General features: G+C 37.3%; 1 protein-coding gene and 1 pseudogene across 1 annotated transcript; both read right to left on the bottom strand.

Annotated features, from left to right (window-relative positions):
- Positions 1 to 21,618: 21,618 nt before the first annotated feature.
- On the bottom strand, positions 21,619 to 23,418 carry LOC132346119 (tigger transposable element-derived protein 1-like; annotated as a pseudogene).
- A 7,195-nt stretch (positions 23,419 to 30,613) lies between these two features.
- Positions 30,614 to 55,905, bottom strand: PLSCR5 (phospholipid scramblase family member 5). Its single transcript, NM_001192535.2, has 7 exons — positions 55,893 to 55,905; positions 50,209 to 50,372; positions 45,150 to 45,192; positions 42,934 to 43,154; positions 40,570 to 40,731; positions 35,066 to 35,227; positions 30,614 to 30,652 (listed from the first exon to the last, which is right to left on the bottom strand). Exons 1-7 carry the CDS (start codon positions 55,903 to 55,905, stop codon positions 30,614 to 30,616), a joined length of 804 nt encoding a protein of 267 aa, NP_001179464.2.
- Between the last annotated feature and the right edge of the window lie 16,184 nt (positions 55,906 to 72,089).

The following is a 72,089-nucleotide window of genomic DNA, read 5'->3' as shown; positions in this document are numbered from 1 at the left end:
GACTGAACAACAATGGTAACCAAAAACTGGTACTGGCACAGTAAACAGACACACAGATCATTGGAACAGAATAAAGAGCCCAGAAATAAACCCATATTTATATTTTCAATTAATTTATGACAAAGTACTGAAGAGTATAAGGAGGGGAGAAGACAATTTCTTTAATAAACAATGTTGGGAAACTGGCTAGTCCATGCAAAAGAATGATAATGGACTACTTTTGTGTACCATATACAAAAAATAAATTCAAAATGTATGAGAGTCAACTGTAAGCCCAGAAATCATAAAAGTCCTAGAAGAAAATATAGGCGGTATGCTCTTTGACATCAGTCTTAGCAGTATTTTTTGATGTCTCCTTGGACTAGGGAAAATAAAGGAAAAATAAGTGGGACTTCATCAAACTAGAAAGTCTTTGCCAGAGGAGGAAACCTTCAATAAAATGAAAGTCAACTTAATAAAATGGAGAATATATTTACAAATGATATATCTGATCGGGGTTAATATCCAAAATATATAAAGAATTCATACATTTTAATATAAAAAAAAACCAATCTGATTTAAAACATGAGCAGAGGACTTGAATAGCCTTTTTTTCTGAGGAAGACATACACATGACCAACAGACACATGAAAAGATGTTCAGCATCGCTAATCATCAAGGAAATGTCCATTTAAACAGCAATGAGATGCCGGGAGCCACCACAGGAGATCCCACCCATGACAAAGGTCATGCGGAAGAGACCTGACAAGCAAAAGCGGATCAGGCCTCGAGGGGACCCCCTGAATCTGCTCAAGCATCTACCCCAAAACCAAAATCTGTCTACTGTTTATTATATTATGCCTTTCACCAACTCTTCTGTCATTAACAGGGTCTATCCCCGACCACCTTTCTCTCTCCTAGGCACCCCTCTGATGGCTTTCTAGCTTGCCTGACAGGCTTATCTAGACTCTTGCAGTTATGCATGTGACTGTTCACAGCCTTCCAACCGTGAGAGACACGGGAAGCCTAAAACATTCTAGAACTATAGAAGCCTTTCAAAGAGTTAAAAAATATTAGAGTAGTGCTGGTGTAGGATTTCATTGCTAAGCCAATGCTTGCTGCCAAGTGCCCATATCCCTTATCCATTGTGCACCTGGGAGTGCATTGGTTAACATAGTTGGAATGTAAGAAAAACAAGTAGTAGCCTTGGAATTAACCACATCAGACCTTTTGAGCTAATTGGTTCTTTGTTGTAACTTACTGCACCTTTGCTCTGTGAGAATGTAACTCTGTTTAGCACTTTCTGAGGCTGACATAGATTAGAAATATAAAGAAAAAACACTTTAAGGGAAAATAAGTTTTCTGGGTGAGCAGCCTTTATCAAAAGAGGGTCATAAAATGTCCACAGGCCTCCACAGAAGATATTGTACACAACATTGTTTATGGGAAAGGTATGCAGAAAAAATCCTGGTTTTGATAGAGACAAAACAGATGTAATGTTTGGGCTGACTCTGTATGACTTTGCATCTTTCATTTCCCTCTATGTACAAGTCAAGATATAAAAGTTCCTTTTGAAAATAAAGTTATGGGCCTCACTCACCAAAGCTTGGTCTCCCTGTGTCATTCTTTTTTTCCTTTTCCCTCCTTTTCTCTCTCTGTTCTTCTTTCAGGATGACTCCTTGGAACACAGGGGCTTTATTGGCTTTCTGTGTTAATCAAGGAAGATCAAGCCTCTGATCTCTCCTCTTTGCCATCCTTATTGCCTAGGCCATCATCCTGAGGGTACCCCTGGCTCCTGCTGGGGCTGGACCCCGGCTATGAGATATCACCTCACACATGTTAGAATGGTTATTTTCAAAAATATAAGACAAAACTTATTGGTGAGGAGGTGGAGAAAAGAAGTCCCTTGCCGGGAGCCAGCATGGGAGTTCCCACCCATGACAAGGTCATGCGGAGAGCCCTGACAGGCAAGGCGAGTCAGGGCTCAAGGGCCCCCTTGGATCTGCCCGAGCGTCTACCCTAAAACCAGAATCTGTCTGTTTCACTATTTCATGACTTTCACCAACTCCTCTGACATTAATGGGTGGCTATCCCCGACCACCTTTCTCTGAAGAAAATTAACTTAGAGCTCTAGTTAATAAGTCTCCTGGGCAAAATAGGAATGTTTCAATTCAAACCCCTCTGATGACTTTCTAGCTTGCCTGACAGGTTTGTTCAGATTCCTGCAGCTACGCATGTGATTGTTCACAGCCTCCCAACCATGAGAGGCACAGGAAGCTTAAGATATTCTAACAATGCAGAGCTTCTCAGAGAGTTAAAATTGTTAGAATAGAACTAGTAGAGGATTTCTTTGTTGAGCTAATGCTTGCTGCCAAGTTTCCATATCACTTACCTACTGTGTCCCTGGGAGTGTATTGATTAATATAATTGGTATATAGAAATGTAAGTACTGGCTTTAATGTTTGTAACCTTGGACCCTTGAGTTAATTCTTTTCCTGTTATAACCCACCACACTTTTGCCCTATAGGAATGCAACTTTATCTAATGCTTTCAGAGGGTGGCGCCTGACTTTAGAATAATCACCTTCAGAGAAAATAAGTTTTCTGATTGACTAACCATTATTCAGAAGAAAGGGTCATAAAATGTTAACAGGCCTCCCGGCCAGAAGATGATATAAATCACCTAAAGGCTTTGCATATGATAAGTTTGCAGAAATAAAGCCTGGCTTCAATAAGAGTCAAGGACTGCTGACCTTGCATGACTCTACACCCCCTATTATCCTCTATGCACAACTTAAGGTATAAAAGCTACTTTGGAAAATAAAGTTGCGGGCCATGCTCATCAGGCTTGGTCTCCCCGTGTCGTTCTTGCTTCCTTTTCTCTCCTTTTCTTCTCTGTTCTTCCTTCAGGATGAATGATTGGAGCATGGGGGCTTTCTGAGACCACTTACTTGCCTGGGCTTCTAAGACCCACTCTAGAAGGTGCCCAGGGTGGGGCACCTTCAGCGATTCGAGAGAGCACCTGCGGCCTCCGTGGTCAGAGCTAGTTCGGTGTCATGAACTTAATTAGTTTCCCACGTAAACCAGTCAGATCAAGCCTCTGATCTCTCTGCTGTGCTATCCTTTTCACCAACGCTGTCCTCCCAAGGGAATCCCTGGATCCAACCGGGGCTGGACCCCGGTAGTCCCTCATGCTCTATTGGTGGAATTGTAAAATGCTATAGCTGCTATGGAAAGCATATAGAGATTCTTCAGAAAATGAAAGATAGAACTTTGTTCAATCTAGCAATTCCACTTCTGGATATTTGAATAAAATGAAACACTAAATCAAAAAACGTGCACTCTATGATCATTGCAAGATTATTTATAGTAGACAAGACATGGAATCAACTTAAATGTCCATTGATGGATGAATTAAGCATATTTATATGATGAAATATTAACCATAACAACAGAAATCTTGTCATTTGTGACAACACTGATGGACCTAGAAATTATTATACTAAGTGAAATAAGTAAGACTAGAAATATAAATACCATGTGATATCACTTATATGTAGAATCTAAAAACAAAAACAGAAATAAGCCAGAAAGAAAAACACCAATACAGTATACTAACACATATATATGGAATTTAGAAAGATGGTAACAATAACCCTGTGTACGAGACAGCAAAAGAGACACTGATGTATAGATCAGTCTTATGGACTCTGTGGGAGAGGGAGAGGGTGGGGAGATTTGGGAGAATGGCATTGAAACATATATAATACCTTGTATGAAACGAGTCGCCAGTCCAGGTTCGATGCACGATACTGGATGCTTGGGGCTGGTGCACTGGGACGACCCAGAGGGAGGGTATGGGGAGTGAGAAAGGAGGAGGGTTCAGGATGGGGAACACAGGTATACCTGTGGCGGATTCATTTCGATATTTGGCAAAACTAATACAATATTGTAAAGTTTAAAAATAAAATAAAATTAAAAAAAAAAAAACAGAAATGAACAGATAGATATAGAAAACAAACTGGTAGCTGTAAGAAGGGAGGGCCTTAGAGGGTGAGAAAAATAGGTTAAGGAGATAAATAGGTATAGATTTCCAGTTATAAATAGGTCATAGGGATAGAATGTAAAGCATAGGGAATATAGTCAATAATATTGCAGTGACTTTGTAAGGTGAGTGATGGTTACTAGATTATCATGGTGATAAACTGGTAATGTATATCAGTATCAAATTAATATATAACACACCTGAAACTAATACAATCTTCTATGTCAACTATACATCCAATAAAGAGAAGCTTAAAAATGAAAAATTTAAAAATAAAAATGTGACTCATAATAAATGGCTGTAATGTCCAATAGAACATGCTGACTTCCATGGTTGTTGTTCAGTCACTCAGTCGTGTCCAACTCTTTGTGACCCCATGGATGGCAGCATGCCAGGCTTCCCTGTTCTTCACCATCTCCCAGAGCATGCTCAAACTCATGTCCATTGAGTTGGTGATGCATTCAACCATCTTATCCTCTGACATCCCCTTCTTCTCCTGCCTTTAATCTTTCCCAGCATGAAGGTCTTTTCCAACGATGAGCTCTATGCATCAGGTGGCCAAAGTATTGGAGCTTCAGCATTAGTTCTTCCAATGAATATCAGGATTGATTTCCTTTAAGATTGACTAGTTTGATCTCTTTGAAGTCCAAGGGACTCTCAAAAGTCTTCAACACCACAGTTCAAAAGCATCAGTTCTTCAGGGTTCAGCCTTCTTTATGGTCCAACTCTCAAATCTATACACGACTACTGGAAAAACAAGAGCTTTGACTATGGACCTTTGTTGGCAAAGTAATGTCTCAGCTTTTTAATATGAAGTCTAGGTTTGTCACAGCTTTTCTTCCAAGCAGCAAATGTCTTTTAATTTTATGGCTGAAGTCACCATCTACAGTGATTTTGGAGCCCCGCAAAATAAAGTCTGTCACTGTTTCCATTGTTTCCCCATCTATTTGCTGTGAAGTAAGGGGACTGGATGCCATGATCTTCATTTTTTGAATGTTGTGGTTTAAGCCGACTTTTTCATTCTCCTATTTCACTTTCATCAAGAGGCTCTTTAGTTCCTCTTTACTTCCTGCCATAAGGGCGGTGTCATCTGCATATCTGAAGTTGTTGATATTTCTCCTGGCAGTCTTGATTCCAGCTTGTGCTTCAACCAGCATGGCGTTTCACGTTTACTCTGCATAGAAGTTAAATAAGCATGGTGGCAATATACAGCATTGACATACTCATTTCCCAATTTGGAACCTGTCCATTATTCCATGTCTGGTTCTAACAGTTGCTTCTTGGCCTGCATACAGGTTTTGCAGGAGGCAGGTAAAGTGGTCTGGTAGTCCCATCTCTTGAAGAATTTTCCACAGTTTCTTGTGATCCACACAGTTAAAAGCTTGTTGTAGTCAATGAAACAGAAATAGATGTGGTTTTTTTGCTTTTTCTCTTGCTCTTTCTATGATCCAATAGGTCAAAGGCACTGACTACTTCCTGAGAGCTGTGGCTTGCTGGCTTAAGTCCTTTTGAAGGAGGGTGCCACTATGGCCATTAACCCTACCATAGCTTGGCCTCAGGCCAAACTATAAGAAGGGAACACAGCCCCACCCATCAGCAGAAAATTGGATTAAAGATTTACTGAGCATGGCCTTGCCAACCAGAGCAGTACTCAGTAGTTCACACAGCTAGTCCCTTCCATCAGAAATCTTCCACAAACCTCTTATCCTTATCCATCAAAGGGCAGACAGAATGAAAACAACAATCCAGAAAACTAAACTGATCACATGGACCACAGCCTTGCCTAACTCAGTGAAACTGTGAGCCATGCCATGTAGGACCACCCAAAATGGACAGGTCATGGTGGGAAGTTCTGACAAAATGTGGTTCACTGGAGAAGGGAAAGGCAGACCACTTTAGCATTCTTGCCTTGAGAATCCCATGAATAGTATGAAAAGGCTAACTTCTCTAATAATGTTTTATTTTGACACTGAGAAAATGGAGAAAATAACATAAACTGAATAAAAAATTGGAAAAGAATTTTGAGGCAAATGCAGTTTTGGCATTAAAAGATGACAAAAGAAAAATATGAAAATGTGCTAGAGTGGGGACAAATACATAAATAAATATAGGAAAATAGAAGTGCTTAGATCATAGCTGAATTTGAATAAAGGGTGTTGCTTAAGATTATGCAAAGTCTAAATATTTTTAGTTTTTTGCTTCAACATTCAGCTTGAAAAGTTTTATTATGATTTTTTAACTTAACAGTGAGATTTCACTGTTTCCTGCCCTCTAAGGCTAATAGCTATGCAGGTCTGTTTTTTTTTTTTTTTGTATATATATTTTTTTAATTTCCCACAAATTTATGAATGGCAGGAACTTAAATCTGCCATTAATATAATGATACTTGTTGCCTCCACAGCCCTCACCCACTGTCCCATTTGCTGTTCACTACATTGGAAGATTGCATCCTGCAAAATAATTTACATTTTATTCATTCTCTGGAAGCTACAACTGGCAAAAGGCATTGTGATAAAACCATGTAAATTTTTTAACATTCATAAATGTACATTGCTGTTGTTCATTCGCTAAGTTGTGTCCAACTCTTTGTGACTCCATGAACTGCAGAATACCAGGCTCCCCTGTCCTTCACTATCTCCCAGAGTTTGCTCAAACTTAAGTCCATTCAGTCAGTGATGCCATCCAACCACCTCATCCGCTGTCAGCCCCTTCTCATCCTGCCATCAGTCTTTCCCAGCATCAAGGTCTTTTCCAATTAGTTGGCTCTTCTCACCAGGTAGTCAAAGTATTGGAGCTTTAGCATCAGTTATTCCAATGAATATTCAGGGTTGATTTCCTTTGGGATTGATTGGTTTGATCTCCTTGCTGTCCAGGGACTTTCAAGAGTCTTCTGCAAAACAATTTAAAAGCATCAATTCTTTGGTGCTCAGCCTTATTTCTGGTACAACTCTCACATCCATCCATGACTACTGGAAAAAACCATAGCCTTGACATACTTTGTTGACAAAGTACTGTCTCTGCTTTTTTAATATGCAGTCTAGGTTGGTCATAACTTTCCTTTCAAGGAGTTCAGTTCAGTTCAGTTCAGTTCAGTCACTCAGTCGTGTCTGACTTTTTTGATGCCATAAATCGCAGCACACCAGGCCTCCCTGTCCATCACCAACTCCCGGAGTTCACTCAGACTCATGTCCATCGAGTCACTGATGCCATCCAGCCATCTCATCCTCTGTCGTCCCCTTCTCCTCCTGCCCCCAATCCCTCCCAGCATCAGAGTCTTTTCCAATGAGTCAACTCTTCGCATGAGGTGGCCAAAGTACTGGAGTTTCAGCTTTAGCATCATTCCTTCCAAAGAAATCCCAGGGCGGATCTTCTTCAGAATGGACTGGTTGGATCTCCTTGCAGTCCAAGGGACTCTTAAGAGTCTTCTCCAACACCACAGTTCAAAAGCATCAATTCTTCAGCGCTCAGCCTTCTTCACAGTCCAACTCTCACATCCATACATGACCACTGGAAAAACCATAGCCTTGACTAGATGGACCTTTGTTGGCAAAGTAATGTCTCTGCTTTTGAATATGCTATCTAGGTTGGCCATAACTTTCCTTCCAAGGAGTAAGTGTCCTTTAATTTCATGGCTGCAGTCACCATCTGCAGTGATTTTGGAGCCCCCAAAAATAAAGTCTGTCACCGTTTCCACTGTTTCCCCATCTATTTCCCATGAAGTGATGGGACCAGATGCCATGATCTTCGTTTTCTGAATGTTGAGCTTTAAGCCAACTTTTTCACTCTCCTCTTTCACCTTCATCGAGAGGCTTTTTAGTTCCTCTTCACTTTCTGCCATAAGGGTGGTGTCATCTGCATATCTGAGGTTATTGATATTTCTCCCGGCAATCTTGATTCCAGCTTGTGTTTCTTCCAGTCCAGCGTTTCTCATGATGCACTCTGCATATAAGTTAAAAAAGCAGAGTGACAATATACAGCCTTGACATACTCCTTTTCCTATTTGGAACAAGTCTGTTGTTCCATGTCCAGTTCAAACTGTTGCTTCCTGACCTGCATACAGATTTCTCAAGAGGCAGATCAGGTGGTCTGGTATTCCCATCTCTTTCAGAATTTTCCAGTTTCTTGTGATCCACATAGTCAAAGGCTTTGGCATAGTCAATAAAGCAGAAATAGATGTTTTCCTGGAACTCTCTCGCTTTTTCCATGATCCAGCAGATGTTGACAATCTGATCTCTGGTTCCTCTGCCTTTTCTAAAACCAGCTTGAACATCAGGAAGTTCACGGTTCACATATTGCTAAAGCCTGGCTTGGAGAATTTTGAGCATTACTCTACTAGCATGTGAGATGAGTGCAATTCTGCAGGAGTTTGAGCATTCTTTGGCATTGCCTTTCTTTTGGATTGGAATGAAAACTGACCTTTTCCAGTCCTGTGGGCACTGCTGAGTTTTTCAAATTTGCTGGCATATTGAGTGCAGCACTTTCACAGCATCACCTTTCAGGATTTGAAAGAGCTCAACTGGAATTCCATCACCTCCACTAGCTTTGTTCATAGTGATGCTTTCTAAGGCCCACTTGACTTCACATTCCAGGATATCTTGCTCTAAGTGAGTGATCATACCATCATGATTATCTGGGTCATGATCTTTTTTGTACAGTTCTTCTGTGTATTCTTGCCATCTCTTCTTAATATCTTCTGCTTCTGTTAGGTCCATACCATTTCTGTCCTTTATCAAGCCCATATTTGCATGAAGGAGTAAACGTCTTTTAATTTCATGGCTGCAATCACCATCTGCAGTGGTTTTGGAGCCCAAGGAAATAAAGTCTATCCCTGTCTCCACTTTTTCCCATCTATTTGCCATGGAGTATTTGGACCAGATGACATCATTTCTGTTATTTGAACACTGAGTTTTAAGCCAGCTTTTTCACTCTCCTCTTTCACCCTCATCAAGAGGCTGTTTAGTTCCTCTTCACTTTCTTCCATTAGAGTGTATCATCTGCATATCTGAGGTTGTTGATATTTCCTCCAGCAATTTTGATTCCAGTTGTGAGTCATCAACCCAGCATCTTGTGTGATGTAGTCTGCATATAAGTTAAACAGGCAGGTTGACAATATCTAGCCTTTAAGTACTCCTTTCCCGATTTGGAGCCAGTCTGTTTTTCCATGTCTGGTTCTAGCTGTTGCTTCCTGTCCTGCATGCAGATTTCTCAGGAGGCAGGTAAGGTGGTCTCGTATTCCCATCTCATTAATAATTTTCCACATTTTTTTTTGTGATCCATATAGTCAAAAGCTTTAGAGTAGTCAATGAAGCAAATGTTTTTTTTTTTTTTTTAATTCCATTGCTTTTTCTATGATTCAACAGATGTTGGGAATTTAATCTTTGGTTCCTCTGCCTTTTCTGAATCCAGCTGTACATCTGGAATTTCTCAGTTTACGTACTGTTGAAGCCTAGCCTAAAGGATTTTGAGCATGACCTTGCTAGCATGTGAAATGAGTACAGTTGTACAGTAGTTTGATCATTCTTTGTCATTACCTTTCTTTGGGATTGGAATGAATACTGAGCTTTTCCAGTACTATGGCCATTGCTGAATTTTCCACATTTGCTGACGTATTGAGTGCAGCACTTTAAGAGCATCATCTTTTAGGATTTGAAATAGCTCAGCTGGAACTCCATCACCTCCACTAGCTTTGTTTGTAGTACCTAGTGAATGTACAAGTAAGCCCTATTTTATTGGAAAAAATGATTCTCTAACCCATTTATAATGGGAACAGCAATGTACATATAAAGAATAAAATTGTTTTACTTCCCACAGTAGTCATAAGACATTGTAATATTGTATTTATTTGAGAATCAATCACCATATGTCTTCTTTTTCCCTTCAGTTTTTTTCTTTTCTTTTATATCTTTTTTTTCCCTGCCATTATAAATACATTACAGGTACAATGTCTCATTATGTCATCCCAGTCTAACTTGATAGATCCAAGAGATATTTCGGATTATAAAATAACAGTGTTTAAGTAGTATTCTAGGTGACTCTGTACTTTGACAACTCCCAAGTTTTTTTTTTTTTTTTTTCTTTTTTGAGTATAGTTGCTTTACATTGTTGTATTAGTTTCTGCTGTACAACAGCATAAGTCAGCAATATGTATACACATATCACATCCCTTTTTATAATTAATGCATGATTTTTCATATGTTATATTTTACCCTAGTATTCATTTTTTTAAATGTATATTATCCATAATATAAAGAAGTGTAATAATTCTTTTATACATTTGATTCATGTAATAGATGCATAGTTCATTAACAATGGTTATTAAAATGACTGTAGGGTAAGAAGAGAATATACTCATTTCCTGTAGGCTGAAACATTTTTATACTTATTTGTTGGATTTAACATTTGTTTCAGAAATAATAACATTAAAATCTAAGAGAAGAACTAGCAGTTTGTCAGTTGCTTGATGGATTATTTACATGGATTATGCATTTATAATTTATTCTTTTATGATCTATGAAATAGCACAGAACAAAATTGAACCTTTTTTTTTTTTTTGCAAATATGTCTCATAATGTTTTCCAAACTGTGTCAGACAAGAATGTATCTGATTCTTTGTGACCCCAAGGACTGTAGTCCACCAGGCTCCTCTGTCCATAGAATTTTCCAGGCAAGAATACTGGAGTGGCTTGCTATCTCCAACTCCAGTCGATCTTCCTGACTCAGGGAGCAAACCTGTCTCTTCTATCTCCTGCATTGGCAGGCAGTTTCTTTAAAACTGTGCCACCTGGAAAGCTCCTCACATTCATTAAGGACATGTAAACAAAATTTTCAGAATTGATGGTACATTTTGATTATGTATAACCTGTATGTCTTTGCATGTTTTTTGTTTTTTCCTTTTTTGGTTAACGGCATCTTTATTGCTGTTATTTTCCTTCATCTGAGATGGAAAAGATTTGCTAAAGTTTGTTAATTATGCTCCTTAGTAGTAATTCCAATAGACATTTGCTGGGATGGGAGCTCAAACTCTTATATGGAAAATTCATATTTTTTTTCAGATTATGATACCAAATCACAAGGGTCCCAGGAATGTAGTAATATGTTATTTTCCAAGAGTTCTTTCATTTGTAATAGTCTGTTCTTCTTCAATGGATATATTAATTTTTCAAATTCCTCAATATATACTGGAGTTTTGTTTTTAAGAGTTCTCTGTTCTTTACTTCCATTTGTTTCTGTTTTGTCTGTAATTTATTTATTGATTTTCTGTTTCCCATATATTTGGTGGCCCTTAGTTCATTCATATTCAAGAATAGAAGACTGGTGACTGTTACCATTTCCCTCTGCTCTTTTATGCTTGTTTCTCTGCTAGCTTTCTCCCAGCAATAGAACTTGGTATGAGCTCAGGTATGAAGAATGCTTGTTATCTTTAGGGTGAGTAGATGAGGAAACCACTCTTTGGATGCTAAAAAGGGGAAATCTTTACTCTGTAGCAGTGGAGACAATTCCAGCATCATTAGAAACCTTATGCTCATACTGTTAATTAAATTCTTTAAGAGCTATTTTTGATGCCTGGGAGTATAATGTTGGGTTTCTGTGCTCAGTGTGTGGGGAGAAAAGGAAGAGGTTAGGGTGAGTCAGTGTGGAGTCTCAGACCACTTTAGTATTTCAGTAGATAGACTTTCAATTAACTCTCTTTTTAAACATTCTTCCTACTCCCACCTTGCATGACACTGCTGTTTGTGATCCAGGTGCCTCCCTTTTCGCCATTATAAACCATTCATATATACTGGGCTGCCTTTTGCTGGATCTATTTTTTTCATTAATATCTTCACTTACTATAATTTTCTTAGAGATTTAGGAGTAAGGAGAGAGAAGTTTTTACTTTTAGTTGTTTTTAACTGAAAGAGACAATTTGAGACACTTGCTTTAAGAAGTCAGTCTCTTTTGCTGTCTCATACACAGGGTTATTGTTACCATCTTTCTAAATTCCATATATATGCGTTAGTATACTGTATTGGTGTTTTTCTTTCTGGCTTACTTCACTCTGTATAATAGGCTCCAGTTTCATCCACCTCATTAGAACTGATTCAAATGCATTCTTTTTAATGGCTGAGTAATACTCCATTGTGTATATGTACCACTGCTTTCTTATCCATTCATCTGCTGATGGGCATCTAGGTTGCTTCCATGTCCTGGCTATTATAAACAGTGCTGCGATGAACATTGGGGTACACGTGTCTCTTTCCCTTCTGGTTTCCTTGGTGTGTATGCCCAGCAGTGGGATTGCTGGATCATAAGGCAGTTCTATTTCCAGTTTTTTAAGGAATCTCCACACTGTTCTCCATAGTGGCTGTACTAGTTTGCATATTTCAATATTTGGCAAAACTAATACAATATTGTAAAGTTTAAAAATAAAATAAAATTTTAAAAAAAATTTTTTAATTAAAAAAAAAAAAAAGAAGTCATTCTCAGTTATATAGAGAAAAGATTGTAGGGAGCAGAGCTTTGTGCCAGGAATATAAGTGAGCAGGTTCAGAAATAAGATAGTGCCAGTAGAAAGGAGATGGAGAGAAGTAAGAGGTAAAAAGAAGACAAAATTCATAACATTTGATGACTAGTTCATCATTGGTAGTTGTGAATACACAGGAAGAAATAATTTCTTCATTTTTCATGACCAATAAGCATAATTTTAATATAAAAGCAATATGTAGAACTCCAGGCCACATGTCTTATAAGAATAATAGATTTATTCACCTGTTTTTGGTGTATTATTTTTGATGTATTATTCTCTGGGCCTTGCTTATATAATTTTTCATAATACTTCTGCAGCATAATAAAATACTTCCTGCCCACTTAAGGCCTGACATTGCCATCTTCTTCCAGATCCTTGTGATTGCTATTATTTGCTCTATTAATTCCAAGTCATTTTTATTACATTGAATTTTTAAAAATTTTAATTTCACTTTCTCTATATCTTTTTTTCATCATGCTCAAATGCACTAAATTAGGACCCTTAATGAAATTCACATAATACTATTTCTCTAAGGCCTAATAATATTTGAAAGCCTAAATCCAAAGAAAATAACTAAATTCACTGTGGCATTTTAACTCACTGTAGCATTGAGAATGGTTAAATACTACACACCTCATAGAAATGTCTTCTCTCTTAATTTCTTTATCATAGCATCTGAAGGCTTCCTTCCATTTTTGATACTTTTTCTCTTTTCACACAGTATATTTTTAGTGGGTTAAATCATTCACTCATGGCTTCAATTCCTAAATTAAAACTTTTAAGCTAAAGCTCTCTCCTGATAGTACCTACCAAATGTCTTCACTTTGATGTATCATTAGCACCTCAAAACCAGTCCAGTAAGAGATGAACTTCCTTTCCCAGTTTATCTTCTGACTACATTTTTGTATGGGTAAAAAATAAGCTGGTATTAAAAAGACTATAGTGTGTATTAATGATAAATTAGATACCAACTGATTTCAGAGTGTAAATTTTGTCCTATTAAGTATTTTAACAGAAGGGTATTTATTCTTTCCCATGTTGAGTACTCATGTCCATTGATGCTATGTCAAATCTGATTGCTACTGAATTATGTAAAGGGAAATATTAACAGGGTGGAATTTTAAAATATTGGGTAGTATCATAAAGCCCAAAAATCTGGTACATGTGTATAAGCTGGACATTATGACAAAAAAAAAAATCAGTGGAATAAATAGGAATGCATAAAAGATGGACTCCTTTGGAACACAGTTGAAAAGATTGGAAGTAGTCATAAAAAAAAAAGTCATTACTTTTCTTAATTTTATTAAAAATAAAAATGTCACATATGTTACCTCATGCGCAAATCTGGATAATTGTTTTTCAAGGTAGTTTCATTTTAACCATATGAGGGTGCTGCGTGTGTAGATATGGAAGATGTTTATTGTCCAAGCATTTCAGAAATTTATAAAATAATAATTTATTCCATTTTTATGCCTAGCCCAGCTCTAAACTAATCACTATTAAAATTTTGGAATATATTCTAGACTTTTAAATTTAAGAATATCCTGTATAGTTTATATGCAATTTTTTTTTTTGCAATTTTTTTTTTTACCAAAAGATGAATCATAGTTCTGCATACTTTTGCAAAATAACTTTTCCTCTTTCTATATTAAAGATATTTTCCATCCTCCCTCCATATCTCCTGCTTCAGTCTCCTGTCTCCTATGTAAATGGCTATCAATCTTTGTAATTTGGGGAAAACTCTATTTTATTTGTGAACAAATATTTATTAGCCAATATATGATTGGTGAATGGTTAGAATGTCTCCATTTATTTTATTGTGAATATTAAGACAGTTTTGCAACTAACACCATGGTACATACATCTTTGAAATCTTTTGCAGTTATTTAGCTTATCTATAGAATAAATTCCAAGAAAACAAAGCTGCTTGCTTAACTAATATCTACGTTAAAATTTTTTTTCACTTGGTACCAGATTTTTCTCCTGATTAATATTAATTTACTGTTTCACTGAGAGTGTATAAAAAGTGCTACTTTCTGGAGCATTTGATAACAATGGATAATTTAAACTTCTGAATCTTATATAATCTGATTCCATTCTTTAATAGACTGAATATTAAATGATTGCTTTTACTCCCCACTAATATTTTCTTTTAAATGAATTGTATGTTCATTGTTTTGCCTTTGTTTTTTTTTTTTTTAATTGGCATATATTGGTAGAAGATCTTTCCTCATTGTAAATAAGTACTATCTGTGTCTTCTTTTATGTTGCAACTTTTTTTCCCCTTTGTCTTAATTTGTGTTCTATTTGTGTTTTGTAAAACATAAAATTTTAATCTTCCAAAATTTCATGGTTTTATTTTGTGTCTAAAGGTCTGTTTGTGAGTAACTTCAAATCATATTTTAATTTTTCTAAATGGATATATCATATAGCAATATTTTTAACTTCCTGTTATAGTCTACCTAAATACTTGTGCCTTAAGCTATAAATGATCTTATAAGCACAATAATAATCTCACTGAAGAATTTTAGAGATAGATAGTATGAGTTACATCATATCATTAAAGACCTATTTTTTTTTCTATTATCTGAGTTGCCATCCTTAGACTATTGACTTGCTGACTCATTAAGATTGCTGCAATATTTCTAGGCATCATATCTTGTTCCAAAAAGGAAGAAGTGGGCCAAAAAATAGTCAGTCACATTTGCCCTTGTTAATAGAACAGCAGATAATTTACCAGAAGCCCTAAAAAACTTCTAGTTATGCTTCACTGACAAGATCTGATTTACAGGGGGACTCCTAGATACAAAGAAGTCGAGAGAACAATTTGTTTTAGAATTGACATAGGTCTATAATATGGAGTGATATTCTGCTTGTTGTGCTTTTAAAGATATATCCAAAAACATTTTATATTACTTTTATAATTGCATGCTCCTGCTTCTGCTAGAGCAAATAGAAAATTTAACATCTTGTATTTTTCTCTCTTCTCTTTTTATCCACAGTCTACATGTAATTATTTTCAATTTTACAAAAAGTGGTCATAATTCTGCATACTGCTGCCAAGTAATTTGATTTCCCTTTACCTACTACAATATGCTTATTTTCTTTCTTGTGTGTACATTTGTTGTTGTTGTTCAATTGCTCACTCATATCTGACTCTTTGTGACCCCATGGACTCTGCAGCACACCAAGATTCCCTGTCCTTCACCATCTCCCAGAGTTTGCTCAAACTCATGTCCATAGAGTCGGTGATGCCATCCAGCCATCTCATCTTCTGTCATCCCCTTCTCCTGCCTTCAGTGTTCCCAGCATCAGGGTCTTTTCCAATGAGTCAGCTCTTTGCTGAATATTCTAGTGAATATTCAGGATTGATCTCCCTTAAGATTGACTGGTTTGATCTCCTTGTAGTCCAAGGGATTCTCTATAGTCTTCTCCAACACCACATTTCAAAAGCATCACTTCTTTAGCACTCAACCTTCTATATGTTCCAACTCTCACATCCATACATGACTACTGTTAAAACCATAGCTTTGACTATATGGACCTTTGTTGGCAAAGTAATGTATGCTTTTTAATACCCTGTCTAGGTTGGTCATAGCTTTTCTTCCAGGGAGCAAGTGTCTTTTAATTTTGTGGCTGCAGTTGCTGTCTGCAGTGATTTGGGAGTCCAGGAAAATAAAATCTGTCACTGTTTTCTTTGTTTCCTCGTCTATTTGCCATGAACTGATGGGACCGGATGCCATGCTCTTAGTTTTTTTCATGTTGAGTTTTAAACCAGATTTTTCACTCTCCTCTTTCACTTTCATCAAGAGGCTCTTTAGTTCCCCTTTGCTTTCTGCCATCAGGGTGATGTCATCTGCATATCTGAGGTTGTTGATACTTCTCCTGGCAATCTTGATTCCAACTGTGCTTCCTCCAGACCAGTGTTTCTCATGATGTACTCTACATATAAGCTAAATAAGCAGGGTGGCAATATACAGCCTTGACATACTAATTTCCCAACTTGGAACTTGTCCATTGTTCCATATCTGGTTCTGTTGCTCCTTGATCTGCATAAAGGTATCTCAGGAGCCAGGTCAGGTGGTCTGGTATTCTCATCTCTTTAAGAATTTTCCACAGTTTGTTGTGATCCACACAGTCAAAGGCTTTAGTGTAGTCAGTGAGCCAGAAGTAGATATTTTTCTGGAATTCTCTTGCTTTTCTATGATCCAACGGATATTGGCAATTTGATCTCTGGTTCCTCTGCCTTTTCTAAATCCAGCTTACACATATGGAAGTTCTCGGTTTACATACTGTTGAAGCCCTTCTTAGAGGATTTTGAGCATTACCTTGCTAGCATGTGAAATGAGTACAATTGTGTGGTCATTTCAACATTCTTTGGCATTGCCTTACTTTGGGACTGGAATAAAAACTGACATTTTCCAGTCCTGTGTCTAACCATATATCTATGTATTCTCTCTATTTTTATCTAAATTACAATATAATTTTAAGAAAAGAGAATACTATGTGATATATGAAACATAATTTATTAGTTTACTCATCATCATTGAGTATTTCACATATTTATTAATAGTCTTTTGTGTCAACTATGATGAAAAGACTTGTAGACATGAAGTAGAAAAAAAGTCATTTTTCTATTCACTTTCTATAACTTCAGCGTATGGAGGTTGTACCTGGTCATATACAAATTACACAGCTGAAACTCTTGGTTTTCTATTGAGGCTCTCTGTGGAAGTTCTTTAAAATGCTCTTAAGAATTCTACAACTGTATAGGTGTTATTGATGTTTAGTCACTAAGCTGTGTCTGACTCTGTGACCCCATGGACTGTAGCCCGCCAGGCTCCTCTGTCCATGGGATTTCCCAGGCAAGAATACTGGAATGGGTTGCCATTTACTCCAAGTTTCTTCCCAACCCGTGGATCAAATCTGCATCTGCTGCATTGGTAGGGTCAGTCTTTACCACTGAGCCAACAAGGATAGATAATACCACTATTGTCATTATGATTTTGCAGTCAGTCGGTACTTTGGAAACATGGGTTAAAGATAGTAGGCTGAGGGTCTGCATAAGGATCCCCAAGGGACATGAATGGGCTTGTGATATAAAGGGCTTAGACTGCCAGGAAGTTTATAAAGAAAATCAGAGCCAAATTACTGAAATTTTGAATGCTAAATTTGGGATCTGGACTTAAAAATAAATCTTATATTACTTTGTCAGCACTGAATATGAAATTGTTTACAGTAATAGGTGAGCATTTATATTACTGGAAATATTGGTAACAAAGAATACAGTGGCCCAGGGACACTTCTAGGAATTTTGACTTCATTGATCATAAATGAGGCCTCTGCATTGGTACTTTAAAACATCTGTCCACACTGAACATTCAGCCTGAATTGAAGATGACCGATACAGGATACAGTTGATTCTCTATATTTTACATTTTATTTCCTTTACTTTTGTTCCTCTTTCTGTCACCATTCTTTATAAAATATTAATTACAGTTTTTGAATTCCTGTCATTTTATCATCTTAAACCCTATTTTAAATGGTGGGATGTTCTCCATGATCAGAACTACTCATCCTTGCTTGATGACCTGGAATCAGCAATTCTGGAAGTGTTTGACTCCATGTATGTGCCATGGCTTTGCCTATATATTATCTGTGAAGATGATCAAGGTGCAACATACGAATGACCACAGGGAAGAGATTTCTTGAATGATTCTGAATAATTTTAGTTCTTTTAAGTGAGAAATAGCAAATCAGATTTGAGGATCTATTTTTAATTATATGCTTAATCTTTAGGGATGCCTATAATTAATTATTTGATAACACACTGTTACTCAATTTTCTTGGAAAAATAGAATTATGTACATTCACTGAATTGGTCGAAATTGTGAAATTGTATTTGGTCTGGTGATCAAAAATAGTAATTACTGAACATTTATGTTGTGTATACTGCAACCCCCCCAACATACAAAAGCAGCATATTTCTTTTCCAGATTACAGGATGAACAGAGTGAATATTCAGTAGACGTTTGTGCTTCTATAAATCTGGTGTAGCTTAGCAGAGCTGATAATGTGAAGTGTTACTGCCACCTGCAGCTTGAAAGACATTAAAAGTGTGTATTACCTTTATGTATATAAGTGGATTTTGAAGAACTTGCTTACTTAAGTAAGAATTGCTTAATTTCTCCATTAGTCTTTCTATGTATTTTCAACTGCTAGCTTTCAACGTTACTTAAAATTGTAGTATATTTTACATTACAAACTACTTGTGAATACAGTATAGGTGCCAGAACGATTCCTGAGATTTATTTATTGATTATTTGATTATGCTAAAATTAATTTTTAAAAAAGAATTAAATGGCAGACTAAAATGGCCTTTATGATGCATTGGGGCTTCATAATGCAAGAGATCTGGGTTTGATTTCTGGGTCAGGAAGATTCCCTGGAGAAGGAAATGGCAACCCACTCCAGTATTCTTGCCTGGAGAATTCCATAGAAGGGGAGCCTGGCAGACTCCAGTCCATGGGGTCACAAAGAATCGGACTCAAGTGAGCAACTTTCACTTCACCTCATTGTGATGTATTGACACTAGGAAATATTTTCTGACTCTTATGTTTGAAAAAGTTTGTTTTGAAAATTCCTCCATAGAATTTAAACTTTTTTTCAAGAAATTTTTTTTTCAGGTTTACCCGTTACCCCCTTAATCTGTTACTTAGAATAGTCACCAGAGGCATGCACAAAAATGACGTCAGAGATATGTTGTCAATGGATAAAAGATTTTAAGTTGTTGTTTATATGTTGTTTTCCAAATAGAGATAGTGCATGGTGTTGATGAGAATATTATTTATTCAGGTCCTAATAGGATGAGAATACTTCTGTCCTAGGTTTCTGAATCCTCATCCTGTGTATTTTAAAACCTCTCCTCTTGTCATTTCTTGTCCATTCATATTCTCATTATAGAAGGTAGAGAGATGGCTAACAAATCTGTAAAATTTGGCAAGTTACTTAAATTTCCTGAGCATTGTTCTCTTCCTCTGTGCTTTTGAGTTTATAATAATCACTTTTCTGCGTTGCATTGAAATTAGATGAGAATCATATGTGACAAATCTAGCACAATGTGTGAAACATGCCTATTAATATTAGCTTTTATATATTCATAAGACAAATTGTTTCATCATGTTTTGTTTTAGGCAAAATGCCATACTTTCATATTTGAAATCTCCTATTTCTATTGTAACTGAACTAAAACCAAATATTTATAATTAAATGGAAAATGAATTTTCAATTATTTTGATAATAATATATATTAGCAGATGGTCATAAAATAGTGGCTCAGTCAGCAAGACATAATCTGATTTTGTTCCTTTTCTTAATGAGATTTTAATTATTTTTTTTCTCAAAAAGAAATCATGGATTCCTTAAGCTATTTAAATCTGTGACATCTAAATTTAACACCTGGTAGCTGGACGAACTATCATACATATCACCATGGACAATGTTCCCTTGTTTTCATGGCAAAAGCATAAGAAATAGGCAAAATCCATTTGCATTTAGAGAATTTTTATTTAGAAAAAAAAGCCCTTTTCTTTTTAAGTTAATCTGCAGATTCCAAAGCAAAATCTTAGGATAAAGGACAGGATCATCATTTATATAAAGAAAAAATTGCTGAACTTGAGAACTCAAATTATTATAAATAATAATTTCTTCCCTCTAATTTTAATAATTCAAAATCATGACAGAACTGAAGAATATAAGAGTAAATTATGAAGTATTAAAATTTTATGTAAACTTGAAGACTCAAATTATTATAACCAAGAATTTCTTTCCATTAATTTTAACAATTAAAGATTACAACAGAACTGAAAAATACCAGAGTAAATTGTGAAGTATTAAAATATTATGTTGTTTCCTAGGTTATTCTTATTCTGATTAAAAAAAATACACCAAATCTAAAATAAATATATATAAACCTCTAATTAAGGTTCCAGTGAATCAGAATTTCAGTGAACTACTGCATTGTCCAGGCTACACTCTGATTCTTCGGATTATCTATCAAAACCTTGTAGGGAAATAGAGATGATTTGTCTGATGAGTTTTACCTTCTTTCCTGCAGGATATTATGAATAGGGAAGAATATTCAAGGTTTTTATTTGTTTTGTTTTTCCCCATATCTGTTGATTCACTCAGACTCAGTTTTTGAGTTCAATCTAGCATCTAGATAATTCTTCACAGTCCTTAGATGATGCTTTAGTCAAGAATAGACATAGAACATACATCTGCTGCTGCTGCTGCTAAGTCACTTCAGTCGTGTCCGACTCTGTGTGACCCCATAGATGGCATCCCACCAGGCTCCCCCATCCCTGGGATTCTCCAGGCAAGAACACTGGAGTGGGTTGCCATTTCCTTCTCCAATGCATGAAAGTGAGAAGTGAAAGTGAAGTCGCTCAGTCGTGTCCCACTCTGAGCGACCCCACGGACTGCAGCCTACCAGGCTCCTCCGTCATAGGATTTTCCAGGCAAGAGTACTGGAGTGGGGTGCCATTGCCTTCTCTGGGCCACTTTTCCTACTGCAGCTCAAATTCACCTGCCCCCTCTTTACTTTACTATACTTCAGCTGCTCTGACTTCTGCGTTTCTCAAACTTGTCCAGCCTCTTGACTCAGAGCCCCTGCACTTGCTTTTCCATCTACCTGGAACTATTTCCCCAAATATTCATATGAATTTCTGCCTTATTTCCTTTCACTATTCAAATATAACAGCAGTTTCATTTCTATTTTTTTATCTTGAATTATTTTCATGGTTTTGGAAATATAAAGTTTTCACCCTCTTAAGAAATAACTGATTGTTCTTTATAGCAAAAGATGATAATCAGAACTAGCACAGGAATACCTCAAAGATATTTTGGATTCAGTCACAACCACTGCAATAAAGCAGTTAAGTGTGTCACACAAATTGTTTGGTTTCCCAGTGCATATAAAATATATGTTTATACCATATTTCAGTCTAATAAATAAGCAACAGCATTATGTCTAATACAACAATGTATATACCTTGATATAAAAATGCATTATTGCTTAATAAAAAAGGCTAACCATCATGTGAGCCTTCAGTGAGCTGTAATCTTTTGCTGGTGGAGGGTCTTGCCTCAATGTCAAATGTCATGGCGGTGGTTGCTGAAGGCTGGGGTGGCTGTGACAATTTCTTAAAATTAGGCAACAATGAAGTTTGCCACATCAATTGGCTTTTCCTTTTACAAACAATTTCTCTGTAGCACACCATGCCATCTGATAACATTTTACCCAGAGTAGAACTGCTTTCAAAATTGGAGTCAGTCTTCTCAAACTCTACTGCTGCTGCTCCTTTACTGACTAAGTTGGTGTAATATTCTAAACATCTTGTTGTCATTTCAACAGTCTTCACAGCATCTTCACCAAGAGTAGATTCCATTTCAAGAAACCATTTTCTTTGCTCATCCATGAGAAGCATCATTATGCTCCTCATCTCTTAAAGTCTGATTATGAGATTGGATCAGTGCAATCATGTCTCAAGCTCTACCTACTTCTATTTCTGGTTCTCTTGCTATTTCCACTACATGTGTAGTTAATCATTCCACTGAAATCTTGAACCTCTCCAAGTCATCCATGAGGGTGGGAATCAACTTCATCTAAATTCCTATTAATGTTGATACTTTGACCACTTCTCATGAATCATAAATGTTCTTAATGACTTCTAGAATGGTGAATGCTTTGCAGAAGATTTTCAATTTACTTTGCCCAGATCCTTACACTATCTGTGGCAACTGTAGCCTTCTAAAATGTGTTTCTTAGAGAATAGAACTTGAAAACTGAAATGCCTCCTTGATCCATTGGCTACAGAATGGATGTTGTGTGTTAGCAGGCCTGAACACATTAATTTCATTGTTCATCTCCATCAGAGCTCTTGGGTGAGGTGGATTGTCAGTGAGCAATAAAATGCATTGGAAATAATCTTTTTTTTTTTTTTTTCCTGAGTAGAAGGTCTCAACATTGAGCTTAAAATATTTAGTAAACAATGTTGTAAACAGATGTTCTGTCATCCAGGCTTTGTTGTTCCATGCACAGAGTACAGGGTGAGCTGATTTAGTGTAAGTCTTAAGAGACATAGACATTTTCAGAATGTTAACTGAGCATTGGCTTCAACTTACAGTCACCAGTTGCCTTAGTGTCTAACAAGAGTCAGCCTGTCCCTTGAAGCTTTGAGCCAGGCATTGACTCCTCCTCTCCAGTTGTGAAAGTCCTAGATGGCATCTTCTTCCAACAGAAGGCTGTTTCATCAACACTGAAAACCTATTGTTTAGTGTTCCACCTTCATTAATGCTTGTAGCTAGATTTTCTGGATAACTTGTTGCAGCTTCTACATCACCACTTGCTGCTTCACCTTGTAAAGGAAGACAGTTTCTTCCTTTAAACTTCATGAACCAACTTCTGCTAGCTTCAGACTTTTCTTCTGCATCTCCCTCATATCTCTAAGCCTTCATAGAATTAAAAAAGAATTAAGGCCTTTGCTTTGGCCTGAAGGAATGTTATGGGTGGTTTAATCTTTTAACCAGAGCACTAAAACTTTCTCCATTGATATGGCTGTTTTGCTTTCTTATCATTCATGTGTTTAATGGAGCAGCACTTTTAATTTCCTTGAAGAGCTTTTCCTTTGCAGTCACAGCTTTACTAACTGGCCTTAGCTGCCTAGCTTTCAACCTACCTTGGCTTTCCACATGCCTTCCTCACTAAGCTTAATCACTTTTAGTTTTTGATTTAAAGTGAGAGATGTACAACTCTTCCTTTCACTCAAACACCTAGATACCACTGAAGGGTAATTAATTAGCATAATTTCAATATTGTTGTGTCTCATGGTAAAGGGAGACCTGAAGACAGAGAGAGAGATGGGACAACAGTCTGTCGGCAGTTCAGTCAGAATACAACAACATTTATTGATTAAATTTGTCATCTTGTATGGACCCTGTTTGTGGTGCCCCAAACAACTAGCAGAGTAACATCAAAGATCACTAGTCACAGATCATCACACCAAATATAATAATAATGAAAAAGTTTGTAATATTATGAGAATGAGAAAATGTTGACACAGAGACATAAACTGAGCCAATGCTATTGGAAAAATGACACTAAGAGACTTGTTCAACACGAGGTTGCCACTAACCTTCAATTTGTAAAATATACAATAAAGTGAAGTGCAATAAAATGAGGTATGCTTGTATTAAACTTGTTTAGTCAATCAGTGATTGATTGTGAAAGTGCACACATTTCTGAAAAGACGTCAGCAACATCCCCTACAATCAAATGTTAAAAATCAGGCTGAAAATCAGATAATCAGTGGCAGCTTCAATCCAGTGAACACATTTCTGAGAGTCAGCCAGTCAGTAGCAGTCTGACTCTGGTAAACATGTTTCCATAACTGAAGTCAACAATTCCAGCTTATACACACCACACTTTTCCCAAACCTATAAGCTTTCTTCTTTGCTTATAAACTAGCTTATAAGCTCAGTCCTTCCTTGCCTATTGAACATGCAATACATTCAGCTGTGATTACATATTTTTGTTACCCATTGGTTTATTTTCTGTCTGTATTATGATATAAGCTCTAAGAGGGCACAAACTTTGTTGCTTTGTTCACTAATGCAACTTATTGCTGACATAGGTGCCTAGCACACAGTATGAACTTCACAAATATTTGTTGACTACATCTTTAGAGTAGAAATAATGGCCACTTAGCATAATATTCCCACTGCCTAATACAGTACCTAGTACACAGAAGTATTCCCATAAAATATTATTTAGATAATTGAATGAATGAATAATTGTACATGTAAGTTTTAAAATATTTGCTAGGGATATCTTCGAAGTAAACGAGAGATTACTCAGATCTCTGTGGGTCCATTTAGTTCTCATAAATTTATCATCTTTCTCTTCAAAAATATTCCAGATGAAAAGATACTCACCTGCCTATTTGACGTTGCCTTTTGGAAGACTTAGAGACATTACAGGTTTAATGTGCTTAAAACTGAACCCATGTACTTCTACCACCAAACCAACTCTTCTTCTAATGTTCTCTCTGTTACTATAGGCCAGAAATTCCCCTCTCTCCCTTGAACCTCTATTTTTCAACCCAGCATCAAGTAAGGGTGATTTTACTTCCCAAATATATCCTGAATCTGCTGACTTCTCTCCCTTTACATGAGTGCCACATTAATCCAAGCTACCATTAGCTGTCATCTGAAGCTGTCATCTGAACTTCTTTAGTAACACTGATTGGTCCATGAGCGTCTTCTCCAGGCCTCTCACCAATCTAATCTTTCATCACTCTACTCTCTCCTTATAAACCCTCATCAGTTGCTTTGCTAATAGGACACAGTCTAAAATTTTCAACATATCCTCCGGACCTCATTTGTTCTCTTCCTTTACCACGTTTCTCTTCACTGTCTGAACTTTAGTCACTGGCCTTTTTCAAGTCACTTGATATTGTCATGCCCTTCACCTCCTCCATAAGAGAATTTTGCAATTTTTGCAACATTCTTCCTCTTGTTCTGACTTATCCTTCACATATTAAATCCACCATCATTCCCTGACCAAGTCACATACCTCCACCTTACTTAGAACCTTGTCTGTCTCCTATGAACTCTTCTCATGTTGGATATCTAAGTTTTGTTTGTGTCATTATTGGATTAATAGCCATATCTTTAAACTATAATCTTCCTAAGAGAGGGACTCTATTTTTGGCATATAGGAAGGAGTAAATAAGTCTGTATTAAATTAATGAAAGAAGAGACAAATGAATCAGTGAATGAATGAATCAATGAATGGGGGGCACTTGAACTTGGTCAAGACTTTCCAAGTATATTTCAGAGTAAACAGAGTTGGAACCTGTGTTCTGAAGCTTAATGGTCCAATAAAAGGCAGTGATGTACAAAGGAAAAACCTTATTTTAGAGCCTCATTCTTTTCATTTAAATTTTCACAGCAAAGCAAGAGTCTCCTTGGTCTTTCATGGGCTGATGTTTGGTGGTAAAGGGAAATGTGGTACATAGAAGACATTTAAAGATCAATTTCATCTTTAACCTTTAATGAAGGAGAGAAAGGATGGGTCCTAATTTGTTGGAGTATGCCAAATCCAGGTAAATACTGTAGCAGGATTTTATTTAATAGGGTCAGCTTTTTTATCATTGGGGAGTCTCCCTTAGATGTAGGTATTGTGTCCCTTTTCACTAGTTTCAGGGTTCACTTAAATATTTTTTGGAAAAAAAAAACTAAAACAATTTGTTATATTAAAAGGCAGTATTTACAGATTGTGTTTTCTTTCTCCCATTTGTCTTTCTCTCCTGTGAAAGTCTCAACCACTACTGTAGTGACATCAGTTACAAATGTCTTTCACTTTGGAAATCAGAGTAAAGGACAAGAAGAAGCTACGAAAGCATGATCATCTTTCTGGAGAACTTCTGGGACATGGAGGGCAGGGTAGACAGCAGGGAAGATAGGTTCACAGGCAGTCTTCCGCATACTGCCTGATTGTCCTTTGTTTCACTTTGTTTTGTTACCTACCCCACCAGTAATTCAGAGCAAGCATAGTGTCTGGCATGAATAAACCAACAGAAAATAGTAGCCATCTTCTCCATTTTATTGGTTACTAAGCATCAGCTTAAAAACTGCCATTTCCATTGTTGTTGTTTAGTCACTAAGTTGTGTCCAAATATTTTTGCGACCCTGTCAGGCTCCTCTGTCCAATGGATTCTCCAAGCAAGAATATTGGGGTGGGTTTTCATGCCCTCCTCCAGGGGATCTTCCCAACCCAGAGATCAAACCCACATCTCTTAGGTCTCCTGCATTAGCAGGTGGGTTCTTTACCATTGGTGCTACCTGGGAAAGGGAGTGGATCCCATTATCTTCTTCAGGATCCTCCTGACCCAAGGATCAAACCCATGGAAAGGGAGTGGATCCCATTTTCTTCTCCAGAGAATCTTCCTGACCCAAGGATCAAACCTGCTGGGAGCCACCACGGGAGATCCCACCCATGACAAGGTCATGTGGAAGAGATCTGACGAGCAAGGCAGATCAGAACTCGAGGGATTCCCTGGATCTGCTCAAGCATCTACCCCAAAACCAGAATCTTTCTGTCTTACTATTTTGTGCCTTTCACCAACTCTTCTGACATTCAGTTCAGTTCAGTTCAGTCGCTCAGTCGTGTCCGACTCTTTGTGACCCCATGAATCACAGCACACCAGGCCTCCCTGTCCATCACCAACTCCCGGAGTTCACAGGGGCTATCCTCGACCACCTTTCTCTGGAAAAAGTCCACTTAGGGCTTTAGTTAATAAGTCTCCTGGGCATGATAGAAGTGTTTCAATTAAAACCCCTCTGATGGCTTTCTAGCTTGCCTGACAGGTTTATCCAGACTCTTGCAGCTACACATGTGATTGTTCACACCTTCCAACCATGAGAGACACAGGAAGCCTAAAACATTCTAAAAATATAGAGCCTTTCAAAGAGTTAAAAAGTATTTGAGTAGTGCTGGTGTAAGATTTCATTGTTGAGCCAATGCTTGCTGCCAAGTTCCCATGTCCCTTATCCATTGTGCACCTGGGAGTGCATTAGTTAATGTAGTTGGAATGTAAGAAAAACAAGTAGTAGCCTTGGAATTAACCACATCAGACCTTTGAGCTAATTGGTTCTTTCTTTCTTGTAACTCACTGCACCTTTGCTCCGTGAGATGTAACTCTGTTTAGCATTTTCTGAGGATGACATAGATTAGAAATATAAAGAAAAAACACTTCAAGGGAAAATAAGTTTTCTGGTTGAGCAGCCTTTATCAAAAAAGGGTCATAAAATGTCCACAGGCCTCCAAGGCCAGAAGATAATGTACACAACATTGTTTATAGGAAAGGTATGCAGAAAAAATCCTGGTTTCCATAAAGACAAAACAGATGTAATGTTTGGGTTGACTCTGTATGACTTTGCATCTTTCATTTCCCTCTATGTACAAGTCAAGGTATAAAAGTTCCTTTTGAAAATAAAGTTATGGGCCTTGCTCACTGAAGCTTGGTCTCCCCATATCATTCTTTCTTTCCTTTTCTTTCTTTCTCTCTCTGTTCTTCTTTTAGGATGACTCCTTGGAACACAGGAACTTTATTGGCTTTCTGTGTAAACCAAGGAAGATCAAGCCTCTTTCTCTCCCCTTTTACTTTCCTTATTGCCGATGCCGTCATCCTGAGGGTACCCCTGGATCCTGCTGGGGCTGGACCCCAGCACAAACCCATGTCTCGTGCTTGGCAGGCCGATTCTTTACCACTGAGCCACCAGGGAAAACTATTAGTTAAAATAGATAAAGAATAATTGGAGAAAACACTGTGCTTCTCTACTATCACCAGAGCTCTGCAAGGTAGCAGAAGGGAAGTCTGAGGAGGTTCAAAAAGACTGCGTGCCAGCTTCACAGATGTGTGGCTAGCACATAGCAGAGCTAGACTCAGGTGACATCTATCATAGCTCACAGGACTTCTGTTCCCTCCATGACCATGACCACACTGCTCCCAACATGAAGGTGACACCGGTTCTGCTGAAGGAGTGAATGAGACAACTGGCAGAAGGCTGTGTGTGATTTGAAGCATGCTTAGTCTTTGGTTCAGTTCAGTTCAGTTCAGTCACTCAGTTGTGTCTGACTCTTTGTGACCTTATGAACCACAGCACGGCAGGCCTCCCTGTCCATCACCAACTCCCGGAGTCCACCCAAACCCATGTCCATCAAGTCGATGATGCCATCCTACCAATCTCATCCTCTGTCGTCCCCTTCTTCTCCTTCCCTCAATCTTTCCCAGCATCAGGGTCTTTTCAAATGAGTCAGCTCTTTGCATCAGGTGGCCAAAGTATTGGAGTTTCAGCTTCAACATCAGTCCTTCCAATGAACACCCAGGACTGATCTCCCTTAGGATGGACTGGTTGGATCTCCTTGCAGTCCAAGGGACTCTCAAGAGTTTTCTCCAACATCACAGTTCAAAAGCATCAATTCTTTTGCAATCAGCTTTCTTTATAGTCCAATTCTCATATCCATACATGACCACTGGAAAAACCATAGCCTAGATGGACCTTTGTTGGCAAAGTAATGCCTCTGCTTTTTAATATACTCTCTAGGTTGGTCATAACTTTTATTTCCAAGGAGAAAGCATGAAAACAAAAGATTTTCATGGCTGCAATCACCATCAACAGTGATTTTGGAGCCCCCCAAAATTAGGTCTCTCACTGTTTCCCCATCTATTTGCCATGAAGTGATGGGACCAGATGCCATGATATTCGTTTTCTGAATGTTGAGCTTTAAGCCAACTTTTTCACTCTCCTCTTTCACTTTCATCAAGAAGCTCTTTAGTTCTTTTTCACTTTCTGCCATAAGGGTGGTATCATCTGCATATCTGAGGTTATTGATATTTCTCCCAGCACTCTTGATTTCAGCTTGTGCGTCCTCCAGCCCAGTGTTTCTCATGATGTACTCTGCATATAAGTTAAATAAGCAGGGTGATCTTCCTCACAAGTTGGTCGCTGATGCTGGCTTGAGGCAAATACATAGTTTCTGTATGCCCTTTGGGTTTGGGAGGCAGACTCAGGTAAGGTGCAAAGTAGCATGGGGTCACAAAGTGTTGGACATGACTGAACGACTGAACAACAACAATAAGAAGGATGAATGCTAAAGGAAACTGAACCGGAAAATGGGAGAGACTCTTTTTCTTTCCATCTTGCACGACCTAAAGCTCTTAATCCAGAACCCAGAACTACATAGATAATGTGCGGGCTATTTAGGGAACTTAACTACCATATACAATGTTATATCTAGATGACAGATTCCAAACAACTAACTTAGTAACAGATGCTTGGAACACATTTCTTTATTAAGTGTTATCGAGAATTTCCCTAAACACCTTTATATGTAGATAGAAATTTGGATCGTATTTGCATAATTATAAAGTAGAGTTTACATGATGTTTTGCTTAGAACAAAATTGTTCCTCATTTTGAGAAAGGGAGAAGGACTGTTACATCCATAAAAAGAAATTTTCCCTTTTTTATGGGCTTTGGAAATGTATGGACAACTAGACTAGAAGTCTGGAAGACTCAAAACATTAAAATGGAAGGTATTAATTGAATTGGCTGTGTTTCCTGACTTCTGTATTTGCTTCATGTAGTAAGGCTTTGTTAGTTTTTGTTTGCTTGTTCTTAAGGCCTGAGGCTGTTTATTTTTCAGAGCCTTAGATTCCTTTTTTGACTGAGCTTTTACTGCAAATAGATAAAGTTCCTGCTCTGTACTACTGCTTTTACTAGCTTAGAAGTTTATTAATATGCTTATTTATATCCCTAGCACATACATGTATGTAAAGCATACTTTGATTTGTAAATATTACCTTTTTTATGGAATGTAACTGTACCTTTTGCCACTAGAACAAATTGATTTCATCTGCTGTCTCATCTTTAAACCTATTATTTACCCAACTTTTAGCTTTTTCATTATAATGTAAAAATGTCTCTCTACTATAAGAAGATTAATAAACAAAGCAGAAAAGACTGCTTATGAAAAAATACTTTAGAAACCCTGTCCTTTTGATTAGTAACCAGTCCTTCTACCAGAAAAACTTCAAAGTGCTCTCTAAACATTGAATTTTCATCAGTGATGCTGTAAGCCTTAGCTCTCATCTTTCATGCTTACCATGCAATAACTTCAAAAGGATAAAAAGAAAGAATGGTAATCTCTCAAAGCACCACTGTGCTACGGTCAGTCATCTTGTCTTTAGTTATCATGCATTCACAAGCAGATAATTGCTTCATTACATTATGCTTTAATAAATATAGTAATTAACATTTTGTTACAAAAAAAGAAAAAAGCCAATAGTCAAACCATTCAGAAATGAAATCCAGAGCCCAGGGGATTTCTAAAAGAAAATGAAAAAGAATTAGACAGCGTCAAATATAGACCTCTTCAAAGGGAAAGAGATCATTTAAACTTGCCTTTTACTTACTGAAATACATTCTGCATATTTTATTGTTTTTGTCATCTTGCTTGTTATAATCCAGCCAGTGAATGTTCAAAGAACATAAAATCCTACAAATAAATAAATGGAATATGAGTGAATTGACAAAAAAACAACAATTAAGATCAAGAGTCTTACATGGAAGCTTTGATTATATAAGGCAATTATGTTTCCCAGTGATGTTCCAGGAACATGTGATTTATCAGGAGGAGAAAAATCAGAAAGTTTTAAGCTTCATGACACTCACATATCTAATTAGCAGAGTTTAAGTAACCTGGAATGGAGAAGGCAATGGCAACCCACTCCAGTACTCTTGCCTGGAAAATCCAAGGATGGAGGAGCCTGGTGGGATGCAGTCCATGGGGTCGCTAGGAGTCAGACACAACTGAGCGACTTCACTTTCACTTTTCACTTTTCACTTTCATGCATTGGAGAAGGAAATGGCAACCCACTCCAGTGTTCTTGCCTGGAGAATCCCAGGGACGGGGGAGCCTGATGGGCTGCCATCTATGGGGTCGCAGAGTCGGACATGACTGAAGTGACTTAGCAGCAGCAGCAGCAAGTAACTTGGAAAGCTTATTTGAATCAGCATGATATCACCAGGCAAAATTTGGGGGTGGTCAAGAGTTTTTAAAATTAGATTTTTGGATAGTCTGGGTCATCATGAGAAGCTGTAATAGACACGGACCTTTAAACAAGAGTAAGACATGTCATCATGGACCATGTGGTTGGTAACTCAGCTTTCATCTGAGAAAGTACTGAAAACTATACCTGAGGGAACTTGGTGGATTATGCAGTGGTAGACTTCACTTTCACTTTTCAGTTTCATGTATTGGAGAAGGAAATGGCAAACCACTCCAATGTTCTTGCCTGGAGAATCCTAGGGACGGGGGAGCCTGGTGGGCTGCCATCTATGGGGTCGCACAGAATCAGACACAACTGAAGCGACTTAGCAGCAGCAGCAGCAGCAGTCTCAAACAAAAGACCAAATTACTTGTGAATACTTGTGACTTTTGCTGTTTGGATCAGGGAATATCCTCCAATCAGCAACTTCTAAAGATTTCTGACCACAAGGTAATAAAATGGAGACAGCATTTACAAATTAAAAACATAATTCTTGGTGACAAATTGTTTTAAAAGCTATATTGGCCAAGGGTGAGTGATAGTCATTCAGTTATGTCTGACTCTTTGTGATTCCATGGACTGTAGCCTGCCAGGCTCCTTTGCCCATGGAATTCAGGCAAGAATACTGGAGTGGGTTGCCATTTACTTCTTCAATATTGACCAAGAGCAAAGTGCAAATATTTTATAATATTATGGTAAAAAGGAAAAGAAAAGCAATGGATGGAATGCTGTCTGATAGTCTCAGTAAGTATGTTTCTCTCTAAGACCCTGGAGTAAAAAAGTTATCTTTACAGATAATCAGGGTGTTACTTCAGTCAGTGCTATCAGTTCAGTTCAGTCGCTCAGTTGTGTCCGACTCTTTGCGACCCCATGAATCGCAGTACGCCAGGCCTCCCTGTCCATCACCAACTCCCAGAGTTCACACAGACTCACGTCCATTGAGTCAGTGAGGCCATCCAGCCACCTCATCCTCACCTCATCCACCTCACCTCATCCTCGTCCCCTTCTTCCCCTGGTCCCAATCCCTCCCAGCATCAGAGTCTTTTCCAATGAGTCAACTCTTCACATGAGGTGACCAAAGTACTGGAGTTTCAGCCTTAGCATCATCCCTTCCAAAGAACACCCAGGGCTGATCTCCTTTAGAGTGGACTGGTTGGATCTCCTTGCAATCCAAGGGACTCTCAAGAGTCTTCTCCAACACCACAGTTCAAAAGCATCAATTCTTCAGTGCTCAGCTTTCTTCACAATCCAACCCTCACATCCATATATGACCATTGGAAAAACCATAGCTTTGACTAGACGGAACTTTGTTGGCAAAGTAATGTCTCTGCTTTTCAATATGCTATCTAGGTTGGTCATAACTTTCCTTCCAAGGAGTAAGCGTCTTTTAATTTCATGGCTGCAGTCACCATCTGCAGTGATTTTGAAGCCCCCAAAAATAAAGTCTGACACTGTTTCCACTGTTTCCCCATCTATTTCCCATGCCAGATCCATGAATAAAGGCAAATTGGAAGTGGTCAAACAAGAGATGGCAAGAGTGAACGTCAACATTCTAGGAATCAGCGAACTAAAATGGACTGGAATGGGTGAATTTAACTCAGATGACCATTATATCTACTACTGTGGGCAAGAATCCCTTAGAAGAAATGGAGTAGCCATCATGGTCAACATAAGAGTCCGAAATGCAGTACTTGGATGCAATCTCAAAAACAACAGAATGATCTCTGTTTGTTTCCAAAGCAAACCATTCAATATCACAGTAATCCAAGTCTATGCCCCAACCAGTCAAGCTGAAGAAGCTGAAGTTGAATGGTTCTATGAAGACCTACAAGACCTTTTAGAACTATCACCCAAAAAAGATGTCCTTTTCATTATAGGGGACTGGAATGCAAAAGTAGGAAGTCAAGAAACACCTGGAGTAACAGGCAAATTTGGCCTTGGAATACGGAATGAAGCAGGGCAAAGGCTAATAGAGTTTTGCCAAGAGAACGCACTGGTCATAGCAAACACCCTCTTCCAACAACACAAGAGAAGACTCTACACGTGGACATCACCAGATTGTCAACACCGAAATCAGATTGATTATATTCTTTGCAGCCAAAGATGGAGAATCTCTATACAGTCAGCAAAAACAAGACCGGGAGCTGACTGTGGCTCAGATCATGAGCTCCTTATTGCCAAATTCAGACTTAAATTGAAGAAAGTAGGGAAAATCACTAGACCATTCAGGTATGACCTAAATCAAATCAGTGCTATAGTCATAGGGAATTGTTGACATTTTTGCCATCAGCTTGTTAATAATATATAAAATACATGTGTAGGGCAGATTAAAGGCTTCCTTGGCGGCTCAGTGTGGTAAAGAATCCTCCTGCCAAGCAGGAGACACAAGTTTGATTCTTTGGTCAGGAAGATCCCCTGGAGAAGAAAATTGCAACCTACTCCAGTATTCTTGACTGGGAAATCCCATGGACAGAGGAGCCTGGTGGGCTATAGCCCATGTGGATGCAAAAGAGTTGGACATAATTTAGCAACTAAATAGCAGCAGCAGCAGGGCAGATTAAAGGTAATATATTTTTAATATAAACATTAAATAAGGGGACTAACCAGAAGGTCAAATTAAGGTTTTGGGAAAAGGGTGGGAGTATGTTTATGTGCATGGTATGTTTGGTGTCAAAATACAGAATGGTCAAAAAATAGAAGGGAGTAGGAAGTGACAAATTAAAAGCCTTGTTAAACAGATAAGGAGAATGGAAAAATGAAAAAGTATGTGGTGACAGGAAAGATTGACTGGACTTGGTTACATTTATAGATGAAAATGGAGTAAGAGACAACTTAGTATAAAAGCCTAGCACTCTGTGTATTGATATTAATTCTATCTCTACCCATGATAGGGAATCAATAAGTTAAAATAATTTCTCTAAAGCTGCTGTCAGAAAAAGTGCTACTATATTTATTTTTAATTAAACTCTAAGTATCTATGAATGGCATCACCAAGGAATTATTTTTAGTTAATATAACTCTCAAGTGTCTCTAGAAGAGCCTAAGTAAATAGGACCACTTTTTTGCCCACAGTAGCACATATTAACATAACCATAAGATTTAGGATCCTAAAGCCTTGAAGAATAACATGAGAGGAAGAATGAAGGTTTACTTTAAAATTCCATGAACTTTTGTGAGTGCAAGAGCTGAAAAAGGTAAGCAATGAGGGAAAAATTAGAAGGAAAGTGGGGAACAGAGAAAATCAGGTCAGAGTTTGGCACAAGTATCACTTGACTTCGATTTTTTCATCAGCAATCTAGAAGAAAATGTTTTTGATGAAATTGTTAAATTGAGAAGAAAAGACAAAGACATTATATCTTTGTAATAATAGAAACTGCTATATATTAACTCATCTCTGTTTACTCACGTACCTGTGTAGTTATTGGAAGGGCAAGAAAACTGCACTTTTCACATTTTGAATATCACCTGACTCCTTGGTAAGCAATTAAACAGCCCTGAACCTTACCCAGGATAAATAATGTGATTATTTGTGTTTACATATTTTTCACTGGAAGTGAAAATAAGAAAAAGTTGAAAGTCGAAAGAGAAGGCTAATTCAAATATTGAGAAACGATGAGTAGGATGTAGATAGGGAATCCATCCTTGAGAAGAGGGGGTTTGAGGGCCACTGGAGGAAGGCTACCCAATATGAATGCAGGCTGTTACATTCTGACTTCTAAACACTGTTGGCCACAAACTAGCCTTCCGTGTATAAAACTGACTCTGTGGGGTAAAAACTATGTGAAACGGGATGGCTCTGTAATAACTGACAAGTGAAAAGGAAAGAAATAAACCACCTCAATCTTTAAGACCACACTTACAAACAGAAAGCAAGCACCAATCATGGCTGCTTTGACTGTCACATCGAGGTCCGCAGGAACGTGAATCCCAAAGTTGTCAGCATTGGTGAAAACATCGTTCACAAAGCCTGACCAGTACTTGGAAATCTTTCCAATTGTAAGCTTTTCATTAATGGTCTTCACCTTTGAAAAGAAAATAAGAGGCTGTAAATTTGAAGGTGAAACCTATGATTTTACATTTTTCCATGTTTACTTCATGACATATAAGAATAATTTTATTCATCATCTTTAAATGACAATTCAATGGCACTCATTCCTTTATATAATCTTAGGTTTGTAAATTTAACTTTCCAGTTTGTTATTCAGGAATTTTGTTTTTCTGACATTTTTTTTAACCATCATAATCTTTTTTTCTCCTTTCTGTATGCGGATTGAGAATTTAACTGCAATAAGTAATTAAGGCCAGACTGCCACAAGATGGCAGCAGGTACATAGTTTAAATTACATAGTCTAACCATGATGATAATCCTTCTACCTGAGGTCCATATTTTAAATCTGAATTCTTCATGCAAAAAAAAAAAAAAAGAAAAGAAACAAAGAAAGAATATTTTTGAGAAAGATTTTAGAGGAAATTTTTTAGATAAAATTAATTTCCAAGTATAATTTATTTTTTTATTGGTAAAATTTTATAATTACTGATTTGCTTAAATATTATCAGTTCACTTCAGTCACTCAGTTGTGTCTGACTCTTTGTGACCCCATGGACTGCAGCATGGCAGCCCTCCCTGTCCATCACCAACTCCCAGAGTTTACTCAAACTCACGTCCATTGAGTCAGTGATGCCATCCAACCATCTCCTCCTCTGTCATCCCCTTCTCCTCCCGCCTTCAATCTTTCCCAGCATCAGGGTCTTTTCCAATGAGTCAGTTCTTCACATCAGGTGGCCAAAGTATTGGAGTTTCAGCTTCAGCATAAGTTCTTCCAGCGAATATTCAGGACTGATTTCCTTTAGGATAGACTGGTTGGATCTCCTTGCAGTCCAAGAGATTCTCAAGAGTCTTCTCCAACACCACAGTTCAAAAGCATCAATTCTTTGGTGCTCAGCTTTCTTTATAGTCCAACTGTCACATCCATACATGACTACTGGAAAAGCCATAGCTTTAACTAGATGGACCTTTTTTGGCCAAGTAATGTCTGCTTTTTAATATGCTGTCTAGGTTGGTAATAAATTTTATTTCCAAGGAGCAAGTGTCTTTTAATTTCATGGCTGCAATCACCATCTGCAGTGATTTTGGAGCCCCCCAAAATAAAATCTTCCACTGTTTCCATTGTTTCCCCATCTATTTGCCATGAAGTGATGGGACCAGATGCCATGGTCTTAGTTTTCTGAATGTTGAGTTTTAAGCCAACTTTTTCACTCTCCTCTTTCACTTTCATTAAGAGGCTCTTTAGTTCTTCTTCACCTTCTGCCGTAAGGGTGGTGTCATCTGTGTATCTGAGGTTATTGATATTTTTTCCAGCAATCTAGATTCCAACTTATGCTTCATCCATTCCAGCATTTCTCATGATGTACTCTGCATATAAGTTAAATAAGCAGGGTGACAATATATAGCCTTGATATGCTCCTTTCCTGATTTGGAACAAGTCTGTGGTTCCATTTTCAGTTCTAACTGTTGTTTCTTGACCTGCACACAGATTACTCAGGAGGCAGGTCAGGTGGCCTGGTATTCCCATCTCTTGAAGATATTACAAGTCATTGCTTAATTTCATTTTTGTGTTATACTCAGACATTTACAAGGTCATTCCTTTATAACTAACCTAAGTCCTATTTTTCATTTGAAAAACTTCTCTGGGCTAATGTACCACATAAATTCAGACTAATAATTTCACATGAAAAAGTCTATAGTTCTTTTCAACTAGAAGGAATCTAGAATTAAACTATCCACTATTCATTTGCTTGCCCTGTTTCTCATTCAAAGGCTTAAAGTGATATAAACTTTCACTTTCTGTGTGGAAGTAGAAGATAGAAAATAAAGGAAGTTACTTAGGTCATCTCTATACCATAAATGGGATTTATGGTGGCTTACTGGTAAAGAATCCACCTGCCAATGCAGGAGATGTGGTTTGATCCCTGGGTCAGGAAGATCCACTGGAAAAGGAAATGGTAACCCACTCCAGTATTCTTGAGTGGAGAATCCCATGGATAGAGGAGCCTGACAAGCTACAGTCAATGGGTTTGCCAAAGAGTAGGACATGACTTAGCGACTAAAAAACAATACCATAAATATTAAAACTCTTAGTTCAGTTCAGTTCAGTTCAGTTGCTCAGTCGTGTTCGACTCTTTGCAACCCCATGAACTGCAGCACGCCAGGCCTCTCTGTCCATCACCAACTCCTGGAGTTCACCCAGACTCAGGTCCATCGAGTCGGTGATGCCATCAGCCATCTCATCCTCTATCGTCCCCTTCTGCTCCTGCCCCCATTCCCTCCAAGCATCAGAGTCTTTTCCAATGAGTCAACTCTTCATATGCGGTGGCCAAAGTACTGGAGTTTCAGCTTTAGCATCATTCAGCTTTAGCATCATTCCTTCCAAAGAACACCCAGGGCTGATTTCCTTTAGAATGGACTGGTTGGGTCTCCTTGCAGTCCAAGGGACTCTCAAGAGTCTTCTCCAACACCACAGTTCAAAAGCATCAATTCTTTGGCGCTCAGCTTTCTTCACAGTGCAACTCTCACATCCATACGTGACCACTGGAAAAACCATAGCCATGACTAGACAGACCTTGGTTGGCAAAGTAATGTCTCTGCTTTTTAATATGCTATCTAAGTTGGTCATAACTTTCCTTCCAAGGAGTAAGCATCTTTTAATTTTATGGCTGCAGTCACTATCTGCAGTGATTTTGGATCCCCCCAAAATAAAGTCTGACACTGTTTCCACTGTTTCCCCATCTATTTCCCATGAAGTGATGGGACCAGATGCCATGATCTTAGTTTTCTGAATATTGAGCATTAAACCAACTTTTTCACTCTCCACTTTCACTTTCATCAAGAGGCTTTTTAGTTCCTCTTCACTTTCTGCCATAAGGATGGTGTAATCTGCATATCTGAGGTTATTGATATTTCTCCCAGCAATCTTGATTCCAGCTTGTGCTTCTTCCAGCCCAGCATTTCTCATGATGTGCTCTGCATAGAAGTTAAATAAGCAGGATGACAATATACAGCCTTGACGTACTCCTTTTCCTATTTGGAACCAGTCTGTTGTTCCATGTCCAGTTCTTTTTTTTTTTTTTTTTTAATTTCTCATGTGTTCCCCATCCTGAACCCTCCTCCCTCCCCATACCATCCCTCTGGGTCGTCCCAGTGCACCAGCCCCAAGCATCCAGCATCGTGCATTGAACCTGGTGCTTCCTGACCTGTATATAGGTTTCCCAAGAGGCAGGTCAGGTGGTCTGGTATTCCCATCTCTTGAAGAATTTTCCACAGTTTATTGTGATCTACACAGTCAAAGGCTTTGACTGAGTCAATAAAGAAGAAATAGATGTTTTTCTGGAACTCTCTTGCTTTTTCAATGATCCAGCAGATGTTGGCAATTTGATCTCTAGTTCCTCTGCCTTTTCTAAAACCAGCTTGAACATCTGGAAGTTCATGGTTCACGTACTGCTGAAGCCTGGCTTGGAGAATTTTCAGCATTACTTTACTAGCATGTGAGATGAGTGCAATTGTGCGGTAGTTTGAGCATTCTTTGGCATTGCCTTTCTTTGCGATTGGAATGAAAACTGACCTTTTCCAGTCCTGTGGCCACTGCTGAGTTTTCCAACTTTGCTGGCATATTGAGTGCAGCACTTTCACAGCATCACCTTTCAGGATTTGAAATAGCTCAACTGGAATTCCATCACCTCCACTAGCTTTGTTCGTAGTGATGCTTTCTAAGGCCCACTTGACTTCACATTCTAGGATGTCTGGCTCTAGGTGAGTGATCACACCATCGTGATTAGTTGGGTCATGAAGATCTTTTTTGTACAGTTCTTCTGTGTATTCTTGCCACGTCTTCTTAATATCTTCTGCTTCTGTTAGGTCCATACCATTTCTGTCCTTTATTGAGCCCATTTTCGCATGAAATGTTCCCTTCGTATCTCTAATTTTCTTGAAGAGATCTCTAGTCTTTCCCATTTTGTTGTTTTCCTCTATTTCTTTGCATTGAACACTGAGGAAGGCTTTTTTTTTTTTTCTTCTTGCTATTCTTTGGAGCTCTGCATTCAGATGCTTATATCTTTCCTTTTCTCCTTTGCTTTTCACCTCTCTTCTTTTCACAGCTATTTGTAAGTCCTGCTCAGACAGCCATTTTGCTTTTTTGCATTTCTTTTCCATGGGGATGGTCTTGATCCCTGTCTCCTGCACAATGTCACAAACCTCAGTCCATAGTTCATCAGGCACTCTATCTATCAGATCTAGTCCCTTAAATCTATTTCTCACTTCCACTGTATAATATTTTGCTCAAATTCACATCCATTGAGTTGGTGATGCTATCTAACCATCTCATTCTCTGCTGCCCTCTTTTCCTTTTCCTTAACAGTTTTTCCTAGAAATAAATCTTAGAGGAAATAGTCTAAAGTATGTATTTCTTTTTTGTTTATTCACTCTATTCATTCATGTGTATCTCACATAGGACATTAAGTTTACAGGATTTCAGGGCACATGACTCACCTAGAATACAATGTACATTTTACAAAATGGGCTGTCATAACTCCAAAAATTCTTGGCATAACTTTCCTAAGAGTATAGAATAAAAATAAGCCTTATAATTGAGGAGTACATACTTTAGACTATTTCCTCTAAGATTTATTTCTAGGCAAAACTGTTAAGGAAAAGGAAAAGAGGGCAGCAGAAAATGAGATGTTTAGATAGCATCACGAACTCAATGGATGTGAATTTGAGCAAACTCTGGGAGATCGTGAAGGATACGGAAGGCTGGCATGCTGCAGTCCATGGGGTCACAAAGCATTGGACACCACCTAGCAACTGAACAAAGCTGCTAAGATAGTTCATATTACACATTGAATTTGCAAGTACTTACTGCTTTCTGATTTACACACATATGTTTATATGAGAATAGATTGTTATACAAAATGAAGTTAGCAAGTCTTACTTACATAGCTTTTAAATTAATGATATTTTAATGGAGTGTGCTCTTGAGATCAGATTTGGGATATGTTACCACCAGGGATATAGGAAAGAAGATGTGATTTCAGTGATTCTAAACTAAATATATTTGCTTTATACCATAGGTGCTATAATTCCACACACATCAAATTTTTGTAGTATGTTCTAAAAAAAAATTCTTGAACTTATCTCTGGAATTATGAGTTATTATGGGCATGTACAATATTACTTATTCCATTATTTCACAAATATATTATTTTCTGAATTTATTTCAGAAATATTTCATGATTTGAACATTTAAAAAATTGAATTATGTTGCAAAAAATCAGGACCTAAGTGAAACAGTCCTTCATTTGTCAATCATACCTCAAAATCCACATCGCCAAAACAGCCACATGTTGCACCAGGACCAACAATTTTCAAAATATCTTCTTTGTTTGCATTTTGGATTGTGAATTTAGGCAGAAAGGGGTCCCACTTCTGTGCAACATAACCAACTATAGAACCAGGAGGGGCTTGGATTTCTAACTGTAGGAAGAGATAATAATAAAATAAGATTTCCTAAGGTTATTGTATTTTAATTTTACTACAATGTCTGCTTACTTCTAAACAGTATATAAAAGATTCTAAATATCTGCTTCTATGCTATACTGGATTTTTTAAATAATTTTTAGAAACAAAGAAATTCACTGTATAGATATGTGTTCCTCATGATCCACTAAAAGTCCATGTCTTTGATCTTCATTCCCTAAGGAAAACCTACCCCAGGCCTGTCTTCTGACCCTGGGATACTGGCTTCTTTGCCATGTCTGTTCCAAGTACAATAGTTGGACAAGCATTGAAGTTGTTTCCTATAATATACTTCATATTTATCCCCTCTTGGTTGTTGTCACAACACACATCTATTTTTAAGCCTCACTTCTTGATTCTTATAATTTTTTTTTTCCTCTTCGATTTATCAACTTCAGCTTCTCTGTGCTAACAAATGCTTCTTGCAGAGTTACAGTTGTTACACACCAATGTGATTTCTGTTTCATTTTGTCCAAAGCATTAAAAGAATATCATTTGCATTTTCAGAGCTGACTAGTATTTTGCTCCATTATCATTCATCCCCCTAATTTCTTAATTGTCCATAATACTGTATTTCAACATATTTATTTAGCCAATTCAAATACTTTGTATTAATAAAATAAGCTGGAGTGGGTGAAAATGATGAATATTGTTTGCTTTTAAATCAAGCCAACTCTCCATCATCTGATCTCTCTTTGTCTTTTCTTGTTAAATTCATAGTTTTATGTGCATGTCTGTAGTGTTTTTGGATAGATAAAGGTATTCTCAACAAGACTTCTTAGAATTACGTAGATTTGTTCTAGGATCACTTCTAAAGTAATTGATTTGATTTCAACCAAATTAAAAATATACTAATCAGTATTAGGATGCATCCTATGTTTAATTTATGTGACATGGGGTTCAGTTCAGTTCAGTTCAGTCACTCAGTCGTGTCTGACTCTTTGCGACTCCATGAATCGCACCACGCCAGGCCTCCCTGTCCATCACCAACTCCCGGAGTTCACTCAAACCGATATCCATCGAGTTGGTGATGCCATCCAGCTATCTCATCCTCTGTCGTCGACATGGGGTTACTTTGAAATAAAATATTAACTGTCAGAAATGTTATAATGGGTGCATATTCTGGGTTATACTGACTTTAGCATCTTGGGGCATATTAGATATTGAATATCCCCAGTAAAAGGATGAAAATTCTTGGGCTGCAAGAATTTGAGTACCTTAGCAATCCTATCACTTGACCAGATAATTGCCTATAAAGAGTTGCAGAATTAGCTTCAACATATATTGTTAGAAACTTCTCTACTTAAGGAGAGTTCTGTATTAATATTTACTTCCCATTGTGCTAAGTACAATATTTATACATAGGTCCTCAATAAAGAAACTTGGGTTTGAAAAAAGATACCTGGATCAAATCCCTCTTATGATATATTCTAGACGTGTGATCATAGGTGAGGCCCCTCTAAGCCTCAGTTTCCTCTATTGCAAAATGTAGAGAGTAAAATCTATTTCTTCTCACTTAGAGGTTCCTGATATCAAAGAAATCAAAGTAGGTATATATTCCACATAAACTTAACTGCATCATGTCCATGAAAGTTATTACTATACATTTACTAAAAGGTGATAAAAATCTATTATATATTAAAATATAATAATCAAATGATTCCCTCTAGAAGAATAACACACTCTTTGCTGAACCTTGAAGTTTGTCATAAATGGGTAAATGGAACATGAGATACTGTTCTAAAAATAATACTGACCCAGGAGATTCCTTTAGGAGAGTTTAGTATCACTCAGCACTCCCTGAACTTTGTACCAATGAGAAGATGAAGAGTAGATCTGCTTAATGGTGGAACTTACAGATATTACCTAGCTAATACAGAGATTCAGGAGGATGTGTCTCATTTACATGATGCATGAGCTGTCTTTCCAAGTTACCACCACGGAAGCCACTATAGTTTTTCATTGGAAATGAAAAAAAAAAAAAAATATTAGTGAATCACCAAATCCTTAAGCTGTTCTGATCTTAAAGGAGCAACATTCTAATTCAACAATTGAAAGGTTAATGACCTTGTATCGCCAGCTGCATGTCATTTATTAAAGAAATAATTGCTAACCTTTCCAATTGTGGAAAATAAAAGCACACACAGGTCAGTGACTAACCTCTTGTAGGTAGCAAGGGCACCAGCAGCTGTTACACCTCAAGGGCCTGTTGACTGTAATCACCTCTTGACCTGAGTTATCGGTGATCTTCAGAACGCATGATCGCAGAGTGGAACAAAAAGTACGGTTGAAGCAGATGCTTTCCTCCACTGCAAAGTATATTCTTTGTCCCAAGCTGTTTTTAATCTCATATTTGTTGGCGGTCTCAGTGCCCAGTATCACTAATGGAGAAAAAAAAAAAATTATCAAAATCATGCTACTGCTTAGTATCAAACCTTTATATGAGTAAAAATAGTAGTGTTATTAGAAGAAAGCAGCATGACTGATTAGTTATTAAGTACATGGTATCTTCTTCAGACAAATCTATTTCTGTACTCTAAATTTTGAGGATTTAGCCATAGAAATCAAAGCAGACTCTGTGAAAAGAGCTGTGCAATTGATAAATTTTGATTCCAGTTATATGACTTATTTGGACACTTGTGGTACTTTACAACTAGGGAAGCAATGCTCTAAAGAAGGATCATACTCAAATTATTCTGTCATTGTTATGGAATTTACTGGGACAACTCACAGTGAAACTAATGATTCTATCTAAAAATCTATTTGGTACTACTATATCTATGAACTGGACATGGAACAACAGACTGCTTCCAAATAGGAAAAGGAGTACGTCAAGGCTGTATATTGTCACCCTGCTTATTTAACTTATATGCAGAGTACATCATGAGAAACGCTGGGCTGGAAGAAGCACAAGCTGGAATCAAGATTGCCAGGAGAAATATCAATAACCTCAGATATGCAGATGACACCACCCTTATGGCAGAAAGTGAAGAGGAACTAAAAAGCCTCTTGATGAAAGTGAAAGAGGAGAGTGAAAAAGTTGGCTTAAAGCTCAACATTCAGAAAACGAAGATCATGGCATCTGGTCCCATCACTTCATGGGAAATAGATGGGGAAACAGTGGAAACAGTGTCAGACTTTATTTTTCTGGGCTCCAAAATCACTGCAGATGGTGACTGCAGCCATGAAATTGAAGGACGCTTACTCCTTGGAAGAAAAGTTATGACCAACCCAGATAGCATATTGAAAAGCAGAGACATCACTTTGCCAACAAAGGTCTGTCTAGTCAAGGCTATGGTTTTTCCTGTGGTCATGTATGGATGTGAGAGTTGGACTGTGAAGAAGGCTGAGCGCCGAAGAACTGATGCTTTTGAAATTTGGTATTGGAGAAGACTCTTGAGAGTCCCTTGGACTGCAAGGAGATCTAACCAGTCCATTCTGAAGGAGATCAGCCCTGGGATGTCTTTGGCAGGAATGATGCTAAAGCTGAAACTCCAGTACTTTGGCCACCTCATGCGAAGAGTTGACTCATTGGAAAAGACTCTGATGCTGGGAGGGATTAGGGGCAGGAGGAGAAGGGGACGCCAGAGGATGAGATGGCTGGATGGCATCCCTGACTCGATGGACTTGAGTCTGAGTGAACTCCGGGAGTTGGTGATGGACAGGGAGGCCTGGTGTGCTGTGATTCATGGGGTCGCAAAGAGTCGGACACGACTGATTGACTGAACTGAACTGAACTACAGCTTCATGCTATCTATTTATTTCAATTTTGACATACTTTAGGTGTTATCTAGAATATTAAGGACAAACATACTCAAGTAATTTGAGTATTCAGCATTATAAATTTGTGCCCTGTTAAATGACTTGGTTTTTGATGAATCACTGACAGTATGATAAAACAGTAGAACTTTATTTTGATGGTTTTTTGTTGGTCTCAGCCTCAATTTCCATGTCTGAAATTGTTAAGAAAATTTAAATTATTAGCAGCCATGGAAATGACCAAGTAGCTTTTATTACTTCAAGATTAAAAATAATATTACATTCCTAATGACAATATCATCAAAGATTTGGGGAGTTTTATGCTTTTAGGCTTATGTATATCAGACTAATAATTTTACTTTCAGTGGAAAAGAGGTCCAACAGGGAGGGGACATATGTATACCTATGGCTGATTCATGTTGGTGTTTGACAAAAAACAACAGAATTCTGTAAAGCAATTATCCTTCAATTAAAAAATAAATTAAAAAACCTTTCCCAGAAAAAAAAATAGACCTAGTGCTCTTTTTTATTTAATTCTCTCCTAAACATTTAACTTTATAAAATACTTTAATAATTTTAATGATTTAACAATTTTAATAATTACAGAATGTACTTACTTCCAAGAAGCTCCACCTGCTGGTGTATAATTATCAGGTCTAACTGTTAAAAGATGACATGAAGGAAATACAAAGTATTACATCACAGGTCTTTGAAAACCTTTGCAGCTATTACTATTAACCTGTTTACTGGACTCATGAAATTAGGTGTTTTTCATGTTCTCTGTGTGGAAAATGGTAGAAAACAACTCACATTTTATAATGAAGGAAAAAAATTTAAAAAGCTAACATGGTTTTTACTCAAGTAAAAATTACAAGAACCTTGAAAATTTCAAAGCAAAATTGCTCTGAATAAGAATAGGAACTGTGGTTAGCTCTGTGTTTTTCCTGTGGTGATAAGATAGCTCTTGGAAATTATACCAATACCCTTGAGAATATTTTTAAACAGTCTCTGAATAAGAATGCCTATGAGGTTTTAAACTTCTTTCTCACTCTCTCTTTCTTTAAAAGAAATGAACCAAGAGGATACAAACAGTAATGATCTGCATGCTTGGCCTCTCCTCTCAGCCCTAACTACTTCACTCTGTCAGGTAGTAACTCATTCCTGATTGTGATGAAAAGTCTGTTAAAGCTGAGAAAGGCAATTCTTTAATTTCTTTCTTCAGTCACACTTTTCTTTGAACTAAGGGGGAAAAATCCATAAATCCTATCAACAAAATACCAGTTTAAGCAGAAAAGAGTTAGCTTCTAAATGAATGACACATTAAAACTTGCCTATGCAATTAGAAATGAAGTTAATTTACAGAGATAAATTAGTCACAGGTAGCTGAGATGTGACTGTGTTAAACAGAATATAATACAAATGTGTTTTTTTTTAAGGAAATATTTAAAATATGTTCTTAGAATGAATTTTATCTGTGTATATTTTAATTTTCATATGCAGCACTTAAAGATTCACTAAGGTAAAATCATGAGCACTGAGTACAGTACTGATTATTGCCTTTTTGAATGCTTAATTTTCTATTTTGCCTTAAAATTTTCACTTTATTCTCTTTTGACATTAACAAACTCACTGATAACTTTCAAATAAATGTAGTAATTGTTAACATTTGGAATTGATTGGGCAATCACAAACCCTGAAAATATGAAATTATCTTATTTCCTTCATTCTTCTTGTATATCCTGAGGTAGAGGTAAAAGCTAGTATCATTTCTTCTTATTACTGATAAGAGTGTACATATGCCCTCCTCTCCAAGATTCACAGATATATTTTTTACAAAAATAATTTATGATATAAGATATTCTAGAACATATTTAAACAACTACAATTAAATCTTTAAGAAATCGGAATTGGTCTTTGTTATGTAGTGTTGTTAGTTCTGTTTTCCTCTTTTGAGGGAAAAGGAGGGTTGACAGAAGAGAAGGGGCACGCATGATTATTTAGCAGTGCATCTATGGAGGCTCAGATGGTAAAGTATCTGCTTGCAAGGAGGGACACCCGGGTTTGATCCCTGGGTGGGGATGATCCCCTGGAGAAGGAATGGCTACCCACTTCAGTATTCTTACCTGGAGAATTCCATGGACTGTAGCCTGGTGGGCTATAGTTCATGGGGTGTTGAAGAGTTGGACACGACAGAGTGACTAGCACTTTCTTTCCCCCCAGTGTGTAGGCATAACTTAGAGATGGAGAAGAAGTTTTGGGGTGCAAAAGTAAGGTTTGAGTTTAGGAACTTTGACTATTTATGTCATGGATCAAGTTTCAGCCCTGAACTTTAGAGACTATTGGCTGAAAAGGATAAATGTGCATCTCTAACATCTAATAATAGTGGTTGTTTATTTAATGACCACCTTGAGGTAGTCACTGTGCTAGATATTTGACATAGTGTCTGATTTAGTCCTCACACACATCAGAGAACAGGATATCATTACATGTAACATGTAATGTACATGTAACATGTGAGGAAACAATCCCAGAGAAAGAAAGTGGTTTTGCTCAAGATCATAGAGCTTGTAAGTGGTTAGGCTGGGATATGAACCCAGGCAGTGATACCATGGATTTCAACTTGCTCTCTACTCTGCTGTACCAGCATAACTTAACTAATCTTAGGAACTGGGAGAAACAATTCTTAAGTGACACTGTGGAACTTCTGAGTACCTTTCCTCCCTATTTACTCTTATACTCACCCATCGTCTCTAATAACCTCGAATGTGGTCTCTCTCTGTGGACAAACCTCCTGGATATGAGGGTCCTGGTTTTGGTTGTTCTTCTAGTTTCCTTTAAGTAGCCCTGGGCCACTTATAAACTGTGGTCCAAAAGAGCCTTTTCATCTTTTGCTATTAATTGATGGACCAGAAATAGTTGGAAACTTTAAACAGATTACATCCTGTATTCAGGTGTTAGGACAAGCAGAGCACTCCTACAGTAAGAAAGCTTCAGAATGGACACCAAATGACAGCCTTGGAAATATATGAACAATCCATATGTATAATTTATCAGGCTTACAGGTATCAATGATTCAATTTAATATATGTATTGGGTTGGCCAAAAAGTTCATTTGGATTTTTCCATAAGATGTTACAGGAAAACCATAAGAAACTTTTGGTCAACCTAGTACTTCAAAATAAATGGAATCTTACATGTGCCTTTATAAATTTTAACTCAGTACTCTGATTTGTAGGTGACTAAATAAAAGTCATCCTTTGATGCTTATAGGATAAAATGTTATTGACTATTATGAATATGTTAATTTAACTTGGAATGAATATAGTTTGATCCCATCCCCTGGAGAAGGAAATGGCAACCCCCTCCAATATTCTTGGCTGGAGAATTCCATGGACGGAGAAACCTGGCGGGCTACTTTCCATACAGTCACAAAGAGTCAGACATGACTGAAGTGACTCAGGACAATCTATAATACATGAACAACATACATGTATACACATACATATGTAAATATATATGTACATACAAATATTTTTATATGTATGTGTATATAAACATATACACAGACACACACATACACTTGCCACCTGGGAGTTTATTTTCAATTTGTTAGTGAAAACATGATTATCAATAGTTACTGGATAATAATGATTAAAAGAGAGTAGGTGATTTTTTAAATATTTACATTGAGATTTTAATTTGGAAGCATTTTTATTGAATATTTTCCTGTTTGTTTATTGAAGCATGCACTATTTTTAAATATTCATAATTTTATTGTGGTTTTTAGATAAAAGCTTACAAAATTCTTCATATATGTATATATATATGTTTCTCACAAACTGGAAGTATTAAAAACTTTTTAAATGCTTATTCATCCTGTTCTGTATGCACTGCTTTAAAGCAAATGTGTTCTTTTAGTATAAAGACTATAAAATCCATTCCCTTTGAAGGAAAATACCCACCAATTTGTGAAATATTTTTGTTTTCTGAAAAAGAGTACCAAAGGTATACATTTGGAAAATTGACTTTGTTTTAGAACTGAAGCCAGTGGGATCATATCTCTATCAAATATGAAAAAAAAGTGTGTTCATGTCAAGCATCTGGCTCTGGGTATGTCATCGTTCATGGATGGAAGAAGAATATGTGATGGCCATATGTGATCATCAAACCCCAGCCCTCTGGCACTGGTATATCACTTTTATACTTGGCGAAACCTTGTCTGACAACATTCCCAAACAGCTTGCAGCAGTTAATCAACTCTAGTCAGCTATTACAGCTGATCCTTTCTGCAGATGGAAGATGGTAGGTTAGCTTTTCCAGCTCTTTTACATATCTCCCTGAGCTCTCCAGTCTCTAAAGTACATTTGTCTGCCAGTGGGTTTCTGGAGAAGGCATCTGCAATTATAAACATTTTCCCAGGAACATATGCTGTGTGCAGCTTAAACCCTATCAGGCATAACAGAAATCTCTTGCACCTTAAGGGAATTAACACAGAGATTTGATTTTGATAAAGGAGTTAGACTTTATAGTTAGAAAGAGTGCCAAACAAGCTGAAAATTGCAGCACATGTGCTGATATCTCAATATTAGTGTATTTCTAATCGTGTGTAAGATAAATATTAAAGCATCAATAATATATACAAATATCAATTGCACCTTATATGCCATAAAATTCAGATGATATTTCTTGACTGATTTATTATAAGGCTTGAATCACTGCTTACCCTCCAATGACAAGAACAGTGACTATACTTAATATGATCTTTCAAGCAAATTGGCTCAGAGATGGCAAAAGTATCAGAAGACAGTAATGCTAACTTGATAGCTTGATTTCTCTTGGATTTCCATCCACCTTTTGAGATTCAGTTGACAATGTTAAGCTCTCAACTCACTGAGAAAGTCTCTCCTGAGTACGTTGATCTTTAGCAGCCTTTCTCTTCTCTTTTATTGTTTAGTCGCTAAGCCTTGTCCAACTGTTGCGACCCCATGGACTGTAGCACAGGCAGCTCCTCTGTCTGCCTGGGATTTCCCAGGCAAGAATACTGGAGTGGGTTGCCATTTCCTTTCACAGGGGATCTTCCTGATCCAGAGATTGAACCTGTGTCTCCTGCATTGCAGGTGGATTCTTTACCCATGAGCCACCAAGGAAGCCCTCTCTTCTCTGTACACCTGCCCAAATTAAAAGTCAACACTTTTAATTGTTGACAAAATGTTTTTTCAATATTTTTTTGTCTTTGCCAAAAAGGTTGCAGAACATTTGGGTGAGAGGAACTAGGTTTTATACCATTTATGTGCCTTGATTATAGCAGGTACTCAATTAATATCCTTTAATTAAATAACTGTAAGTGACTAGACATATTAGACAATTCCTCTAGGATTTAAATTTGCTGACACCTTGAGCAATGAGGAGAAGAAGGATAAGGTGCTAAACAGCTCAATCAAAAATGTTTAGTCTTCTCTCTGTGTCAGGTAAATAAGGAAAATAGAAGTGGTTATAAAACAAGGCAAAAGTTTCTTGACAAGTAATAGAAATAAATAAAAGACAGATTGTATAATGCTTTTCTCACTTCAATAAGTTATTTGCTGAAGTTTTTAGTCTTGATTGGAGGGGAAGAAACCAAGTTTGTATTTGTCTTAAAGGGAAAAAAACTTTGCAGAAATAGAGAGAGAGAAGCACCTGGCTTAAATATTCTAGACCAGGAGGGAGATTCCCTGGTGGAGGGGGACCCCGCTGCCATACTTGGTCCCCTGGATTGGAAGGTAAGATGTGAAGACCATGGTCTGGGTCTGAAGCTCCCGGAAGAAAGCCAGGCGGACCTCTGCTTCTTTGGTTCTCTGCATCTGCAAGAGAATGACAGTTCCAGCCCATATGTAAATGTAGACCATTTTATTTAGTCGTCTTGTAATATTTCCTGCTGCTTAATTCACACGGTAGAGTATCTCCCACCTAGCCTCTCGCTTCAGTGCCCCTTCCTTCATTTTCTATATTCACTGTCACCACCACTTCATCTTGAACCCAGAGAAAAAGGAATGTAGTTGTGAGAAAAAGTTGGATAATTTGGGCAAAATAAATCATTTTAGAAAATATGTTTTTTGAAAGCAAGTGAAACTTCTACTCAAAGAACTGAAAGATTATAAACTACAAATGGAAAATCAATGACTAAAGAAACTAGGTATTCTCTACTCATAAAAGGATGACCTTAGACATACGTTTTGAATCATACTTAATGACTTTTGGGTATATTCTCCTTTCTTCAAATATTATGAAATTGCCTCATAATTTCCAAGATTATTTTCTCTTTTCATCAGTCATTCCACTATGCATAGATTTAATTCAGCGGTTCTTGTACTTTAGCCTGCAGCAGAACCCCCTGGCCTGCCTCTAAGTTGTTTCAGTCGTGTCTGGCTCTTTGTGACCCCATGGACTATAGACCACCAGTCTCCTATGTCCATGGGTGTTGCCAGTTAAGAATACTGGAGTGGGTTGCCATTTCCTTCTCCAGGCGACCTTCCCAATCCAGCGATCGAACCTACGTGTCTTATGTCTTCTGCATTGGCAGATGGGTTCTTTACCTCTAGTGCAACCTGGGAAGACCAAAAACCACCATGGAGGGTTTAGCAAAACACACATTGCTGGGCTCACTCCAGACTTTCTGATTCAGTGGATGGAGTGGGGATGGAGCTTGAGAATTTGCAGTTCTAATAAGTTCCCAGATAAACTAATGCTGCGGGACCAACAATATATACTTTGAGAACTAATGGGAATATTTGAAACTAATTTATGAGATTCTTAAGGGCAGTGTATTATTTAAATTTAGCTGTGATTTCCCAATACGCAAGCAAAATCTTTTTTGACAGTGTTAATCCCTTTGTAGCTTATCCAACATTATAAAAGATAAAATAATTAGAAAATTATAAAATGTTTGGCTTTGATTTTTCAAATAATCACCTGTTTTCTATATTATTGCCAGGTAAAATTGTTACTATTTTGATTATCTCTTAGGTAGATATCGATTAGATTGAAATTTGGAAATTTACTATTTATCCTGCATTAATCTGGAGCCCATGTGATATTATGCATATGACCTATAAGGGGTACATGCAAAATTCTTCTTTTTCATTAAAAATATACTTTATTACCTTTCTACTATTATTTTTCCCTTTTCTTCTCACATGACCACCTTTGACTATCTTCCTCATTGCTGCTGCTGCTGCTAGGTCGCTTCAGTCATGTCCAACTCTGTGCAACCCCATAGACAGCAGCCCACGAAGCTCCTCCGTCCATGGGATTTTCCAGGCAAAAGTACTGGAGTGGGTTGCCATTTCCTTCTCCAATGCATTATAGTGAAAAGTGAAAGTGAAGTCGCTCAGTCGTGTCTGACTCTTCGAGACCCCATGGACTGCAGCCCACCAGGCTCCTCCATCCATGGGATTTTCCAGGCAAGAGTACTGGAGTGGGGTGCCATTGCCTTCTCCGTCTTCTTCATTAGATACCATTAATTTTTTCAAGACTATCTGTGTTCTCATTTCTCATCTTTATTAAGTCATATTGTCAGACATCTCACATGTGCATTCATTTCATTTACGTGTTGCTATTTTAGATTGAGTGTAGTGTAGAGCAAGGTTCATGATATGTGTTTTCAAATATCAGAGGAGCCATTATGAAGAAAAGTAACTTAGTGGATGAGATGGTCGGATGCATCATCAACACAATGAACACGAGTTTGAGCAAATTCTGGGAGATAGTGAAGGACAGGGAAGCCTGGCATGCTGCAGATCATGGGGTCGCAAAGACTCAGAAAAGACTCAGTGACTGAACAACAATGAACAACAAACTTAGACTATTTTGAAGACCTATGAATGGGAAGGACAAGGAAAACTGGCTCTGGATTAATAGGAGGAAGATATTTATGACAGCTGCACAAAGATTTGGATAAGCATTCATTGTACTTATACTAAAATCGGAGTAACAGCTTTACAATTCACAGTAGATTTAAATGGTCTCTCTTAAGCACTGACACCCAAGTCCATGTAATTTGTGTGTGTGTCTGTTGAGGGGCAGTATTATTCTGAATCTTTTAAACCTCTAAAGAGTAAATTTGAAGAAAGGACTGATTTTCTTTTGAATAGTATTCATTCCTCTTCATTCATTGTCTCCCAAACATATCCTGTATGAGCACATGAGAGAGATTAAAAAAAAAAAAAAAAATGGTGAACGAATATAGGCTTCAAGGTGTGGTCCTTTGGACACTAACATAAACTGTTACTAGGAACAATTGGCTCATTAAGGTCATGTGTACATTTGATGTTAATGAGGAACATTAATTGCCAGATGGTCCAATTATTTATTTAACCATAAGGTTGTGGGAGTAGACAAAATGGATCTCTAAGATTATACTAGTCTGTGACATTTAGCATTTGTACATGCTTTAGGGGTGTGACTGAATGGAAACAAACTTGTCATTTGGCCCCATGAAAATAGAGCCCCATACTGACAGTATTATAGCAATTTGCTTCCCTAAAGTCCCCCATCCTGAACTTCTCTCAGATCTGGGACAGACACAAAGGATATAGGCTTCAGAATTCCTCTTGCTCTAGGGAAAGGGGCCTGAATGAGAACCTCTCCCCAAGAGTGAATAGCTGAGAAAACTGAGAGGAAGCCTATGTAACACTGTCAGATTTGGGAGAGGAGCGAATGCCACACTAGCAATAGCGCCTGGAAAATAATAAAAGGGTACACACATCTTTTCATTGGCTGTAGTGCCAAAAGCACTGTTGTTATTGACTTTCAGAGGAACAGAGACAAAATTGTGATCTGGGGAACACTAGTTTAAAATGATAAAATTCAGAATAGTGTTTCATCTCAGAGATGGAAGTATATGGCTATTGAATAGTAAGGGACCTTTATGAGCTGCCAGAAATATTTTATATCTTGATCTTGGGTAGTGGCTACACAAGCGCATCCTGATTTTAAAAATCACAGAGCTTAAGTTTGGTGCCTTTTATGCACTTAACTGTACACACATTATCCTTCAATTGGTAAAAAAAAAAAAATGTGTAGGGATTAATTTCTAATAACAACTGATAAAAGTTTATTAGATTCTCTTTTGTCAATTTTACTGTTAAAAAAATTAGCAAATTACGCCAAATTTATCTTGTAAATTATTTTGCTGTGACAGAATGTGGTGGGTTACTGAATGTCTGGCAACTGGTTCTACATTCCTCACATAGGTCTTTAGATTTCATGGCGTTAAAGTACTGCAGCCCAGATCACATCCAAAGTCTTTACTAGGAAGTGAGGCTCAGTCAGACACTTCTGAGAACACCATTCTGAGATCACTTGCTTGCTCTTCTGGGATTTTGGCTTACATTGGAGTAGCAGAGCCTTTGAAGATCTAAACTGAAGCTTCTGTTCAGTTTAGATCATCCTGGGAATGCCTGTTTTTCTCAAACTTTAAGTTTGAGACCAAAGTGTTCATAAATTGCTTTTGTTTTTACTAACTAGGGGACTTCAGACCACACAAATATTTCTTCAGTTCTAATGGCATCCAAAGTCCAGACTATCCTTTGATTTAGTGGTGCTGACGGAACTGCCTGTGAAATGTGTGAAATGTCCAACTAGCCTGTATTCCCTGGGAAAATGCTAACTGCCAATACAGATTAATGGGCCAGAAAACATCATGACAGTATAAATAATGTCTTTAAATCTATTTGAATAAAACTCCACAAAAATATGATAAAGTGACTTGCCCCCTGAAACAAGATTTTTAAGTTCTATAGGGTCCTCTCACAGATATTTTACCCACTTTATCTGTTAAATATTTTGACTGGGTTGCAGAAACAGTGTTAGTTTTCTACTTAAAGTTTTACCTCTTAAGTTGAGTCTTGAGCCCTTATCATTACTGAACATCACTGCTCTTTTTGGTAGATTAATCATATTTTGATCATAATATTGCTTTCTAGTCACAAGTTTCTTCAAAGACTACGACCACGAGTTGAAGAAGAAACTCCTTTGAATTTCTATCTGGCTTTGAATTCCTATCTACGGTTTTAAAAATGTATAACCAGCTTATAAATATTTCACATCCTCTGCAACTCTTTACCGTACAGGCTACAGTTGTTGCTGTAACTCTTACTTGATAAAGTGATGAAATGTTTCGGACTGAGTCTTAGTGTCAGTCTTAAATGAAGGAAAGAATGTGCCAAGATTTTGTCTTCAAATATAAAAATGAGACACATATATATTAAAATTCATGATTTTGAAGTTTCATGTCTATATTTTACAATTTGCTTGAACTTTCCCAGTGATACTCAGAGACTAGTGTATGGTGACAAAAAGTGAAAAAAAAATTACTTCCTTTGTTTCAAGTTAAAAAGCATCCTAAGTGTGTTTTGACAAAGGAAGCAAATAAGTGTACACATTTCTCTGATGTAGATCATTAATTTAATTTAGGATATTTTAAATCGGTGGACTCTGTTAATCCTATTTGTAATTAGGTTAAAAGGTTTCCACCAATTATACTGATCACAATTCTTCATGATAAAACTGTTCATTAGAGCTCAGAGTTTAATGGCTTCTTCTGATAATGGAATGAAAACACATTATAATTTCATTTTTATATCATTTCACAAGTGTTTTTAGTGAGATTGCAACTCATTACCTAAAAGCAGCATATCCCTTTTCTTCTGAGCAGTTCTTTGAGACAGCACTAATGAGATTTACATTTTCAGGGATGTGAGGAGAATTTACCAGTCCCCGCTCCCAAAGTCTTTAATTAATCTGTTTGCTTAAATTAGTTTCTGTTTAGTTTTTATGTATAATTTACCATCAAATAAATTTTCAAAGATTTTTGCTTCGTTGTTCAGAAATATTTGCTTCTAGTCCATTAAATTTACTAGGATCTCCTGAGAACACACGTTTAATTCTCTACAATAAATGCCTGTATCACATATTTTAAATAGCAGATAGGAAATTAAAAAATATTGAACTATAACACTTTTAACTTATGTATGAAAAGTTTTCTACCAATCTCTTTAAACTGGAAATATCAACTTGTGTTTCGAATTAAATATTCCTATTCTAAATTTTGCTCTGCAGCTCTTCTCATTAAGGTTTATATTTATGATAACAAAAACATTGTTTATATCTTAACTTTTGGATTCTTTTAGGTAGAGTGGGTTTGGTTTTTTTTTTAATATATTTAATGCAATATGCTCTTTGGCATTCAAAGTTAAAAACTACAAAGTTCCAAAGAACTAAATGACAGGTTTTAAAGTATCAATCTCACTGATTGTAACACCTTACAACCTATATTTTCAGTCATAAGGGAAATATTATTAGCTGTCTATATTTACTCTTACCTTTAGAGGCCATGAATATGTCTGAGTCACTTATCCAAAGGCAGCCAGGTTAAAAGAAAGGCTCTTCTTGTTGCAGCAAAGAGAAACACAGCAGGCATAGAACTTCAGAGGGTGTCTGCTTCTTGTCAGCTTACAAACACCAGAGGAAGGGAGAGCCTTGCAGCTTCCGGATGCTGTGTTTTATCATTTTGAACAACAGGAGGAGACAAAGCCATCATAAAAAGTACACACTACTCACAAACCATCATCCCACTTGGTGGCTGAAGGACCAATTGGAAAAGAATAAAAACCCAGGAAAGAAAATATGCAATGCTTATTTTTATGGACCGTATTTCCATTTAAAATTTAAAAATTATTTCTTGAAATATGTATTTTTTCCCTCACTGCAATAGCCGAAATATTTCATTTTTCTAATTTCTAGCAATCTCCTGTAACAGAGTCTGTGATAAAACATTCTATCACATGTAGGTTTCTGACAGTTCTAAAGATATTTTTTAAATTTTGTAAATGTTTGGGCAGTCGTATTCTTATGTTTTCTCAGGATTTCTTCCCACTCTGTCTCCCTGTAACAAACAAGAAAAGAATTATTTTATGCTATTTATATGCATAAATATATATTTAGTTTATTTTTATTTGAATTTTATTAACCAGAGGAATTTGAAAATGCAAACCTTCAATAATCCAAAGTTAAATGAAACATAGAGGTAATATTTAACTGCGTTGCATTTTTTTTCCAAGGGAAAAAAAATAACTGTAACCTTGACTAGCCAGCTCATATTTCTCAATGCCCATGGAGATTTTGCTCAACAAGTCAGTGGCCTGGTTAATATAATTTGGAGAGATTGAATTAGTTGGATTTACTACTTTATCAGCCACACTGTCTACTTCTAAAAATAGTTAAGTGGCCTGAGAAGGCACAGATAGTAATGAAAAATCATAAAGACAGCTCACAGGTTGTAGAGCAACAAAAGTGTAGGTTCTTCCTATTTGGCAAAGAGGTGTTTCTTTTTGTTGTTGTTTTGAAGTGTTCGAGGTTGAAATGAGCTACCGTTATCCGAGTTATCATTTTGCATAAAAGGTATATAAATATGACTAGTATTTTTAAATTATATTTTATGTTTATTAATTTCTTAATGTTTGCCATGGGCATCTGATAAAACTTTGATCTAAAGCAAGTAAGTTGTTATTAGAACTATCAAACATGATATTTTAAATTATAGTCACAAGGGACCAGCTAATTTTGACTTTGAACAGAGCACCAATTTTAAAACAAAGTATAAAAATCTAGTGGAAGTGAGAAATAGACTCAAGGGATTAGATCTGATAGAGTGCCTGAACAACTACGGAAGGGAGTTCGTGACATTGTACAGGGGGCAGGGATCAAGACCATCCCCAAGAAAAAGAAATGCAAAAGGCAAAATGGTTGTCTGAGCAGGCCTTAAAAATACCTGTGAAGGGAAAGAGACACTTGTACCCCAATGTTCATCGCAGCACTGTTTATAATAGCCAGGACATGGAAGCAACCTAGATGTCCATCAGCAGATGAATGGATAAGAAAGCTGTGGTACATATACACAATGGAGTATTACTCAGCCATTAAAAAGAATACATTTGAATCAGTTCTAATGAGGTGGATGAAACTGGAGCCTATTATACAGAGTGAAGTAAGCCAGAAGGAAAAACACCAATACAGTATACTAATGCATATATATGGAATTTAGAAAGATGGTAACGATAACCCTGTATACGAGACAGCAAAAGAGACACTGATGTATAGAACAGGCTTATGGACTCTGTGGGAGAGGGAGAGGGTGGGAAGATTTGGGAGAATGGCATTGAAACATGTGAAATGTCATGTATGAAACAAGATGCCAGTCCAGGTTCAATGCACGATGCTGGATGCTTGGGGCTGGTGCACTGGGACGACCCAGAGGGATGGTATGGGGAGGGAGGAGGGAGGAGGGTTCAGGATGGGGAACACATGAGAAATAAAGGAATAAAAAATTAAAAAAAAAAAAGAAGCATTCATGCAATAAGCCAAGTACAGAGAACAGAACTCAAGAACTGGTATATAAGATAGAAATTGCTCATGCACTCCAAAAGCTTTCTAGCCTTTGTACCTGCTCTAAACTCCTGTTTTATTCATCACTGTTCACTCACCCTCTGACAATGTACCTGGCACATAGTAGGTGATCAATCATTATTTATAGACTAGATGAATAAAGGAATGTGTCAGTGAATGAATAAACACAGCCATTTCTCATTAAAAATAAATAAATAAATACCTGTGAAAAGAAGAGAAGTGAAAGGCAAAGGAAAAAAGGAAAGATATACCTATTTGAATGCAGAGTTCCAAAGAAAAGCAAGGAGAGATAAGAAAGCCTTCCTCAGGGATTAATGCAAAGAAATAGAGGAAAACAACAGAAGGGGAAAGACTGGAGATCTCTTCAAGAAAATTTGAGTTACCAAAGGAACATTTCATGCAAAGATGGGCTTGATAAAGGACAGAAATGGTATGGGCCTAACAGAAGCAGAGGATATTAAGAAGAGGTGGAAAGAATACACAGAAGAACTACAAAAAAGATCTTCATGACCAAGATAATCACGATGGTATGATCCCTCATGGAGAGCCAGGCATCCTGGGATGCAAGTCAAGTGGGCCTTAGCAAGCATCACTATAAACAAAGCTAGTGGAAGTGAAGGAATTCCAGTTGAGCTATTTCAAATCCTGAAAGATGATGCTGTGAAAGTGCTGTATTCAATATGCCAGCAACTTTGGAAAACTGAGCAGTGGCCACAGGACTGGAAAAGGTCAGTTTTCATTCCAATCCCAAAGAAAGGCAATGCCAAAGAATGCTCAAACTACTGCAGAATTGCACTCATCTCACACGCTAGTAAAGTAATGCTCAAAATTCTCCAAGCCAGGCTTCAATAGTATGTGAACCATGAACTTCCAGATGTTCAAGCTGGGTTTAGAAAAGGCAGAGGAATCAGAGATCAAATTGCCAATATCTGCTGGATCATGGAAAAAGCAAGAGAGTTCCAGAAAAAACATCTACTTCTGCTTTATTGACTATGCAAAGCCTTTGACTGTGTGATCACAACAAACTGTGGAAAATTCTTCAAGAGGTGGGAATACCAGACCACCTGACCTGCCTCTTGAGAAATCTGTATGCAAGTCAGGAAGCAACAGTTAGAACTGGACATGGAACAACAGACTGGTTCTAAATAAGGAAAGGAGTTCATCAAAGCTGTATATCGTCACCCTACTCATTTAACTTATATGCAGAGTACATCATGAGAAACGCTGGACTGGAAGAAGCACAAGCTGGAATCAAGATTGCTGAGATAAATATCAATAACCTCAGATATGCAGATGACACCACCCTTATGGCAGAAAGTGAAGAAGAACTAAAGAGCCTCTTGATGAAAGTAAAAGAAGAGAGTGAAAAAGTTGGCTTAAAACTCAACATTCAGAAAACTGAGATCATGGCATCTGTTCCTGTCACTTCATGGCAAATAGATAGGGAAACAGTGACAGACTTTATTTTTTTTTGGGCTCCAAAGTCACTGCAGATGGTGACTGCAGCCATGAAATTAAAAGACACTTGTTCCTTGGAAGAAAAGTTATGACCAACCTAGATAGCATATTAAAAAGCAGAGACATTACTTTGCCAACAAAGGTCTGTCTAGTCAAGGCTATGGTTTTTCCAGCAGTCATGTATGGATCTGAGAGTTGGACTATAAAGAAAGTTGAGTGCCAAAAATTGATGCTTTTGAACTTTGGTATTAAAGAAGACTCTTGAGAGTCCCTTGGACTGCAAGAAGATCCAACCAGTCCATCCTAAAGCAAATCAGTCCTGAATATTCATTTGAAGGACTGATGCTGAAGCTGAAACTCCAATACTTTGGCTACCTGATGCGAAGTACTGACTCAATTGAAAAGACCTTGATGCTGGGAAAGATTGAAAGCAGGAGGAGAAGGGGGCAGCAAAGGATGAGATAGTTGGATGGCATCACTGACTCAATGGACGTGAGTTTGAGTAAACTCTGGGAGTTGGTGATGGACAGGGAAACCTAGCGTGCTGAAGTCCATGGGGTTGCAATGACTGAGAGACTGAAATTAACTGAAAAAAATCTAAGTGAATTAGTCATCTAAAAGGTTGTTGTTGAATCACGCAAAGACACTGGGATTCTTGGCCTCCAGAGGAGAAGAATTCAATCCGGGGCCAGAGATGAAGCTTGATCGCTCAGAGCTTTTGTGTAATAAAGTTTTATTAAAGTATAAAGGAGATAGAGAAAGCTTCTGACATAGGCATCAGAAGGGGGCAGAAAGAGTATCCCCTTGCTAGTGTTAGCAATGAAGTTATATACTCGCCAATGAATCCAAAGAATGTCTGGAGGTTGTAAAGACCTCACCAGACCTACTCCCATAATTTACATGTTAAGATAACAGAATTAGCCAGAAGGTTTAATCCAGAGACTGTCCTCAGGCAGGATACATTATTGTTATATAATCCGAAGGAATGTAGAGCAGGAAAATTTGTCCTTTCTTCCTCCTTGAGAATTCCAGACCCCTCTCTCCTTGGGGACCCCTAGACTCCTTATCAACCTGCCTAGGAAATGACTCTCACATCTACTTTGGCCTTTATAAGGCCAACCATCTATGCATTTGAGCTTGGCCACTTGACTTATTGAACCCTTCAGTATTTGACCTGCAACAAAGACTTTCAGGCGGCAAAAGATGTGCCTGCAGTACAGGGGACATCCAGTTGATCACTCGGTCAGGAAGATCCCCTGGAGAAGGGGATGGTTACCCACTCCAGTGTTCTTGCCTGAAGTTTTTTTATGGAAAGAAGCAGCTGGTGGACTATAGTTCATGGGGTTGCAAAGAGTCTGACATGACTGAGCAACTAACAGTTCCCCTTTCACTTTCAAATACTTTCCAGGCCACCTAACTTGATGAAGTGAAGGTATTACCCATCCCTTCCTTTACACTTTCTTCCTTTGTCCTGTCAAAAATAGCACAGACTATTTTTTATTTTCTTTTTGAGGTTTAGCAGATACCAACTTGAAGTCTCCCCTTCCCTCCTTTCCTTCCTGTTTCCCAGCCTTTCTCAAGGAGAGGCTCAGAAGCGCTCATTAAACTCAGAGGTTTCAAGTGTCCTGTCTTTGAGTGCTCCCGCAGTCAGGAGATGTTGCTCCTTGAGCTGGCCTTGCCTCCAATCCTGCTGCTGTTCTCCTTCACCTCACTCTCACTCTGCCTCCCCTAACACCTGCCACCTTTATTGAAGAAGTAGTACCACTCTCAATACTCAAAATGGTCCCACCATCCTCCTACCTCTGTGCTATGAAGCCTTGGACTTTTTCAAGCATCATCACTGTTACTTTGCCATCAAGCTGCAGTATTTCAGTCTGCTCCCTTGATTCCATGAAATATAGACAATACAAGTTGAGCATGTCCAGTGGATACAACTCAGGGCTTGATGATAACATAGTGCATACAAAAAAGGAGATGTGAAAATGGATATCAGAAAACTCAGGGTCCGTGGACCTGCCCCTTCCTAGGACACTCCCTACCAGCCTCTCTCTCTTGAGCCCCCGCCTTGCTGTTCTGCTACTTGAGTGTGCTCATCCACTCGAGATGTCCTACCTTGCCTGTCCTTGTCCCTGCCACCATGCCTCCCCAAAAACTCTACATCCCCTGTCTTCAGTTTCAGCCAAAAGGAAATGAGGGAAAAAAAAATCCATCATTAGTCTTGGCACAATCTTGCCCTTGGCCTTTTTATAGGATCTATCACAGCTGTTAGGAGGGTCTGTCATTCAGTGTTATATCATTGTTCAGAACTTCCCCATTATTTATTTAGCTGTTAGATATTTGACTTAAATTTTCATGACTAAAAAGCTCACTAAAATAGACTCTCTTGGTACAAAGGGAGAGACTGCCAATTTATTTAAGCCTATATAGTGACAAAAGAAATGCTACCTGTTATAAAACAAAACAAAATCAGCAACATGCTCTAGATGACATCCTTTGGGAAAAGAATGTGGAGCAAATTAAGATGTAAGCCTACAGGTCTGAGGCAGGACCAAGGACCAAGGAGTGAGACAGACTGGCTTTAAGACTGTTTCATTAGCTTAATGGTTATTCTGGCTCTGAATATATTGTTCCTAGATACTATATACATACATTTATTGTTGTTTAGTCACTAAGTTGTGTCAGACTCTTTTGAGACCCCATTGACTATATCCCACCAGGTTCCTCTGTCCATGGGATTTCCCATGCAAGAACACTGGAGTGGGTTGCCATTCCCTTCTTTAGGGAATCTTCCTGACCCAAGGATGAAACCCAGGTCTCCTGCATTGGCAGTCAAATTCTTTACCACTGAGCCACCAGGGAAGCAAGTACATACATAAATACATAAACATATATATATATACATATATAACTAAATGTACATATATTTGAAATGAGAGAGAATCATTTTAGTTATATGTATGTTATTTTAGGTATAATTCTAAAACACATTTTAGTCACTTAAAATTATGTTTTTAAAACTTAATGACAATGCATAGCTTCACATTGTTCTAAGCCTCTGCATATCATTACATTTTATGAGCATAATTAATATAATTTCTGCTTATTGCCATTTTAATAGACATTTAGTTGTTTCCATTATATAAGACAGTGGTTCTTATGTACACATACAGCAATTCTTTTGAAGACACATGTATCCAGAAATGAAAATACTGGCTAATGGGATATGCAGATCTTCATCTTTACTATCACTGAATTGGTCTCCAATAGTCTTGTACAAATTTACATTCCCAACAGTGAGGGATAAGAGTTCCCATTTCCACATGTCCCTGTCAACACTAGCTTGGTCATCATAGCAGGGAATATCTAGGGGCCTCCCAAGTATTAATTTATGAAAAGGAATCATCTATACATCTTAATTACTTTATACTGTAAGAAATGTAAAGACAATTGTGTGTATTTGTTTTCAGCTGTTCCTATCATCCTATGTCATACAAGAATAAGAGCAAATTTTATGAATAGCTGGCCATAAAAGTAACTGCTACAGGTGGGGAATGGTGTCTACGTGGACTGTAATTTAGTGATAAATAACTTCTTTCATTCAGTGAGGCTCGTGGTATCATCTGCTAAACTATGAATCCACTTTCAGCAATCTTGCAGCACTTAAGGCATGCATTTTCTATGCATTAATCTTATCTCTGGCTTTATAATTTCCCACACTAAAGGTCATTGTGAAATAATGCGGGTGTATATTAGTTAGTTAAAAGCAAATATGGGAAGAAATATCATTAGTATAAGTGTTTCTTCCCATATTTGCTTTTAACTAATTTTTTCCAGAGTTATTTGATTGGAAACAACACTGCTAAATGTAAGATATCCAACCTCTTAATGTAAATTAGATGTTTCTTCTCTAGGAACATGCAACTCCTATTTCAGCAGCAAATTATTCGCACTTTCCAAATTCCTGTCAAGGTGCATTTCTTTACTATCTTATTTCAATCTGCCTTTTTGAAACAGTGCTTCATTCATTCTTTTAATAATCATTCATTGACTTTTACTATGTGCGTAGCATTATGGAGCCCACTGAGATGCATTGATATGGCCTCCACTCTAGTGGAGGATCACAACATAGAGATGCAATATTCCTTTTACTTTTCAAAAGAATCAGTTACCACCTCTTGAGAATAAAATGATGCAACTCATCTGCTCTCTGAAAAGCAAAGCTATTCAGAATCAGTAATGTGTCATTCAAATGAGCAATTCTTTGTTTCTTAGGTACGTGTCTAATTTTACTTTCCTCTGATACTTAAAACAGAAAAATAATAACTATTCTTTATTAAATAATGAAAGAATAGTATACTGGATCATGCTTCTTGGTTGCTAATAAGAGGTTTCTTACTCCCTTTTTGCCTACTTAAAAACACGCTGATTTAAAGGACTCGAGAAAAATGAAAAAGAATCCTAGATACAGGGAAGAATTTATGTGAAACTAAGAGAAGCTGGTTCTAACACAAATATATCTAGAGAGGACCCAGTGCACCAAGATGACATGACAAATACTCCTAATTTAGAGTCCTGTACACAGATTCCCTGGGACAAGGCATATCCCATAATCAGTAAACAAAAGTTTAGTTTGTGTATAGAAGTTCTTTTTTAATTTTTAGCCTTATACATTTTCTTCAGGTTAGATGAAGTTAGGTCAAATGGAGTTCCCTAAGCAACCCATCTTTGTTGTGCTTTGTCTTCTGGCATTTGACTGATTTGTTCTGTACAATTCAAACTTTTAACAGTTAATAATGGATCCTTTAAAGAGTCTAAAAGTAATGGGAACATTCTTAAAGGTTCTGGCTCATTCCAGGCCATATTAGTAGAAAAAAGAGCATTACAAGCAGAAAACTGTACTCTGCAGACATATGACAAATCAGCAATTATTTTTTGAGATGTCTTTCAGGGTGTATGTCTATGTGCATCTCTTAGAGAGAAGAGAGAGAGAGAGAGAGAGAAGAAATTGGAGCTACCAAGTAGATTGACAGGGAGAATTAAGAAGACATTAAAAATCTTCACAAACCCCAGTGCTTCCCACCAAAAACTGCTTTACCATTTTGAAAATCTCTTTATTTCTCCCATTAATTTAAATATACTTACCGAGTGCCTGGGCCCTTGTGCCTTGCTCAGTGTGGTTGTTCTGCCCTCCCAGTATCTGCCTTCGTCTTCAGACATCACCCAAATACTGCAACAAGCCCTTCGGTAGCTGCAGCCGACAGCCCAGCAGTGCTCTGCATACAACTGCCTTCATTGACAGCAGCCATATCACACACAGCCCGTGCAGCTGCGACTCAGTGCCAGCCAGAGGAGACAATTGTTTTCTGCAGCACCTTGCCTTCACATCTCCAGCCTGGAAAATCACCTTCCCCAAGCTTTGACCATCCCCTCCCCCAAGAGCTACGTTCCCAAGAAATTGAGATAATTGTTACAACAAATATACATTAAACATATAAACAACACATGTTAGAGTTAATTTATGTCAAACAGTGCATGTTTAGTATTTTCTTCTGGTGCTATCTATAGGCTAGATCACCCCGAAAATGTTACTGCATTTAAATGCATGCTTTGCAAAGTGGTAACTAAAAGAGTGGCACGTATCCTATAAGCCACGGAGAATATTGTTTCACTAAATGGGGGTGGAAAAGGAAGGCCTGTGTTTGTTATTACTGCACATCCCTTATCTTGTTGTTATTGTCTCATGCAGGTCCTGACCCATTGTAGCCATTTGTGAAATATTAACTTCAAGAATGGCTGCATAGATGTTACCAAAAGCATTGTTTCTGCTTTGGGACTTCTCCCTTTCTTTATTTTGTCTACAAGAAAATGTATGAACTGTGAAAATTGATGAGAATTATAATCTTGCTCCTGACTTCAAATTATAGTCAGTCATGATTTGAGTAACATGTATACAGGTATGCTTTGTGCTTCTGGCATAACAAAACATAACTGCGTTGGGTTAAAGTGAAGTGTGTTTATGCTTGTATAGCTGATTATTTTTCTTTGGAAATCTCCTTAGTCATGTTTTTCTCTAGCAATAGATTCTAGTGCAATATTGTCAATAGGAATATATTTTAAGACACATACTTAATTTAAAATTTTCTAGGTGTGTGTGTGTGTGTGTGTACTCAGTCATGTTTGACTCTTTGTGACCCATGGACTGTAGCCCACCAGGCTCCTCTCCATGGGATTATCCAGGCTAGAATACCGAGTGGGCTGCCATTTCCTCCTCCTGAGGATCTTCCCAACTCAGAGATCAAACTTACATCTCTTGCATCTCCTGCTCCGTAACCACTTGAAATTTGACTAATATCACATGTTGGAAGTATAATATGTTTGAAATAGTTAAGTAAAATATATTATCTAAATTAATTTTACCTGTTTCTTTTAAATTTTTTAAGTGGCTTCCCAAGTGGCTCAGTGGTAAAGAGTCCGCCTGCCAATGCAGGAGATGCAAGAGATGTAAGTTTGATCTCTGGGTTGGGAAGATCTTCAGGAGGAGGAAATGGCAACCCACTCAGTATTCTAGCCTGCATTGGCAGGCAGACTCTTTACCACTGAGCCACCTGGGAAGCCACTTAAAAAATTTAAAAGAAATAGGTAAATTTAATTTAGATAATATATTTTACTATGGCTACTATGTTGGACATAGAAATTCTATAGTATTTATCCAGAAAAAGGGTTAACTGGTGACATATTAAAAGTTGTATGTTAATCTTACATGTTTGCTTAAGAATATATGCTTTAAAATAATTTTGAACTTCAATTTTTAATTCATATTTTTAAAATAGAAATGTGGAAGGAAAAAGGATAAGGGGGCAACAGAGGATGAGATGGTTGGATGGCATCATCAACTCAATGGACATGAGTTGGAGCAAATTCCAGGCATGCTGCAGTCCATGGGGTCACAAAGAGTCAGACACGACTTAGTGACTGAACAACAACACCACATTGATAGGGCAAACAGATTGAAATTATACTGAAAATCATAAATGAAAAGATTATCTTTTCCCCCTACACCAGTTCCTCACCCCCCACCACCAAGTCATTACTGTTAACTCTTTTATGTATGTTTTTAGGTTAAAAAAAAAATGCTTGTATGTATAATATGGGAATATATTAATATATTAAAAACTTCTACACATACAAATCTTATACAAACAGACCTGTACTGTGCTCAACTTCAGTGGGAAAAAGAGAAAAATTAAATGAGATACTGTGATATACTTACTAACATGGCAGAAATTAAAAGACTGACCATACCAAGTGCTGACAGGACATGGAGCAGTGGTAGCTCTTATGCACTGCTGGTGATTCTTTTTTTAATTTATTGAAGAGTTATTGTTGATTTACAATGTTAATTTCTGCTGTACAGCAAAATGATTCTGTTGTATATATATATATATATATACACACATTATTTTTCATATTGTTTTCCATGGTGGTTTATTTTAGGATATTGAATATAGTCCCCTGTGCTATGCAGTAGGACCTTATTGTTTTTCCATCCTATATTTAATAGTTTGCATCTGCTAACCCCAAACTCCCAGTCCCTCACTCCCCCTCCTCCTTGGCAACCACAAGTCTTTTCTCTATATCTGTGAGTAGGTTTTGTAGATAAGTTCATTTGCTCATACACTTTTCTTAATAAGTTTTAGCATATTCCCCTACCCCCCCCCTTTTTTTTTTTTTTTTGGTTTTTACTCATCAGTCTTTCTCAGGCTATTTTGCTGGTGACATTTCTTTCAAAGGTTTATTTTATAGTACTCTATTGCTCACTCTAGTCATTTTTTTTTCCTACACATGTACTTCTTTGGTGATCTTCTCTAGTCTTACAGCTTTAAATACAATAAAAATTTTGATTACTCCAAAATATACAGTATGTCTAACTATTTATATAATAACATCTCAAACTAAACACGTACAAACTGAACTCCTAATGTGCTTTACCTGTCTATTCTTTGGCAACCCTATCTTTCCAGTTAGGTCAAATCCTGTGGGTCATTCTTGACTCCTCTCTTTATCTCACATCTTGTATTTCACACAGGAAGTTTTTTGGCTCTTTCTTCAAAATACACCTAGAATCGCACCAGTTCTTTTCTCTTTCACTGCTTCCATCCTAATCTAGCCATGATAATCTCATGCCTGGATTGTTGCAATCATCTCATAAATAGACACCTTGTTTCTACCCTTACCCCATAGAGTTAGTTCTTGATTCAACAGCAAGAATGACACTTTGAAAGTATAAATTAGATTATATTATCCTGCTCCTCAATCTTTGGAATGAGCTCCATAGAACCTGTAATATCTTATCACATCTTCTGATACTCTTCCCCATGATCTATTTTACTCACACTGGTCTCCTTGCTGTACCTAGAACATGCCCAGGATCCTTACACCTTAGGGCTTTCTCTAACTATTCCCTCTATGAAATAGCATCAGGCTAAACTGTTTTTGCTTGCTTAAATAGGTTGTTGATTAAACAAATTGAAACAGTGCTATCTTAAACTGGTTTTGCTTCCTTAAATAGGTGGTTGATTAAACAAACCTTGAGTTATTTTACATAGGCGGCAGTTATTTTACATAGAGACAGGATGGGAACCCCTGTCTCCAGGGTGACCCCAAAGCCAAGAATCTTCACTCTGTGAAACTCAAAGAATATGAATGTTGCCACCAGAGCCTTTTTACAAAGCAAAAAGTCTTCATTAAGGAAAACCTAGCTTTCATTAGCACAAGTAGCTTGTATGAACTAATTCAATATTAGCCAATCAGCTTCCAAGTTTAAAATTCCCCCTAAGCTCTTAAATTTCACCCCTAACCTTGGATCACCAGGCAGATTTGAGAAACTTGCCTCCTGAGTCTTTGCTGGTCAAAGTTGAAATAAAGTTCTTTCTTTTCTCAAAAGCTGGCACCATATTACTGGCTTCTGTGGAAATCAGGCAGTAAGTCCTTGCTCAGTAACATCTCTCTGAAATTCTCTTCTGCAAGATATTTGCAGGCAAACCCCTCATCTCACTTACGTGTTTGCTTATATATTCCTATACAACCCCCCTTTCTTCTCCTCTCTTGACTTGGGATGTATAGATTATTTTTCTAGTCTATAAAGCCTAAACTTACATATTGATCATGTGTATGTAAGAAATTCTAAATTTATATTCTATATGATACCTTAACATTTAGCCTCAGTTCTCTCTATAAAGTTTTCAGTAATTACCTTAAGTTCTTTGCCACAACTTTACTATATTTGGGGGCTCCATATGTTGTAAGGCATCATGGATTCATATCTCCTGCATTCACGTGTATCTGAAAAAAAATCTTTTTTGTTGTTATCTTTACACTTGCTTGAAAGATTGCAGATTGTCTGCATATAACTTTCCTGGATAATTCTTGATTTCCTCTTAAATCTTTGTAGCCTGTGCTCCATTTTTTTTAACATTTTATTTTTCACTGGAGTGTAGCTGATTAACAATGGTGCACTAGTTTCAGCTGCACAGCCCCTACACATGCATGAATCCATTCTCCCCGACTCCATCCCATCCAGGTTGCCACATAACACTGTCTGCTCCTAAGGTTTTTTCAATATTTGTGCAGTTGTCCAAAGACAGTAGGCATTTCCCACTGTATAAGCAACTTGCTTTCCTTGCCTAGATGACTGAAGAATACTTTCTTTAGCCTTGAATTTCAAGAAGTTGGCTATCATGTTAGAAGCTAATTGTTTTGTAACGCTTCTTTTAGAAGCACATAATCTTTTGATCCATGCATTCATTTATTCTTTTATATGAGCAAAATGTTCTTTTAGAGGTATTTTTCTCTGTTCCGTTAGTTGTGCTCTCTACTTTAGATTCAAGGGTTATCTTAGGTGTGATTGTTATTACCTGCTTTCTACTATCCTCTTTCTAATTATTTTAATAATTTTTTTCTATTCCTCTGCATTCACATTATTATCTCAAGACTTTCTATATTATCTTTCATGTTATTCGTTTTACTATATTACCTGGTATAATCTAGTTATTGGAATTACCTATTATTTTCAAATTATTTCTCAGTTCTCTAATGCTGTTTTTGCTCCTCCAATCTGATCCTTAGCTTGGCATTTGCATTTTACTCAGCTATTTTATCATTATAAGCTTAGTATTTTGATACTTTGGGCTTGTGTTTTCTCTCTTTAATTTCTTTCTTGGTAAGGAACAGTAAGGGTTTTTTATTTATTTTCTCCTGCAAGAGTTAATTTTTTACTTCACTTTTGTATACCATCATTTCTTTGAATTTCCCTTTCAGCCAACTTCTTTTTTCCCTTATTCTCTTTCTTTCATGTCTCACTTCTCTCATTTCTTCCTTCCTTTTTCCTTTCAATAGCATCTTTGCTGTGTTAAAATGCTTTTTCTTTTAGCCATCTCTAATAAGATCTTCTAATCTATTTGATGTAGTATGGATAATTCCTCCATGATTTTCTTTTCTGACTTTCTATAAAATTCACAGAGCTCTAGTTTAATATCTTGTTTTTCCACAATCTATTATTATGTAGCCCAGGACCCTGAAGATCAAGAGTAGAATTCAGCATGGACTCTGTAATATCTTACTTAGAGGATTTGATTTCTTTACCCCCCACCATTTTTAATTTTTGTGAAATACTTTGTATCCATATCAATGTCCTAAGTTGATTATATATCCTGTTCCTGTCTTGTGGTGGTAACCGTTGTATCCGAGGTCAAGTGGGATCCTAGAGCCTTTCTCTGCTGCTGTGAAGATTTGGCTGGGTAATTCTCTTGTCACTTCTTCCAGCTGCCATCTCCATATTCTCACCAAGCACAGGAACAGAAACACATTTGGAAACGGTCACTTGGGCCCACAGAATTTCTAGAATGATTAGTCTATGCACTGGAGGGTTAGAATTTGAGAGGCTGGGGAATTGCCTGGTAAAGGGGACTAGGAGACCATCATCAAGGTGTCTAGACCCTTGGCCTGTAGCGCATCCATTTTGCTGGGCCTCACTCCTCTTGCTCAGAGAATCTGCCTTGCTTTTAAGTTCTTTGTCTTTGAATGCTTTGCTTTCCAGCTGGAGATAGTTAAGTCTGGGAAAGACTGTTCATTTGGTCTTTCCTTTAAACATCCATCCTGCTGAGAAAATCTAAATGAAGTCTTAGACATTTTTCCTGCTTCTTATGAGGCTCTGACACAGTAGGGAGGGGCTAAGTGTCTAGAGCTTTTGCCCACATTTTTCCTGGCCTGCCCACAGATCTCTTCAGTGTGCTTTACAAATTGGGAGGAAATATGTTAAAATCAAAGGATTCAAGATACAGAAAGAGATCTTAAAATCATGTATTATAGTATTTTCCAATGAGTAGCATAGGCAATTATTCAATTTCTGTGTCAGTTTTGATAGTGAGTGCTGATAATTGCAAATAAAATGATATGCCTAAGTACATGCAACTAGCTACCCTGACTATGATATCCCTGACTCTGATTTCTTAATGCCCTTATCACTATGCTTCCATTACACCATGTTATTTTTTCCTACTCAAACCCAGAAGACAATGAAGAGAAATTTACAATATTTGTTTTAGTCTGTTGAATCATTTTTAACTCAATTAGTAAACTTTTAAACTAATTTTTCAAAAATGCTTCATAAACAATCTAACATATTTTGGTCAGTTAATCAGGAGCAGGGATTTTAGTTTGCAGATTCATGCTGCTATAAATTGAGATAGTCTGTCCAATTTTTTTTTTTTTTTTGCCTTTTTATGAAGAGGCAGAGGGAGGTTTCATTACATTTCAAAGGCCTGTCTTGTGTCTGACCATCAGTGTGCTATTATTACACTTAATGTCTCTTTCCTCAAGAGGGAAATCTTTTTCTTTTTTTTTAATCCCCTGTCACTTTCCAAATCATCATTTTTGAGAATCTACCAATCAAAGGAAATTGTGATTCTTTGAGCCTCTCAGCTGTACTCTTTGTAACCATGGAAACCAAGCCAAACTGTTACCAAGGTAACCTTCCCAAAGCTATGATTTCAATCTCATTAACGAATTTTCTTAGGTTTAATAAATCCATTGAATGTTGAGCATAAATAATACTGTATCTATATATATTTTATGGACTAGAGTATGATTATTTTTTAATTCTTATTTAAAATTCCATATTACTGAATTTATGGTTCAAGATGAAGGAACAAGCACAATCATGTGGCAATGTTTTGAGCAATTCATTGAGTTTCTGAAAAGAAAATTAATTTGACCTTGATGCTGAGAACATTTTCCCTTTGGCACATGTTTAACAGTTTAAGGCCACTTGTCTCCTTTTTCCCCCATACAACTTGATTCTTTAGTATGGTATGCCCTATGCTAAATGTTAATATTGGTCAGTTTGTATAATCAGCATTTGGATAAAACACAGAGGGCATGGTTATAGGTAAATGACAGAAGATAAATTTTAGAAACCTTGAAAACATAAAAGAAATTGTGTGTATTTATCATATAATGTTTGGTGAAAGCAAGTGGGATCTTATTAGATGTGTGCATACATGCTCAGTTGCCAAGTTGTGTCCAATCGCATGGACTGTAGCCTGCCAGGCTCCTCTCTCCATAGGATTTCTGAGGTAAGAATACTAGAGTGGGTTGCC

The sequence above is a fragment of the Bos taurus genome, chromosome 1 (assembly GCF_002263795.3).
Source record: "Bos taurus isolate L1 Dominette 01449 registration number 42190680 breed Hereford chromosome 1, ARS-UCD2.0, whole genome shotgun sequence".
NCBI classification, from domain to species: Eukaryota; Metazoa; Chordata; class Mammalia; order Artiodactyla; family Bovidae; genus Bos; species Bos taurus.
The sequence above is the reverse complement of the archived record's forward strand: the minus strand, read 5'-3'. Positions and strand labels throughout refer to the sequence as shown.

Coding starts and splice junctions, on each gene's coding strand:
- PLSCR5 (NM_001192535.2), bottom strand. Junction 40,732..42,933: donor GCCCTTGCTACCTACAAGAG/GTTAGTCACTGA, acceptor CTCTTCCTACAG/TTAGAAATCCAAGCCCCTCC. Junction 30,653..35,065: donor TTGGTGCTTGCTTTCTGTTT/GTAAGTGTGGTC, acceptor ATTTATTTGTAG/GATTTTATGTTCTTTGAACA.